Here is a 67,404-nt window from a genome sequence, read left to right as displayed (position 1 = left end):
TTCCACCCCTAAGAATGAGAGCCTCTCCATCTTTGTGCCCTAAGGAGGTAATAGATTTCTTCTCCTCCATGTGTGTGTTGCTCCCTCTACCCTTACACTAGCAAGGCTTACTAGCATGGCAATGCCCCAAAGTCCCCAAAATAGTCCTCTAATGTGTGTGTCACCCCCACTACCCTTATACCAAACAACTCCCATCTAGGCACAATGGCTAGCCACATAATCAAGGACTCACCAAGCAACATTGCTTGTAATTAACACCCTTGTTGCCCCTATAATCCCACTACAAATATACTCAACTCATACATTGCGTGCGGACACCATTGTAATTACCACATTCTTTTAAGACTTCACTGATACATACAAGCATTGGGGGAATGGTTACCACCTCAAGTGAACATCTCCCACTCTATAGTTGGTTTACACTTGCTCTTGAATCACCAAACACACAACACAAGAGGAACTTTCTACCAATCCACATGTTCACTTCCTCCTTTTTATTACAAGTGTATTATATACATATATACCTTCATAAGGCTATAATATATCCAATTGTACAAATTAACATGTTCAGTCCACATGTTCTCTCCCTCCTTTTTATTAAGAGTGTCATTAATATGAGACCTCTACCTCTACCTCAACCATTTAGGGCATTCAGAACTTCTTCATTTTACTATAGCCTAAGAGTTTTCAACGAAATTGCACACGACAAAAGCAACACTATCTCTAATGACCAAAAGATGACAAATGGATGAAACAACTCCTACTGTCATGAGACGTTTATGAATGGGCTTATTTCCTTAGCTATTTTAAAACATTATAACTTCTTCATTCACTATAGCCAAGAGTTTTCTATTGAAGCGTGTCATAATAGAAGCAACATTGTAACTTCTTCATTCACTATGGCCAAAGAGTTTTCTAGTGAAGCATGTCACAACAAAAGCAACATTGTAACTTCTTCATTCACTATAGCCAATGAGTTTTCTAGTGAAGCGTGTCACAACAAAAGCAACATTGTCATCAAGAATGGCCGAAAGATAACAAATGCATGAAACAATTGAGTGACCTTGTGTCAAGGTGCCTTGTCTCAGACATGTGAGTGTGTGGCAAGTTTTAAGTGAGCATGATGGAAGAAGTAAATTTCCTTGAGTCACTTTCACACATAAATTATGTGCATTTGGCCAAAGGATACTCATGAGGGAGTGTTCCCTTTTCCATTTGTTTAGGTTACTGCCTTAACTTGTGGGGCTCACATGGGAGGGAAAGTTTGGATTGGACAAGCGAGAGAAAAAAGTACATTTGTATAGATTTGCATATAGATACAAAGCATTTAGGTCGTCTCGGATTCAAACCACTTGTGTCACCCTAAAACCCCACAATGCCTAGAGGTGGACCAACACACTTGAGTAGGTGTTGCCCCACATGAACTTGACCTCCTTTATAGAATTCTTTGAAAAGACAAACGTACTTTTTTCCCCTATTAGTATGTGACCTACAAACCCTCTTCATACTTTAGTGGTAGATATTATCCTTTTTATCATCCTCGAATCCCTTACTCAATCTTGTGTTCCTCTTTCATAGAAATATCCTTTTGCCTAAAAATTCCCTTCTACAACGCACACCTTGAATGGCCATTTCATGCTTTATCATGATCCATAGTAGCATTTTTGTTTGTCTTTTAGCTAACCTTTGAAAATCACTCACACAGGCATTTGTTGGAAGTAATGGCATTATTAGGAAAAACTGCTCACAAACTTTATACCATAAAAGGTGAAAATATTCCCAATCGTCCCAAAAAACAAAATTTTGTCAATTAATGGGATGGCTAGGGGAGATGGTGAAAATCTGAAAAGCGTAAATAAGGGGGTAAATCTTATGAACTATAATGCAAGCAATGAGTGCTTCAATATGACGGATAAAGATCTATTGGATTATGTGCTCAAAGGAACGGCATTGATTAACCAATTGTCCTTTCATCAACCTTTGTCTTAAAACAATGGGGATTGGGAGTGGATCTTATTCTCATGATACCATTTCATAAGTCATTTATCATAAGAGAATATGTGTTCCCTATATATGAGGTTTAGTGAATAATGCATATTGATAAAGTACTTATTCATAATATAATTTCAATTGTGCTTGCATAATAACAAGACTACAATTACTCTCATCTTGTTGTGCATGCCTAGAAGCATGACTAGGAGCACAATCTGTCCTTAAAATTTCTGTTGTGCAATAATGCTAACCTATGTTTGAGTCTATATAATACATGATTGGAATTTTGTAATAGTCAATATTGTTAAAATATTCCATGGTAAGTATTTACTTCTTTTAGCATTGAGCCTAGCTTATAAGTTTAATAGTGGCTTACTCAAGGGAAATAAACTTTTTTGCTATGGAATATTCATTATTGTGTCTTTCATTAGATCAAGTCCATCTTCAATATACAAAGATATAGTCCTCGGTACAAGAAGGGCCCAATTGTCCATCTAAATAATAAAGGTATGCTTAAGAATACTCCACTAGACAACAGGGGCCCAATCATCCTTTTAAATTATTAAGGTTCGCCTTGAAGCAAATAACTTTATCAACAATTTGTAGACCCTATACAAGAGGTTCTTTATTCTTTGAAGCTATCTTTAAAGTTATATTAAGAGGTTCCATAAGAAATTCTTAAAAATATTAATCAAATTTTTTTGCTTTTAATGTTTTTTTATCTAATGTAGATCTTTTTGATAAGAGAAACATTATGTGTAGATTTGCCAAACAACACTCAATGGACAAACTTGTGCAAGCAGAGCTTATGAGCATGTTGTTTGTCGCAATATGGTAGATAAGTATAGGTTTAACCATTTGAATGATGATCATGCAAAAGCTAAATATGTTATTTATTATGAGGCCAATATGCATTATGTAAGTCTTCACCATCAAATCGAACCACATACTGCCATTTGCCTAGAAGCATGCATAGAAACAATCTGACCTAAAAATTTATGTTGTACATCACTCACTAGTGAGCTATATTTGAATCTATTAGCAAATAGCAAACATGTTGGACATATTTTTATCAACGATTGGAATTTGGTGATAATTAATACTCTTTCAATATTCCATGGTAAGTAAGTATTTCTTTTAGAAAGTAGTTTGATTTGTTACTTTAAATAGCAACTAGACATTACTTTATAAGGAAACTATTTAATCACATGATAGGACTTTTTTTGGTTGGCCCCATGCAAACCTTCATCCATTGAATATAAATTGGGGTTTTCAGCCATATAATACTTTGCCACCAATGTAGCTTGCATGTCACCTTGGAGATTTCATCGATGTTGGCAACCAACAAGATGGAGCACAATTTCTTACCACCTTAACTGGCCATCCACCACTTTAGTCTTGCTTCACACGTGTTCTTGCATCACCAGCTCACAGTACAATAGGAAGTTTCTATTAGTCCACATTCACTTTGTTCTTTTGAGCCCAAGTTCCATTAACATGAGAGCTCTAAGAATGGAATTATTCCCTCATCTATTTGGAGCATTTACAATTTCTCTATTCATTATAGCCCAAGAGTGATATATCACTACAAAAGTAACACTTTTGCTAATGGCTGAGAGATGACAAATGGATGAAACAACTCTAAATTGAGTGACTTTGCCCAATTTCCCTCCCTTAGACAAGTGAATGCAAGGCAAGTTTGAAGTATTAGGCCATTTGGTTAAGTGATTACAAGGAGAGGTAGTTAATTTCTTTTGTCACTTTCACATGCACAATCGTGTGCATTTAGCCAAAGGGTATGCATGATTATGGAATATAGCCATTTCTATTCATCGAGATTGGCTTGCCTTGATTTGTGGGTGTGGAAGGGAGTATAAGGAAAATCTATGAGTGGACACTAGGGAGAAAGAGATAGTATTATATGTAATTTGCATATGGATACAAAGCATATAGGCCACTTAATTTGCATGTGGGTGAACCCTTTGTGCCACCGTAGAACTTCCCAACCCCTTTTTTTTTCTTTTTTGTAGAATGAGAGTTAAATCAGCACAAAAAGAAAAAAGAATACAATACCAACTTTAGAGAAGCTATTGACAGTGGTTACAGCACTCAACTCAGCGCCTTAGCAACAACCATGAGTAGGTTCACATTTCACCTCCTAAAGAAGAAGAGGACTTCTAAAATCTCAATACAAATCGAACGGTGGAAATCTGACTTCACTGGGTGCTTTTGAAATACCACACTATTTCTAGCACTCCATATGCATTCTATCATAAATAGCATGACATAAGTTCCATACTAGACATCATTCATCCCCACTTTATCACCAAAGAGAGCAACTTTCCACCTCATAGGAATCTATATATGCCCGTGCTAACCATTTCCACAATATTCGCCATATGTTGGTAGGTACAATGCAACCCCAAATGAGATGACAATGAGACTCCAATTGGGACGTACAAAATGGACACAAGGGTGAAATGTCCTGCCATTTAACTAAACGATAATTGGTAGGCAACTTGCGTGTGAGTAGTTGCCATGATAAGAAATTCAAGCAAGGAGATGGGGTTAAACTCCACACCATCTGAAGCTTAAATCGCCCAAGAAGTGACAGTGTTTTCTCTTGCCATTTATGAAACTTACCAATGATTTTTTCTATGCACCATTAGATCCGTTACTTTGTAGTGATCCCTAGTCTGAGTGGACAACCAAGGTAGCGCATAACCTTCCCTAGCACAATCACTTGAAATCCAAACACCGTAGTTTTTCCTGAATTGACATTTGAATATGAGACCTTGGCAAAGCCATCATACAGCTTTAGGACATTGTCAAGATTGGCTAGAGAAGCTTGCAAAATATTTGACTTATCATCTGCAAAGAATTGAGAGGTGAACACTAAGTCATTGGGCACATGCTGACCATAAATAGTACCCAAGTTGATGTGATTATCAATTTGTTTGAGAAGCAGCTCTGTTATAATTGCGAATAGAAGGGGGGCCAATGGACAATCTTGTCTCACTAATCACTTAAGGGGGAAATTGTCATACCGATATTTGTTGATAGAGATCGTTGTTGTTGCATTGATGAACAATGTTTGCATCATAGAGCAAAATTCTGGTATGAATCCGAGCTTGACCATGACCTTCAAGACAAAGCCCCATCAAAACCGATCATAGGCTTTCTCCAAGTCGAGGTTGAGTATCATGGAGACAACGTGGTCAATCCCCAACATCATATTAAAGATAGGGTAGTGTATACTTCAGCCATATAAGAAACCATATTGGGAGGATGGAGAAGTGTGGCGAGGAGGAACTTCAAGCATAAAGCTTAGGCCTTTGCTACAACTTGATATGATGCATTCAGCATCATCAAAGGTTGCCAATCACCTGGGCGCAACTGATTGATCGATTTGCGGATCAAATTCACAACCCCTCAATTCATGGTTGGGGAAAAATACACTCTCCTAAAAGATGCATTGAGCACAGTAGTAAGTCCTTGCCACACAGCGCGGCTAGTATTGCTAGAAAAAATCCACCAGGATTCAATATGGACCTAATGTCTTCTCCTCGGCCATCGAGTTGACCATGTAATGCACTTCATATTATGAGAATGACCTCTGAATTATCATTGCTTCATGGTGATAAACTACCGTCTGAGTACATTCAAGAAAGGAGTCAACCCATTGATTGTAGTCTAAAGGGGTGTGCGGAGCAGCACCAACTATGCTAGAAAGATATTGCCAAACAACTTGAAAAATATCCTAAGGCCCTGAGACCTGGCGACCCTGATTATCAATCATTTTAGTAATATGCTCCAACATTTTCTCATTGACAAACTTAAAAAAGAATTTGGAAGGTCTGTTCCCAAGATCAAGCCATCACAAGTGGGATTGAATACGGGCTGCAACCAACTCGTAATGTTCTGTTGCTCGCATTTCCCTTTCAATGGCGTTGAGCAAAGGCATCAAGAAAGGGTCCTATGGAGAAATGAGGTGAGTACAAAGTGGAGATACAATCCCAACGTATTTTAGATTTCTCCTTGACATACTTTTTGTAAACCTGCATATACTATCACGGCAAGCCTCCCTCCCATCTACCGATCAGGCATGTGAATCGTCAATGAGTTTTTAAGCAAGTTGTGGATATAACAATGTTAAATCTGTCCTACCAAAAACATTGACATTCATCTTGAAAGGAATAGGTAAAACATTTACTCAAGTTTCTTTCTAAATATGACTTATGTTTACACATTCTACCACTTGAGAATGTATTAAGCTATTGCTCTTTCTAGAGTGTAACTATTAACATAAAGAAGAACGTTCCTTTCTTTGAACTACTTTTGTTGAGCATTATGGTCATCAAGATTGTGTAAACATTCTAGATAGTGTGAATATAAATAAGACTTTTTCTTTATTTGGTTGAGTATTATGGTGATTAAGATAGGTATGGGAGATTTCCCATGACAAACAATGTATTTTAGTAAGTTTTGTTCTCTGATAGTGTATGTGCCCCATTTATGTTAAGGCGCCAAGAAGCTATTCTTTCAAGATAGTGTGCATCAACTTATGTTTAGGTTCACTTATATTCAAGCACTTTGCTCTCATGTAAGATATTCATTAGGTGAGTGTGGATGAGCATTGACTTATGTTTTGAGTTCACTTATATTCAAGCACTTTGCTCTTTGAGTTGCATAATTATTCTTGAGGATACTATGGATGAGCATAATCTTGTGTATATGGGTCAATTATTTTTTGTACATCATGGCCTTTAAGCATAGTAGGCATCCTATTCTTTCATTTAGTGTGGTTACGTAAGCCTAGGCTTGTGCAAATGCCTTCACTTCCTTATGTTTAGGCATTATGTCATCCTACCACATTGTAGGAAAATCTAAGAATGAACTAACCTTTTATACTCTCCTCGTCATTGCTTATGATATAACATTTCTCTCTCTCGGTTAAATGTAGATGAACTTATGTCACAGTGTTAAGTTATGCAACATTTATCCTTGTAGGACAATAACCAATGACATAGGTTAATAAGCATGTACATATCCATTGGTAGGGCTTGAGAATGGAAGATATAAGTTTTAATTGATGGTTTATACATCTATACTAATGTTACCATCAAAATTTGTTTTATCAATAGTGCATCATTTCATGTAATGTCCATTTGAAGAGTTTTTGAAGTATATGTCATATTTAATCAATAAATGAATACAAAAAGATGCAAGAATATCAAGTAGTACAACCACACGAGTTTCTCATTATGTGCTCCATAATAGAAAAATGATATAAAAGATTGGATTTAGAACAATGTTATTGATATCATTAAGGAGAAAAGTTCATTATGGGGGGATCACCAACACAGTAGCTCAGAGACACCTAAGCCAAAATTTAAACATGGTATAGGAAGGGTTGGTCATGCGTTACTAGTTTCTTATAACATAATGTTGCCATCTTGAAACTATAGTTTCAATAGAGCTCCACAATTCCACTATGTATCTATTTTGCAATTGGATTTTATTTTATACTTGCTTTGCAATAATAATTAATATGTCATGCACTAACAAAGTAATCTATGTGACTCATTAGGATGTCAGATGAGCACTTCACAATTTTATAAAAAATACATTTCTTGGCATGAATTGAAATGGGGAAGAAACATTTACTTGGATGTCACATAGTTTTATTTTGTACATAATCGCTGATTTGGAATTTAATATAATTTTAGCATTTTTTGAAAGGAGATAGAAAAAGAAGTAGGAAATTTTGATAAACGAGGCACAACATCAAGTCCATTAGACTCGATCGTCCTTGTAACCATCAAGGGTAGTGCTTGTATTATTCATGATGGACTAAGATTAATGTTTTGTTGAAAGTTGAAGCCTAACAAATACATGAATAAGAAATTGCTCTCTTTTTGATAAAGTGAAATTGATCCTTAATGCAACCTTTAAGATATAATGAGATGCGCTATGATCACATGAATGTTCGTGTTATCATTTGTCGATTTTGCATTCACCATGGTCATTTCTTTCAATTCTATAATGCTCACTCACCATCAAGGACATGCATAAAAAAAGAGAGGGTTGGCTAGATAAAATCATCAATTTAGAGGATCTAAGTTTGAAGGTTTGTAAAAAGGGAACTCTACATATCCAATTCACAAATAGGAAGTATTGCTTTATAAAAAAACCCAATTTAATAAAATTTAATAATTAATAAAGTGAGGAAAAATACAAAAGTATAAAATAAGAAAGTTGTAAAACCCAAAAAAAATCCACATGTGACGTATGGGAAGAGGAAGCACACATCCTTTCTAGTTCTTTATAATATGGGATAGTGTGCCCCTCATCAACTTTGTTTCCAATTCAATATTCTTTGCTATTGGTGTCAAGTTAACTGGACAACCTGAGTTAGGCCCGAGTAACTAGATATGGGTGATCTAGAAGCTACCATCTAGAAGCTATAGGAACTTCCTCTCTTACTTGCTCTCTTGTTATCTAAGGAGGGAACAAGGAACTATCGGGAGTTGTATGTTGCCAATGCTACTAAGGCTAATGAGGCTTCGTTTATGGTGCCCATGGATGCTAGTTACAACCACTAGGTGGTGGCTTGATAGATGGGGTGATCACCTTATTGGTGCTAGAGGGCAGTCCTTGTCAAACTATAGCTTTGTCAAAGTCCTTGGGTTCTTAGCAAAACCAGGAGTCACAGAGGTTTCCATTTTGCAAGCCACTTGTTCTATTCAACCTGTATTTAGCTCCCCCTTAGTTTGCGACTGTGTGAGCTAGGCATCCTACTCCTTGATCATTGTTGTTAGGTCTATGTTTGTCAATCTTGTTATTGACTCGGACTTGAGGTGGCATATCTTTTTATTTTGCACCTTGCACTTGTTGTAGTAGTGGATGGCCTCGGCTTTTGGAGTGTTCACCTTTGAGCCTTGCATGTAACATGTTGGCTCAAAACTTTTATTGTTGAGCCTTGTATGCATCAAGCAAGTTCTATAAGTTATGAAGTCATATCGCCAACTTGTTTACCCAATGCTTAAGCTTTGCCTGATGTTACTTGGCTCCAATCTCATTGAAGTGGGTAGCCTATGGGGGCACCCGATATTGAGAGATGTGGGCAATGCTTTTGCTACTTGCTTGGCTTCACTAGTGAGGTCTTCCCATATTTCCTACATTTGATCCCATGACAAGCCCTTTTCTACAAAATAAAATAAATTAGGGACATCGTTAGGGGAGACTTGTAATGGTTGGGGGAGCTACCTTTGCTTGCTACTCCATTTGCTAAGGTAGTCTTACATGATGAAGGTGGTAATGATCCACCAGCTTGCTTGTGTGGCATGTAGGGATCTTCACATAAGTGATGGTGTTGCTTGATGAGGTTTCCAAGTGTCCTACTTATGGGATTGGCATTGGAATCGATGACTATGCAACTTGCTCCACTTGCTTCTCTTTTGGTTAGCTTGCTCCTTGGTCTTATGCTTGTAGTCTCATGTTTGGATTGACTACTTGGTCTAATGCTTGTAGTCTTGTGTTGGATTGACTACTAACACTAGTACCAACATCCTCTTAGGAATGCTGACATTAGTACTACTAAGACTAGTATTGGCATCCTCTTATGACTCTGCAACTTTTGAATTGAGGAATGGGTCTAGTAAGATGGAACGAGGGCAAGTGGTTGACACACTTGTTGTTCCACAAGTTTTAGTTGGATGCAAAGATGGGTGCTAAGCTTATAGTGGGTTTGGCCCATTACACACCCATGGAGCTATATCAAAATGGTTGATAAGGAGGACATTACCCAATTGTTATTGCACCCAAAATTGGCTAGAATCATTTTAGGCACAAATGTCCTTGGCATGTTCTCAGTGCTCTTGTTCAATCCAATATAATTTGAGTGGCTCTTTCAAGTCGAGTCTTTAATTGCACCACCTGGGACTAAGTTGACTATCAAAGAGCAATAGCTACCACTCGACACTTATGGCTATGTGATCTTTTCACCTTCTCAAATTTCCAAGCTTTGTTTTGAGGAGAGGGTCCTTAACTCGATCATCCACTCAATGTGTGGCCTTGATCAAATGACATTGAGAATCAAAATGATCACTGCTAGGATGATTTTCATGCACATTCAACGATTTTCCATCTTGAGACTACTCATTGACCAGCCTCTAGGGTCGATAGCCACTGCAAACTTGACAGGGTCAAGTGGTTTTTACTTGTCATCATTTCCATCCCCTAGTCATGGAGTGCCTTGGCACTCTTGAGACATGGCCTTATGAGCAACATGTGATACATATTGTCCTCCATGGCAATCTCGACCACCAGCAGATTGGTTATGTATTGCATCCGTTCTATTGTGTTTTTTTTTGTGTGAGAGCATGCCTTCAGGATCCATTGGCTTGCTCTCACACATGCCCTAGGAATCGACTATTGGCTAATGTGCTATTTGTACTCAGAAAGGGGATGGCTTGAGGTTCTTCATTATTAGCTTCTTCATGAGGTATGTGGACATGTTATTCTCCAAACTCACCATCTATAGTCACCCCTTGTAAACTGGGTTGAAGTTCTTCATCGTTAGCTTCTTCATGAGATATGTGGATATGTTATTCTACAAACCCACCATCTATAGCCACCCCTTGTATATTGTGCTTTTTGATCTTCACTATGATGATAAGCTTTGCCTCGTCCATCATCGGTGTCTCAATAATTGGAATGGTGGCTAAACTGTCAACTGTACTTATAGTTGGTGTGGCTGTTCTTGTAGACTAATATATGAAGAAATCTATGCAAAAAGGGGCCAATTGGAATAGGTTCTCAATGCCAATATTAAGCACCAATGCTCAAAACCTTTCTTATGCATGGGTGGCTTTGTCTTTGCTTGGTTCAACTTGATTGATTCATCATCTGGGCTTAGTCCTTCTAGTCATTTTTACTCACTTGAGGTGGAAGTTTTTCTTTGCCTTGCCTTAGCCTTGAGTTGGGATTGTTGAGCCACACTTGGTTTTGTAATGTCATTTGAGCTTAGCGTGTCTGACTTATATGGCATTCTTTATGGGCCTGAGTTAGGGACTCGTATCTATCTAGCTTGCTCGAATCTAGAATCGTGTCTTGCATTATTGGGTTGCTCTTGGCATGGTCATCGTGGCCTACAATGATTATAGCCCTCTTAATGATGGCATCAAGCTGGAGATCTCGTCTTAGTTGCTTGCTTGGTACTAGTATAGGCATTCTAAGCTGGGCTTTGTTCTTGGTGCGGTCATCTTGGTTTGGCTCATCATTTGACAACTATTGCAAACTAGTACAAGTACTTCACGATGGGGTCGAGTTTGGTCAATGGCTTGCTAGGTAACAAAATTAGGCTATATCCTCGATTGGGTGTTTTTGCAGTTCCTAGCACTACTTTTAGGTATCTCATGAAACATCTCAACGGCTAGAGCTATGCCCTTCAAGTTCCTAGCAATTTGTACCACTATCTTGACTTTCCTTTCCAATTGACATCCTTTACTTGGGGTTGTACCCTCTATTGCTTGCAAATTGTCCCTTGCAAGCAAGTAACTACATTGACTTGTGTTCAGGTATCATCTACAATCTCAATCAACACGACATGACACTCTGCATCAAAATAAAGCTTGTGCCTTTCACAATTGTTTTGCAAAAAAACTTGACATACTCATGCCATAGCTTACACTTGCTCTTCATGTGCCCTTCCTCCTTGCAAAGGAAGAACTTCAATTTATCCTTTCCACGGTCTTGGAAAAGTCTCATTGGGGTTCTTGATCTCAATTAGCATGGTCTTGGGGCTAGGTTTTGAACTTTGCCTTGGCCTTGCTCTTGTAACATATGATTGGCATGGTTCTTTTATTTCAATACCAACACTTAGAACTATAGTGCAAAATTTTGACATAAATTTTGTAATACTTGGTGCGACTCCAATTTTGTGTCCACCTCAACAACATTTAGTACACCACTTTTCATTGGTTCCAAGTTTGCTTACCACCACAGATGCCTAGCACCTATAGATCCTTCTTTCGCAAGCATAACATTCTACGTTTGTCTACGATGATTTCTTCGTTGAGTAGCTCATCATAAGTCTTTGTTGGGTTTAGAATTTCCATGAATGTGTGCTTAATAGCTAGCTACATATTGTTTTTTTCATTGGAAAGACTATTGAGCTAATTCACCAAGTTTCTTATTTACAATATGAAGTCTTGGATGGACTCATTTTTCCTTTACTTTATGCTCTACAGCTTGGTCCTGACATCCTACTCATTTATCTCTTGCCATAAATGCATGAGGAAAGCCTCCTTCATTTGTTTCCCAATCTCACAGATACTTGATTGGAAATCGATTAAAGTGCCTTTAAGTTGTCTTACTCAAAGTGCAAGGAAAATAGTTGATGAAGTTATCCTCAGTTGTGCACTTTTAATGGTGCATATTTTTAACATTTGTCAATGTTATGGGGACATACTCGCTCAGCTCAACTTTATTCCTATTTGTCTTGTATATGTTTTGGCCCATGAGGCTAATTAACCTATGTTTATCCATGGGTTAATTTATTTTATGCATAGGTTAATCTTTTAATCTTTTCAAGAAGGGAGTCTAACCCATAATCTTGGATTATACAGACGCTCTACCACTAAGCTATAGAGTATAATAATAGCTCTAAAGATAACTATAATATTATAAATGGTTCCTCCTCCCCGTCCCCCTTTGGCACTTCCCTTTTTCTTTAATGCCACCTTCATAAGTGGTCCCTGCCCCCCTCTCCCATCTCAGGTAGCTCCCTCTTTAATGCCATCGACCCTCCATTATTCTTTAATTGAAACTCCACCCCTCCCCCTTTATCCCTTATTCTACTAGATTCATGCCAAAGGGGTGAGGTTGGGGTTGGGTTCAGCTTGGTTACATGCATCGTATCTCATGAGTAGTTGCATGTTGGTACTAAGAATGGGGGTGTCAAAGATTAATAAGATAGCAGCCTTCAAGACTAAACCTTCATTTTCAATCTATGGAAGAAGCACCTAGTGGTTCCTAAATCTATCTTGATGTGCTTTGTGGAGAGGCAACTAGTGGTTCCTGAATCTATCTTCATGTTGGTGTCAAAGCTTAGTAGTATAGGTATGTGATCATCCATTTGGATCAGAACTTCAAGAAATTGTTTCATTCAAGATGGCATTATCTTTTTAATGTGGATCATGACTATTACTCATTCTTTTTGCTTGTACTTTGACTAATTTCATCAATGTTGCTTGAACAGTCCATTCTAACTCGGAAATTTTCAACCCTTAGACAATTTATCTTTGCTCCTGATTCATGTATGGCTCTATGTATCCTGGTGGTGTCTTCGTGGTGTCACATCAAATTTTGGGTGTGTCCTATAACACAAAGGAACCATTAAGTATTCCAAGAGGTAATTTGTTTGTACAATTTCTTTCTTCTCCATTATGATTTTGTTTGATAAGGCCAGCATTGTCATTATTTAAAAATTTCATGAATTACTTGATATTCATCTTAAGTGTCTCCAATTTGCGTGACACCATTTTAAGTGCTTATCGACTTTGATCGGAGGAAGCCATAAATTTCAAATGACATGATTGTGCACTAGCATGGTTGCTAGTGTCTGAATGGTGTTGATATTTATGGTCTCAACGATCAAGCTAAGGCCAAAGAGGAGATGGTTTAAAACAACATTCTTTGGCAATGTCAACACCAAGGTAAATTGTTGTCTCCTTGTATGATAATCTTGCTGACCAAGACACTCTCCACAAACTTATTATCCATGACATTCTCAATCATGACTCCCAAGAAAGGGCCCATTCCATTGGCTTATAATTACACGGAGAAGGAAGTGTTCTGCCTCTTCGCCCATATTTGCATTTGCCACTATGGGATTTGGAACAAATAGGTGCTTTAATTTAAGGAAGCAGATTAATGTTATAAGAAGCTAATCAACCCTATCCTTTGATACATGTTCTCAATAGCGAGGGAGCATTGGGAAATTAAAAGACATGATCATGGTAAGATCTCATGATGAGAAAGCCAATGTTCATGATGTCATAGTCTAAGTCACCATATATTACAAGTTGTAGCAATGACAACTTCTATGTTATCAATGGAAAAACTAAGGATATCATGAGGGCAATGCCCTTATTTGTGTATTGGTTGGGCTACAATTGTCAACAAGTGCCATTCTTTGGCCATCACTAACTCAAGAATAAAAGCATTGCCGAAGCTTGACATTGTAGACCCATTGCATGGTGATCGGGTGTCTCATGAACCATGTGTCGCATCTCATGTCCACGATTCTATTCGTTCCTTTTGTCCTATAGGATTTGGGTTGAATTCCTAGTTTGTAGTTGATCCAAGACCAATTTTAGTGGGTTCGATCATAGATCCACCTTCATCAATAAAGAAACGTAGATCCACATAGCCAATGCAAACGTTTTGCTCTATTCTGAGAAAAATGAACAAAAAGTAGCATTCAAAATGAGGCTCAAATTCACAGCTATGCCCTTCACAAAGGAAAAACAATATCTTCCATTGGAGCACATGAATGTGCACAACTCGATGCCATTAAAGTGGTAGGGGTGTGTTAGAGGGCTTGCAAAGGTTTTGCAATAGTGAAGACATGGTCTAGTAGTTGCTTGTTTCTCTTGTTTTTGTGATTTTTCTTTTACTTTGACTCGTATCGAATGTACCAATAAGGCATTGGTCTATGAGACAAAAGCGAGTCTTGGAAAGACATAGAATGTGTGGAGGATGTGCGTTTATGGAGGATTAACTTCCAAGGTTTGACGCATGAGAACCTTGGTGCAAGTGTAAGGTTCTTAGAATGATGAAATAGTAGGTGTGGAACCTTTCAAGCTTTCTTGATTAACTAGAAATGAAGAGTAGTTGAGGGATCTACTCAAAATCCTTAGGGGTCCCCCGACATGCCCACCATTGTTCATAGTAATAATGAAGGTGACATTAAGTGGGGAGTGTGGTTAGAATATGCACGATTGAGTTAGAGCGCCTCCCCATGTCATTAGCTAGTGGCACTCACCCAATGCCACTAGTAGTCGATTGGAGAGGCCCCATGGAGATTGAGTGCTGGCTCAGTTGGGCTCCCTAGTAGTCAAATGCTACCCAAGGGTCTATAAAATGTGGGATTCCAGTCGAACATTGGATTGCTGGAAGGAAAGATCCTTTGTAGAAGCTTTCCATTGGTGGAAAGGGTGAAGAGGTTGCACCTGGAGGCAGGTGGGGAGCGGCCACAGTTTCATCCTAGTATCTACACAAGGGGCCGTAAAGGATGCATGTGCAACAGGAGTGCTCGTAAACACCCAAATTTTCATCCTTTGACAAGGAACACAACGAAAGATAAGCCAACTAAAATTCCATCACGGAAGGAACACACAAAAACAAAATAGCGGACTAAAAGTTGTTGGAAGGACGCAAAGGAAGGCAACAAAATAGGCAAAAGCCTCTATAAAATTGTTTCATTTTGGAAGGACACAAAGGAAGGCAACAAAATAGGCAAAAGCCTCTATAAAATTGTATGAAATGAAATGAAACTGGGAAGTGAAGGTGTGAGCTTATTGGGCTCGAGCTATGCCTGTTCATCATCTTCATCTACACAATCTCAATCTACTCCTTTTGCCCACTCTCTGCTCTCCTCCCTCCTCTTGCCTCCATCTCTCCTCCATTGCTTCCTTCCCCCTTTTCTCCTCTTCCCTTCCCTCTTCCTTCCCCTCTTCCCCTTTCTTTTCCTCCTCTCCCTTCGCTCGCTTCGGCCTTTCCCCCCTTTCCGCTCACCCCGACCCTTCCCACCCCCCCACCTCCGAACTTCCCCTCCCTCCCTTCTCAGATACATGGCTCCTCGACGATACATCGCATTCCCGTGGATGCTCCGTTCCCACTTCGCCAGACCTTCCTTACCCTCCCAGTGAACAACAGATCCCGAAATCAATGATGTCTAAGCTTCGCCAGGGATTTAACCTTGCGGGCATTGTCTTCACCCTCAAAGCTATCTTTAAAGAACGTGAAACCGCTCTTCCTCATGTCACTGTTCCCGACATCCGATGGATCGATTGGAAGGCTTTAAAAGACAGCGGATTTCAAGGGGTTGTGTTCGATAAGGATAACACTCTCACGGCTCCTTACGCGCAAGCGTTGTGGCCCACCCTTACAAGCTCTTTAGAAGAATGCAAGTCGACTTTTAGTGGACGTGTGGCGATACTGAGCAATTCCGCAGGTATGCCTTTTGGAAGAATACTGACTCATAATTATATGTTACTGAATTTCTATCCTGCTGTATCATGTTGTGTGATTGTTAGTATTTTTCTCTGAGTATGTTTTTGTCTGTTTTTTTGTATTTATTGCAGGCAAGTTTCTCAATGACTTTCAACTGTTACGTGATTGTAATTCTCATATATTGAGGCTCACAATTCGATTGCCTGGTGGACAGCACAGGGCTGTATCAATATGATCCTGATGGGATGGAGGCAAAAGTTGTTGAGGACATGCTTGGTATTCCTGTAATACGCCACGGTAGTTCTCAAACGTGTTTCCATTTTAAATGGGTGTAAACAACTATGAAGCTTAAATGAGTGCATCAATATGAAATTCTTTTATTCCAGATTCATGCAAGTAAGATTTACCAGAACTTAGACGCAAGGTGAATTAGTAGTAGTGGGACATTATTGTTGTATTTCCAACAGAGATCGCATGCAACTGAACAGTGTCAGTGGATTTTCTTTGAACCTTGAAAATTGAGCATAAAAGGGTTTGTTGGCCAAGATCTCATGCATCCAACATGGCAGAACATTGTTAGGAATCCAACGGTTTGGGCGGGCAATCGGAAGGGCTAAGGGGAAAAGCCATCAGGAAGATATAATACTATAGGGGGGCACAAGGAGGTATGGTAGGGCTCGGATTGGAGGGACAAGTCGAGGCTGAGATTGATGCTGGCGCTGCCATTCTAGTTGGCCAACTGCCAACATCTTCAGGGCTGTTCTCTTTCAGGGCATCTAACTCAATACATATGGCAATTTTCAAAACAGGCAGCTCCAGTATAGCCTCACCTACTTGCGTCTCACCTCAGCCACCTTCTAGACGTCTCGCTCCCCCTCGCAGTCCTGTATCATTGCCCCTACCCCTTGTATTCTCATTCAGCCCCCTTTCATGATCTCCTTGCTCACCTTTGAGTTCCCATCCTCCCACTTAGTGCCTATGGGGTTCTTGCCATGTGGCAGATTTGCTAGAAACGTGAGTGGCATGTGTGTTCATGTGCAGCTATGTAAGGGGTGTGCTTGTGGACAATGTGCACATGTGGCACTGTGTTCATGTGCGGCATAAAGAAATGTGCTCGTAGAGCACTGTGTAAATGTGGCACTTTGCTGAATACAATAATGTACTTGAGGAGCATTGTGCCTAGGAGGCATGTTGACATGGCATTGATGATGTGGCACTGTGACGATGTGGTAATACTAGCGTGTGATTTAACTACAGTCATTTCTTCAAATGAGGTTGGCCCATCTACATCATAGAGAGTGCTCATACAAGCCACATTTGCATGCTCTCTAGCATCTCTTGCACCATCGGGTGTCCTACTGGGTAGAGGAGCTAAAAGCTTACTAAGATCTTCGATCACGTTTTTGCCACCGCAGTACCTGGACAAGCTCCAGAATCAGTTCTACGAGCTATGATAGGGAGACACTGAGACGGTGAATCACTATGTCAATAAGTTCACTCAGGTGTTTATACAGTTGCAGTTGGAGGATAGTCAGAAGCTGAGCAAATTTCTCCATGGGTTGCGTACAGACATCCAGTGGTATGTCAGAAGTTTTAGGCCATAGGATTAGGAGTGTGAATACGAGCTTGCTCAGAACTTTGAGCTCATGCACAAGGGCCAAGGATCCAAGCAGGTCAACAGTAAGAAGTCCCAAGATTCCTCGCGAGGTGATGGTGGGAATGGGCAACAGAAGAAGAGCTAGATGGCGAAGGGCAGCAACGGCTATGGTGGGTACTTGGATTCAACGACACGAGCACTCTATGTCAAGGAGAACCGATGCTTTCATTGTCATGTGCCGAGCCATAATAAGAAAGATTGCCCACATTACCAGAAGCTTCTAACATGAGGAGCCGTGTCAAGTGGTTGAGCAACAACTTCGTCAACCTCAGTAGTCATTGAGGAGCTTGATTAACAACAGACTATAGGGACAACCTCAGTAGTCATCCAAGAGCTTGAAGCTCAGCAGAAGGGGGAGCCTTGTCAGTTTTTGAACATGTTTTAGTTTTATGGACAGGTCGGTGGTCAAAGGGGCCTTATCCTGGCAGACTTGGGCAGTTATGAGGACATCATCTCCACCAAAGTAGCTCAGAAGGCTCAGTTGCCTCTTACGCCAATGGAACCAATGACCTTGAATGGTGCATTTCTAGGGCGGCAAATAGAGAGCAACATGCAAGTAGCTTTAGCCACTCTGAAGATCTCAGGTGGGTACACAGTCGGCCACTCAGGATCGCACCTACTCAAGCAGCGGACGTCATCTTGGGAGCACAATGGTGGCACCAGTTTGAAGTGCGACTAGATTATCAGCACCAAGGCTTGGATGTCAAAATCTCCAAGTTCATCTACTAGAGTAAGGGTGTTCCACCTCGATCTTGGATATCAATCATTCAAGGGGTTCAAGAGCGGCACCATTAAGACAAAGTCCTACAACAAGATTACAGTAGGCAACACAGTTGCAACAAGACTAGGATGCCTCTCTCAAACCTAGCCTTCCTCTGTCCCTATCACCTATATGCACCGAGGAAAACCATAAGGAGCCTCATCCTAGAATATTAATCCACAACAAATATATGTATCAGGATTCAGAAGTAAGCACCAAATCCAGGCATTCAGTACCTGTAGATCAGGATTCATGAGTTTAGCAACCATTTTCGAATTCATGAACCAGGCATTCAGATCAGGATTTATCATCCAGGTATACCACAAACAATCACCTCCGTCAACATGATGGGAAGCCCCTTTGATACCCTAGTTCGAGTTTCAGCAGATTGAGATGTCACGGGCATCCACAAGGCCGTGGCCATGCTAGCTAGTGTTAGCATAGGGAGCGAGGTCAACGGCCATGCATGCGTCCATACATCCATGCAGACATCCCTACGCAATCAACAATCTACACACAATCAACATGTAGTCAATGCCACGTCATCGCAAGTCAAAAAACACATAGTTGACTTCTTGGTCAAAAGACAATACGTTAAATTTTTGGTCAACATTGGCTTTGTTGACCAACCTAGTCAACGATCAGCGTTGACCAGCTGACCAAGGCTGACCGAACAGCCTATAAAAGGACAGCCTTTGGCCCTCATTCTTCATCCACTCCTCAGGCCTTCAAGCCTTCAGAGCAGCATAGCGCAGGCCTCCCTGCAGCAGACCTGCAGGGTGGCCTCAACCTCTTCAGGGATCTAGTGCATCATCTTTTGCAGTTGCAGTTAGTATTGAGTAGGAGAGAGTGAGAATAGTCTATCTCCCGCTACAGGCCGAGCCACGAGCACGACTGCGCAGGATTATACTGGGGTCAAAGCTTCGAATCACGACATGATTTCGACTGCGAGTAGTATGTGAGATGGGAGCCATGATATCTTGAGTCCAAGCAAGCATTTGACACTCAAAGGTGCAATCTAGACTGATCTTTAGAGCACCACCCAAGATATGCAACATGGGATTCAATTGATACCTGATGCCAAGCTAGTACGCCATCAATGGTATAGGATGAATCCAAATTATACCAAGCAAATCAAAGCTGAGCTCGATCAATTAATTTGAGTAAGTTTCATCTACTCAACCCATTGGAGCGGTTGCCTATTTCCAATTGTGTGGTGCCCATGCCCAAGAGGAGTGAGAAGCTCTGAGTATGTGTTGATTATTGGAAGCTCAATGCTCAAATAATACCAGATCCATTTTTGATTCCGTTCACTGAAGGCATCTTGGACCAAGTAGGATGACACGAGATGTACTCGTTCATGACTAATTCATAAATGGGTGCTGACAGAAACTCAGTACGATGACTTTCTATAAATGGATGCTCAAGTATGTGTGGGTGTGTGGATTTGTATGTGTGAGAGCATATTTTTATACTATGGTCTACACCCACTGTTGGGCACTGATGACGTCAGTGGGGATGTCATAGTAGCTAGTCCCTGCTATGCGTGATGGAGTTTATGGTTTTCAATCTTATGAGTGACTATCGTGAGATTGAAACTGCACTATGTTGTGTTTTTAGAGGATGAGTTTGGGAATGTTCCTGGATTCATCTAGGTATATACATAAATGGGTATAATCAAATCTCACTGGCACTCGAGGACTAGTAGAAGACTGCATTCATCATTGAATGGGGTGTGTTGGCCTACAAACTTATGCCATTTGCTATGTGGAATGCGCCATCTACTGTCGAGAGATTCATGCTGAGACCTTCAGAGTATTTGACCAAGTTCATTGCTATCTATTTGGATGATTTTTGTGTTTACTCTGCAATTTCTATACATCTTGTTTGCCTCAAGAAAGTCTTTGCTAAATGCAGGCAGGTAGGGATCTCTTTGAATCTGACTTGAGTGTGTCTTTTGTGTTAGGATTGGTATATTGCTTGGTTATTTAGGTAAGGCATTAGAATCGAGCCAAACAAGATATATGAGCAATCGAGCAGATGCGAGAGCCCGAGAATTCAACACAACTTGTACCATTCATTGGGTTTATTAGTTTCTACAGGAGGTTTGTAAAGGACTTTGCCAAGATTGCAAGGCCTCTTTACGAGTGTACTAAAGTTTCAGTGGAACAAGGAGTTATCAGCAGCTTTTCATGCTCTTAATGAGCAACTGACATGCCAATTTTAAGCTGGGATGTAACCTGCCATGTACATGTTGATGCTTCAGGATATGCCATTGGCATCATTTCCATATGCATCTATTTTGGCACAACCAAATGGTAGACTGCATTACCCGGTTTACTATGCTAGTCAGCTAGACACCACCCAAGTGCAATTATAGCCCCACTGAGTGGGAAGCTTTGGGGATGTGTTTATAGTGTTCCAAAATTTCGAAACTATTTGCTTGGAATCCTTCCATTTTCTATGTTGATCACCAAGCTCTATTGTATTTGATTAACAAAATAGTCATCTCTATTGCCAATGAGCGAATCGGGCCCTGCGTCATTGGGTCAACTCCATCACCAAGGAGCACATTGGGTCAACTCCATCGCCAAGGAGCGAACGGGGTCTTGTGTCATTGGGTCCTTCCTCATGAACGAGAGACCGTGCTGAGGCACACATTGGGCTCGTAGGACATTTTAGTGGAGAACTCACAGCTTGAAAAGTACCACAGGCAGGATTGTGGCACCTTGTTCAGGGATGCTGATGCTCGTTGCCTAGAATGTGACGTATGCCAAAGAATGGGTCGCTTGTTGCCACATTATCACATGCCTCTCCAACCAAGCAAACCTTGGGAAGCATTCCAACTTTGGGGCCTGGATTAAGGTCCATTCAAAAATTTGGCTTTATACACCTAAACAAGTATATTCTTAGAAATGTCTGGTTCCCATCTCAGCCATTTCTACCAAATGGCTTCAGAGTTGTCTTTGCTGGTTATCATTGTGTTTATGACAATCAGCATGATAATTGCCTTGTGCTTATTAGGACAATTTCTAGAGGGCTGTATCATCTCGATGCATATGAAAAATAGCCAACCATTGAAGCTAATGCACTTGCCTATGCTGCTGAATCTGTAATGTCAGACACAGCTGTAGTTCATGAATTGCATGGGCTGTTTGGAGCAAGCTTCCAACCAAAGCTTTAGCACAAAAGGTGCACAATTTTAACTCTAAAGCTGTGGTCCCTAAATGGCGATTTATTTTAGACTCTGGCTTTTCTATTTTTGGGCGCTGATGACGTCAGTGGGGATGTCATAGTAGCTAGTCCCTGCTATGCATGGAGTTTATGGTTTTCAATCCTATGAGTGACTATCGTGAGATTGAAACTGCACTATGTTGTGTTTTTAGAGGATGAGTTTGGGAATGTTCCTGGATTCATCTAGGTATATCTAGCTTTTCTTATTGTCAGTTCAAGATAATTTTCCAAGAAGCTAGGGATTACTTTTAGCCACCCATTTGTGCATGTTCTCAGCTGCTCTACTTTCTGTGCATTGCCCCACATGCCAGCCTGAGTGTATAGGTTTGACATGAGCAAATTTGCATGTGGAGTCCAACTGTGGCCATGCAGCCTAAAATTAGCATTTAGCTGAATGTAAGTGTTCCCTGCCTATTAAGCCGAGGAAACTCAACGAATCCTGGTCACTCGTAGCTGACCAGCTCTTCTGCTGCCTTCTCTTCCTAGAAAACTACCAACTGCTGCCTACTATCAGTGCGAACTGACCTTGTCAGTGCAAACTAAAAGGGCGAACTGCTTGCAGTAATGAGTAGCTCTCTACAGACTTTTGATTGTCGCAATACAACAGCCTATAAGCAAACTTGTATCCTGTAGTATGAAAAACTTTAAGGAAAACATTGCACTTAATGCATCAATTAAGGCAGTGACCACTCATCAGGCACAATCAAACAATCATCAAGGAAAGTCTAGTCAAGCAAGTTGAAGCAAAAAACCAAATATCTATTCGGATCTATGCCGTGGTGTATCTGCCAGCCATGAGTAGCAAAAGAACCTATGAAAAAAGCAAAATAGGGATTATGCCACTCTACCATGATCACTTCCATGCTACAACTAAGCTGTATTTTCTGAGTGTGGTTTCAGTGTATGTACACCTATCTTGTGCGAGAGATCAGTGAGAGTTTGAGATTATTTCGCTGCATACAGTTCCCGTTCAGCAGTCCCTTCAATTCTAACACCTTTGACATATGGAGGGGTCTTGAAATCATTACTAATTGTGGAGTTGCATCGCTTGAAATAGGCATAAGTTTGAGTCTTGTGTGAGATAAAGTGCTTATCAATGACAAGCCTTCCAATCTTGACACCTTGTCGAAGGTAATTTTCCTGTTGGGTCAAAGCTTAGTTGTGAGTTGCCTGGTTGGTCTATCCCTTCTTCTGCCTCCTTGTTTATTTTCAATTCCAAACAGCACCATCAAAATGTTTGCATGCAGGGATAACTTTAAAGACTACAGCTTTATAATTTCCTTGGTCATATGATAGTTATTATGCTCATTTTTTCCTGTGGCTCACAGAATTAAAAAAGCCAGCTGGATCGGCTGAAGATCTGGAGAAATATTTTGGCTGTAATGCATCCTTGCTTGTGATGGTGAGTTTCTTGTTCTTTGAGTAGAAGCGTGTTGGAGATTTGACAGTTCTTGATGGTAATCGTTTATTATGTGTGTCTTGAATGTGAAAGAGTACTTCATTTGAGTGTCAATTTTAGGTGTACAGTCTTTAGAAACACTTAAACCAATGATGGTTCCAGGTGGCTAAATACACGTCAATAGTCTGCTGCGTGTCGTGCTTTAACATGCAAGTTTCCCACAAGGCTGTGCAAGGCTTTCAAAAGTCTTGACAAGGCCCATGAAACTGCGCCCAGCCTACAGGCTGACAAACTGATTTGTAGGCCAACTCAGCCTTCTGTTGGGTAGGATGGATAGCATACTAAGCCATCAGTCATACCCATAGTCGGCAATCAATTAATAGCTAACTGGTGTAGGGACACAGCATGGCAGATCTGTGAAACATATTGGGATGAAAAGGCATTTGAATCCAGCTGAGGGCTTGCCTCACGTAGTGGCATGGATGCTGTTACGCTCTAGCCGAGGTAGCATGACCTCGGAAGAATCAGTCGACATTTCCCTTAAAAGATCTATCTTTGTAATATATTTGTTTGCGCTTCATGTAAATGATTGGGAGGGAATTAATGTCAAGGTCCTAGGTGAGGGCTGATAGCACCAGACTAGGTAGATCTAAGGCCAAGGGCCTAATGCAAAGGTTGTGCCTAGGGGCAAAGAATTTAATGCATCCCAAGAGAGGGGTGAAATGTTGCATTAGGAAGGCCCTATATGGATGACATGTGGCATCTAGATCTATCTAGGGAATTGGGGCTTGTTGAGGCTAGAGAGAGAAGAGAAGGAAATTATTCACGTATGATTTTGAATGAATATCTCTGTCTGCTCGTGAGTCTTAGCAAGATTTGGCTGGGAGGTGATTCATGGTGCTGCTCCCGTGATAACAAGGAGAGATTAGATAGTTAATTGTGACAATTGGTATCAGAGCCCATGGAAGAGATCAAGGGATGGACGAAAGATCAAAGCCCAGGCTAGGCGCGGGATATGTGACGTGTAGAAGAACGGGACTGTTCATGGGGTTTGATTGACGCTGGCCTACACAAACGGCGTCGAATTGAAAGACTTGCGATTCCTTTGAGACGGAATGAAGACCTTCGAGGTGTCACGTGGCTGACTAGTCCGAAGTAGATGTCGACCTGCTTCCTTGGCGGACTTCCAGTCAGAGCCCTCCAAGGCTACGCAGACAGCTTGTAGGCTTAGATAGGTGGCGAGGCGACAGGCTGGCCGCAAGGAAGCTGTTGACGATGCCCGTGATTGATGGCACTCCCGCAAGACAAGGAATTCGATCATTCACGTGATCGATAACAGGCCTGGAGCGTAGCTGAAAGGATAGAGCTGGATCGTCGACGGACGTGAGCGTCAAATCGATTGGCGTTGGCCTACGCAAGCTGGTCGTAGAGCGTAGGAGCGGGACACGCAGGCGTTGGAGCTGTTGCTGGAGCGGAAGGTTCCTGTAAGGCCCTTCGACATTGGTACTTTGTGGCTGACGCAGATCAATAGAAAGCCCAAGGGGAGGTGCTGGAACGGATAGCAGAAGTTCGTGAGGGGGAGACCAATTGGCTCGAATAACTCGACGGACAAATTGGATTGAACGGCGACGCAGAACAAGTTGGTGGCCCGCAGCCTGTGCATCAACTGTGACTGCAGACTGGTCGTAGGAGTACGACAGATTGTTGATTGGAGTTGCATGGAACCACAAGGGAGCGTGGTTGTTCGTGGATGACCAGGGAGCTCTCTTCGACCTCCATTAGTTTCATGTTGTTTTTTTTCTCCTTGATTTAGTCGGGTGGTGCTCTGCTTTCATAGACAGGATCTCGTGAATGATCAGCCTGCATGAGTCTTTAATGTTGTAGCAGGGACAGATTATGCCTGTGCATATGCCTGTGTGCTTCAGTCAGAGTCAGTTTGCAGGAATTTCCCTAGTATAGGGAAAAGCGCCATCTGAGATATATGCCTGTGTTAAATGCTTGATCAGTGTGAATGTGGGATTGCAGGAATTCCCTAGTATAGGGAATTGTGTCAGACTGTTAGTACACTGAATTGTGTCAGCTAGTAAATACAGCGTTCTAGTGGTGTTAAAAAAAAAAAAAAACCCCCCAAACCAAAACAAAACAAAACAAAGCAGAATAAAACACCCATTGAACTGAATGGAAGTTGAAGAAGGAGCTTCCAGGAGGGACCCTGGTGAATCAGGAGTCCGGCCGACCCAGCAGGTGTCGCGCCCAGTAGCTCACACTTTCTCTGGCAAGATTGCATTGCTGGAGGATGCCTTGCAACAGTTGTTAGCGCAGCAATTACGGGCCAATGCAGGGCAGTCCGAACTTAGGAGAGCGATACATAGTATGTCTGCCAAACCTTCTCGAGAGGAGAAGGGAAAGGCTCCAATGGAATCGGAGTCTAGTGTCCATACGGTCAAGCCTAGGAAGGCTGAAGTGCCAAATATTGCCATCGGATGAACGATCGTAGCTCTGATGTCATTGAGACCTGGTTACACAAATGGGACGAGGCGTTCGCCATTTGTGAAATCAGAAATGACATCAGGAAGATCCGTGAGGCCACCCACATGTTTAGTGAGGCAGCGGATCGGTGGTGGATTAAACGACAAAAAGATGGTATAGCATCCACTACCTGGGAGGGGTTTAAAAGAGAGTTCAGGAAACACTTCTTACCTCCTGACGAAGCGTCCCAAGCTTGGGATCAATACAGAAACCTTCGTCAGAGGAATTTATCAGTGGCAGAATACACTGATAAGTTTTGAGAGAGTGTAATGAAGGTTGACGAACCCCTGCCTCAATCAATCCAAATGAAAGATTTCATATTTGGATTGAATGATCGAATAAAAATGAAAGTTCGGGCTAAGAATGCGAACACGTTAGATGATGCAATAGCTATAGCCCTGAACTATGAGGATGCCAAGGGCAGCAAGCCAAGTGGGTTTGCACAGGTCGGAACCCAGTATGGGTATCCGAAGAAATCTGGGTTTAAGAAGAAATGGACTAGTAGAGGGAGTGGTTCTTAGCCGAGTGGTCAAGCCAAGCAGGCGAAACCAGCTGAAACTCCTAAACCAAGTACCACCATTGGAGTGAAAAGGAAAGTAACCCCAATGGCAGCCCGGGCTTGGTCTAAGTCTCCCTTGAACCCAGAACAAAGGGAAAAAGCGAGGAGAGAAAGCTTATGTTTTGGTTGCCTTCAGCCTCATCAGTGGAAGGATTGTCCACGTAACAAAGATCGTCGGATGGCTGAGATGGTGATCTCAGAGTGCGACGTGGAGATGGAGGGAAGTCCCAGAGCGGAAGAGATGCAGATTCAGCTAGCGGGATCTTCTTAGAGGTTAGTACCTTGTTTGTTATGTGTATCTGTTGCTAAGCTAGTGATGAGTGCATCTGATAACATCCTATCTAAGCCCGCAGCAACGGGGTATACAGCCTTTAATGATACGGAGTTAATTAAAATGAAAGGGCAAGTGGCCAATCATGATGTCATTGTGTTTGTTTGACTCGGCGTCAACTCACAATGTGATTAACTCCAAGCTCGTGAAGAGGCTCAAATTAAAGACAAGTCCATCTCACTATGCGTATACAGTCAAGATGGCAGATGGAAGTTCAACTGAAGTATGGGACCAAAGGGTTACCCAGTTAGAGCTTCGGATTCAGGACTATGCTGAGAAGCTTGATTTTGAAATGACCAAGCTTGCTCATGCGGATATAGCCCTGGGTCTGGCGTGGCATTCTAGGAAGAATCCAGCCATTGATTGGAAAAAGCACGTATATCAATTCAAGATGAATGATGTGCTTTATGTCTTGCGAGGTGAAAAAGATATATCTCAGGGACCGTTGGTTTTCGTGATGGAAATCCGAAAAGCTCAAGTAGAGTTTTTATTCCTTTGCACAGCATCGGTAGAGCCGGTTGATGATTCTTCGGCTAGCACTGATGTTACGCAAAGTGATGAGATGGCCAAGCTGGCTAATCTTATAACAGAGGAGTTCTCTGAATGTTTTAGGGATGAACTACCTTATGGGTTACCTCCAGAGCGGAAAGTTCAACATAAGATTGAACTGATCCCGGGGGCAGAATCTGCAAATAGACCTCTGAAACCGGCCTCTAATCACTCAGAGGGCAGTGGAACTAAACCTTTAATCACTTCAGCACTTATTTACAGCTCACAAAGCATATATCACAACCATTAACCATTGCATGATCACCATTTGGCATTTACCCATTTGTTCACAAACAAAACCACTGAAAAAGGGATGGAGGCTAGAATGCCCTTGCTCAACAGACATAGACAAGTGCACCCGATTGGCCCCAAACACCGTGGCGCCCCTTTCGGTATTTCTTTATATTTCACAGTGAAATGATTACAAGTTGCATATGGGAGACCTTCCCTGCAACTGAGCACGCAGCCCTAATTCACTAAGCCTTCGCAAGGCTTTTAAGCATAGAACACCATCACATAAGTGCACTTAACCCATAGGCTCAACTCAAAGGCATTCTCTTTTCCGAGTGCAATTCCATTGGTTGTCTAGATGCAATCACACTGCACCCCAGCTGCACTCTCTTTGAGTGGTTTCCAGATGGCATTCACAAAGCTTTTCAAAGCTCCAAAATAAAATCAGCAAAGTACCCAACCAAAGAATGACTCATGTAGCACTGCCTGGGCACCTGTGAGCCAAGAAAGAGGCGGCACACGAGGCCAACCAATAGCTTATGGCAAAAAGAAATTGCAGTAGCAAAATCACAACTCACCAAGCCCTGAAGACTCGAACCAAGTCCTCAATCGCCAAGAGGACATAGTAGCCAATGCCCAATTGCATTCTCAGCCAAAGAGGAGTGCAAAGGCATGAAGAAAGAGCATTTACAAGAGCCGACCAGCAAGAATTCCGCTGAAAAATGCGAAAAGAAGCACTTCTGTCGCGAAGAAGTGGGAGTTCTTGGGCTCAAAAGAAGCGTGCTTCAGAGAGGAATGCATTGCGAAGGTTTTGGAGAAGTTTCATCGCCGGAAAGTCCTCCAAAACTGAGAAAAACCAGTCAACCAGCGCGTCGGACCACTCGAAATTCAACAGAAAGCTGTAGCTTTGCAAGAGGAGAGGCCCAGGAGGCGGTAGAAGAAAAAAAGTTCAGAAAAAGCCACTTTTGCAAATTCGACCAGCAAAAGAAGTGTTCAGCTCTGCCCGTTCTACCAAACGCACGGAGGGAAAAGCATATCACTACGAAGGGGAGGCAGAGGGGAAGCCATCGGGCCAAACGGTAGTCGAGGAATCCAAACGGGTGAGGAGTTATGAAGAAAAACGGAATTCAGCTGAAGGAGGCTGAAAAACCAGTCCAAAAACTCAACAAAGGGAGAAGATGAGAGAGAAAACCACACATGTGAAGTTTAGAAGGCCCAGGAAGGTCCAGGAATGGCAAAGGAGCATGTTGAAGGCACTAGAGCCACCTGGAACTCTAGGGGGGCCACTGAAGGTACATGGCCCTCTAGGGGGCCCATTAAAAATGCCACATCATCATTTCCCAACAACCACTCTTTTAATTCCTTGGAATGCCTTTGGGCCTAGGGATTAATTACGCTTATGTGCTAGGTACCATGCCGCGTTTAATTACACATTATTAAGCCCACGCTTGGACTTTTAAAACCAAAGTTGTCACGGTCTTGTAGTACATTAAAGTACTTAGAATTTCACGCCCCCGTGACAACCTCCCTATAGAATGAGTTTTACTGAAGAGGCGGAGGTGCGTAGACAACTGGAAGAATACCTCAAGTTGGGGCAGATTCAACCAAGTTTCTCACCTTTTGCTTCGCCAGTGATATTAAAGAAGAAAAAGGATGATACGTTTCGCCTTTGTATAGATTACAGAGCATTGAATAATATCACTGTTAAGCACAGGTATCCGATGGCTCGAATTGATGATTTGTTAGATGCATTACATGGAGCCGTGATTTTCAGTAAGATTGATCTTAAGTGTGGCTACCATCAAATCCAGACTAGAGCCGAGGATGTGCATAAAACCGCTTTCAGAAGCAGGTTTGGTCATTATGAATTTTTGGTAATGCCCTTCGGACTTACCAATGCTCCAGCGACCTTCGTCATGCTTATGAACGATTTACTACGTCCGTATATCGAAAAGTTCATAGTACATTTTATTGACGATATCCTGATATTCAGTAAAAGTATTACTGAGCATCGTGAACACTTAAGAGTAGTGTTTAGTACTTTCAGGAAAGACAGTCTTTATGTAAATAAAAAGAAAACTATACTGTGTATGGTTAGGCTTGAATATTTAGGGTTCATAATTACTCCAGAGGGGGTAGAAATGGATCCGAAGAAAGTGGCTGCGATACTAACTTGGCCAATCCCTCAGAGTCTGATCGCGTGTTGCGATCGTTCTTGGGATTTGTCCAGTTTTATAGAAGGCATATCAAAGGATATTCCGGAATAGTATCGCCATTGACTGATCTGACCTCAGATAAAGTACCTTTTATTTGGGGATAGAATCAACAAGAAAGTTTTAACACCATAAAACAAGCTGTGGTCTTAGGTCCGGTGTTAAAAATAGTTGATCCCCAGAAACCGTTGTTCCTGGAAACCGATGCAAGTGGCATTGCGGTAGGAGCAGTTCTCCTTCAAGAGGGAAGGCCAATAGCCTTTGAAAGCAAGAAGCTTTCTCCCTCTCAAAGGAATTGGCCAACTCATGAATTGGAGTTGTATGCTGTTATCCATGCTTTGAAAACATGGAGGCATTACTTGTATGGTATAGAGTTTTATGTGGATGTGGATCATGATACTCTGAAACATTTTTGTAAACAGCCTGACTTGAGGGGCCGCCAAGCTAGGTGGGTAGAGCTCATGCAGGAGTTTAATTTAACGATTCGGTACCGAAGAGGAAAAGACAATAAGGTTGATGATGCGTTGTCTCGCATTATGCACAACCTGAGTTTTACGGTATTAGAGAGTGCTCTAATGACTGAGATTAGAGAAACTCAAAAGGTGGACGAGTTTGTCCAGAGCTTATGGCCTAAGGCTCATGTGTTAAAACCCGGGGAAAATGAAAAGGATGACCTGGCATCCAAAAAAGGCGAAACTTATGCAAGATATACCATAAGGGATGGTATGCTAGTTAGAAATGGCAAGGTTGTAGTACCTAGTCAGAATGATCTCAGGCAGAGAGTCATTCGACAGTGCCATGGTAGCCTGTGTGCGGGACATCCAGGGGTCGAGAAGACATATGATCTCGTGAAGCGAGATTTCTTTTGGCCAAAGATGAAAAAGCATATTCATGAATATGTGACACGGTGTTTCTCATGTTAGGTAAGCAAGGCCGAGCGGGTGAAGCCACCCGGACTTTTACAGCCCTTGGAGATACTACTAAGTAAGTGGGAGAGTATTTCCACGGACTTTATTGTAGGGCTGCCTACGACACAAGAAGGGTATGATTCTATCCTTGTGGTGGTTGATCGTCTAACCAAGATGGCTCACTTTATTTCGACTAGAGAGTCTGTTAGTGCCCCGCAAGTGGCGGATTTGTTCATTAGACATATATTTCGTCCTAGCTCTCCTGCAATCTCACATGTAGTTCGTGAGTTGCCTCCCTCACTTCCTCTTCCTCCATTTCCTCCTCCTTTAGTTCCTTTAACTTCCTCAGTTCCAAGAGTTTTTGCTTCTCGAGACTATAAAAGAAGACTACTCTACCTAGATAGATTAATGTCACTGGGTCTTTTTTCAATAAAAGTTTTTGAAAAATATAATGTCAAAGTTCTTTTTAAACTTCAATACACCTTGGAAAACTTCTCTTTTGAGGATTTGAATCTAAATAAGCTCCATTATATACAACTTAAAACTTCGTTGGATCGCTTCTTAAAAGTAAAAGCTTCATTTCAAAGCAAAGAAGTCTATCTAAATAAGGAACTCTTGATTTGTATTTTTACTTCTCCCTCACTTGACAAGATAGGCTTAAACTCCATTTTGAAGTCTCCTGAAGTAATGGATTCTCTCCCTCATTTTGTGAGAAGAATTTGGAAGCATCCAGTAGTAGCTTGGAAGTATGTAAAAACTTTAGGACAAAAGGCTTTCAACTATGGAGAGATAGGTAAAAGGCTTTCAGAGCATTCAAAATCTTCTATCCTTAAAGAACCTTGTTGTTGTAAAAGTAAGAGATTCCAAAGCTTTATTGATGCTGATTTAGGACATGTAGTCACAACTGATACCTCAATTTTGCCTTCTAGTAACCTAAGAGATCTTTTCATGAAAGGCACAAAATTTCGATTGTACTCTTTTAAAGAGTCTTGCCTTTTAAAAGCTATCGATAAGGGAATCTCAAAGTTTGTTTTGCAATTAGAAGAATGTTTAGGAGTTAAAAATATCTTATCAGAATGGAAAGGGAAGATTTTGAAGAAAGTTGCTTTGAAACTAGAAGAAGTCCCTTCGGTTATTTGCTCAAAGAAAAACAACCATCTTTCTAAAGAAGATGAAACTCTTCTTCAAAAATTCCATAGGAATTTTGTCATTTCTTATGTGGACAAATGTTCCAATAACTTTGTTTTTATTTGCAAAAAGTTTTACTTAGAATGTCTTTTGAGAGAAGTGAACTCGTCTGCCAAAACTTATGCCCCTGCCTTAGTTTCTCAGAAGGATTTGATCTCAAAACATCAGAGTTTTTGCAAGTCTTCTGGGTTTGTTTGCAATCCAAGCATACCTTTTCTTTGTGCTGCTTGGAAGTTTCACAAAACTCCAAAAAAGCCAAGATTTATTGCAGCTGCTTGTGAGACTACTTTGACGAATGTCTCTAAATGGCTAAGCTACTGCTTCAAAGCCATGTTGCCTAGTGTCCATGAACTTTGGAGAAACTTATTAAAAGAGGCAGATGTCCCCTCGAACTCAAGCTGGATTTTAAATAACTCTGTAGGAGTGATTCCTATTGTAAAATTTTTTAATTCCTCTCGAAGCATTCAGGAAAAAGAGTCTCCTATTCTCCTTCAAACCTATGATTTTACGACGCTTTACACAAAGATTGAGCTGGAAGACCTGAAGTTTAGAATTAAAAAGCTAGTGGCTGAAGTTTTCAAGCTGAGATTTGACAAAGATAGATGCAAAGTGCTAAAAGTTGAGAAAACAGCCTTATGCTTTGATTTTTTGTGGCTAAAAAATAAAGATCATGACATAGGTTCTAAAAAGAAAAGATACACAAAGGTAGTAAGTGTAGAAGATGTTTGCTCTTGGATAGATTTTCTTTTAGATAATCTTTACATCACAATAGGTGATTCTTTGTTTCAACAAGTTATAGGAATCCCCATGGGCACTAATTGTGCCGTCTTTTTAGCAAACTTTTATCTTTTCAATTATGAATTTGAGTTTATGCAACGTCTTATTTCTATCAATACCTGCCCTATCATTTTACATAAGCTTAGTCAAGTTAGGCGTTTTATAGATGATTTATTTGTACCAGATGTTCCTAACTTTCAAGACTTTATGTACAAAGACGCTAGAGCTTTTGGAGAAGGAATCTATCCTCGTGTCTCTTGTGAACTGAACTGCACTTCAAGAGGGGATTCTTGTATTTTCTTAGATCTTAGACTTTCTCAATCTACCATAGGATTAGAGGTTGATATATACGATAAACGTGAACAACCTGAATATAGTGGAAATGCCTCACATTGACTCAAACATTTCTGATTTGGCAAAATATGGTGTCATTTCTTCCCAATTCCATAGATTTTCCCGCCTTTGTACAACTAAGGAGGCTTTTATCACTCAATGTAGTAATTTGATCACTTTACTATTACACAAGAGGTATAATCCAAGGAAAATAATGAAAAAAGTTTGCACATTCTTAGATATGAAGTCCTTTTTGTATGTTGTTTCGGCCTTAGGCTTGTTTAGAATGATTGAACATAAGCTGAAAACAAAAAGCGGGGAGCTGAATAGCCCGTTTTTCTTTTAGTTTCTAAAGAGAGTTTGTTTGAGTATACTTGTGCTTTCTAAGTTAGAAATTTATTTTTGCCTCTTTGCAGAAACGAGACATAAGTGTAAAGTGCCATTTAACTTTTTATGTTTTAAATAAGAGAGAGAGAGAGAGAGAGAGAGAGAGAGAGAGTTTCTAGTTTTTCGGAAGTTTTTGTTTCTTGACTTGCTTGTTTATTTTTGCTTAAGTCACCTGCTTCGTTTCTTCTTTAGTTCTTGTTTTCATTCTCTATTGTTTATTTGACGTATTTTAGTAAGCACTGGGTTTGCCCAAGAGACTCCGCGGGTCTTTAGAAACCCAGTATAGCTGCTTATGCTTGGGCACTGATGACAACATAAGTGTTGCTTTGCTTGCTTAGTATGTCTTCCTTTTGCTTTTCTTAAAAGTTTTGGTTTACCTCTTTTTTCTTCTCTTTCATTTTCTCTTTTTTTTTTTTTTTTTCTTTGTAGATTTTTGATCTTTAGAACAACAAAATTTCTAAATTTGTATGATTGGACTTATTCTAGTCTTACAAAGGTATATTTCGTCTGCATGGATTGTTTAGATCCATAGTGTCAGACAGAGATGTTAGATTTACCGGTCATTTTTGGACAGCGGTATTTGAGACACTAAGGACTGAGTTGGGAATGAGTAGTGGGGATCATCCTGAGACAGATGGTCAGACGGAGAGAGTCAACCAGCCTTTAGAGGATATGCTGAGGGCATATGTGTCATTGAGGCAACATAGGTGGGACAAGTGGTTGCCATTGTTGAAGTTTGCCTACAATGATAGAAAACATTCCTCTACCGGGTTTAGTTTGTTTGAGCTGAACTATGGTTATAGACCAGCAAATACCTCTCCAGAACATGCTGGTCATCCGTGGATCTCTATCGCTCACGATAGACTCAGGCATCCAATGATACTTGAAAATAGACTTCAAGAATTCCTTTGCCATCTGCTCGGCTGTAATCTTCTTCCTTACTGGAATGAAGTGAGCCATATTGCTAAATCTGCAAATTATGGTCATCATGACCAGAAGGAGTGTGAGGGAGATAAAAAACAAAATCCATAGCGATGCTCTGTCATGGTCTATCTGGTATAGGCAAAGGCTGAAGTAAACCGGGCTGTTTTTGCCTGCCATACTTCACCTTTTGACAAGTGATGCATGTCTTGACATAAGCCTCAACATCCTTCCGTACAGAAGGCCAATAAAAGTCAATACCCCTATGCACTGCATACAGTGGGGCATGACTTTCAGTGAGCACTTTATGCCTCAATGGCTGCGTTACACACAGCTTTCCATGCATCATCATAAATCCCTCCTTGAGTGTATAATGATCATGCCGATTATCCTCCATAAGCTGATCATAAATACGTGCAAAAGCATCATCTGTAGCATGGCATCAAGTTCATAGTAACTGCAGATACCTGTGGTTTCTTGGACATAGCTTCTGTACATGGCCTTCTGGAAAGTGCATCAGCCACTACATTTTTCTTTCCAATCACATGAACAATCTGAAAATGAAAAATGGAAAGGAAGTTTGCCCATCTCATGTGCTTCTTTGACAACTTTCTCTGAGTGAGAAAGTATTGCAGCAATTGATGATTAGTTTGCACATAAAAATCAGCACCTAAAAGATAGTGCTTCCACACAGTAAGAACATGCATTACAGCTACCAATTCTTGCTCATACACATTCATGTTGTATTCAGCATCTCGGAGCAGCCTGCTCTCATATGCAACCACTCTGCCTTCCTGCATAAGCACTCCACCAACACTATTGCTGCTTGCATCGCATTGAAGAACAAAAGGCTTTCGCAAGTCCGGAAAAATGATAACAGGATTAGAGCTTAGCTTTTCTTTCAGCTCATTGAATGCTGCAATTTCTTTCTTTCCCCAATGGAAAGCCACTGCCTTCTTCTGCAAAGCATGTAAGGGTGAAGCTATCTTAGCAAAATAGTGAATGAAGCACCTATAGTATGAACACAAGCCAAGAGAACTACGGACTTCATGTAGGTTCTTCAATGGAGGCCAATTCTTGATTGCCTCAATCTTGGCAAGGTCCATCCTCACTCCATCTCGTGAGATGATGTGTCCCAAGGAAATGTATCTTTGGCATGACTCTCTTCTTTGTGTTGACCAGCAAGTTGTGTTTCTTGAGTTCTGTAAATACAATTGCCAAGTGTTGCCTATGCTCCTCTTCATCTTTCGAGTGCACAATAATGTCATCAAAGAATGTACCCACAAACTTCTTGTGCTTTTTGAAAATGCAATCCATCATGCGATTGAAGGTAGCAGGAGCATTAGTCAAACCAAGTGGCATGACAAGAAACTCATAAAGCCCAAAAGTGGTCCTGAAGGTAGTCTTATGTACATCTTCAGGCTTGATTCATATATGATGGTAACCACTCTTCAAGCCAATGCGACTGAAGATGGTTGATCCCTCTAATCGATCCAAGATGTCATCAATGCGTGGAATAGGAAATTGATTCTTGATAGAGATCTTATTCAAAGCCCTGTAATCAATACACATTCTCCAAGATCCATCCTTCTTCTACACAAGTAGGACGGGAGAACAGTATGGAGAAGAGCTTGGATGAATCAGCCTCTTGTGTAACAATTTATTCACCTGACAGACACATGATCTCCTCTTGCTATGCCACACTCACCCTGTATGGTGGTCGGTTCGGTGGAGAACTGCCAGGAATGATATCAATGGTATGATCTTCTGGCCTCTCAGGAGGTAACTCCTCTGGGAGTTCATTTGAAAAAAAATCTTGAAACTGAAATAAAAACTCAGTTTGCTGTTTTTCCAGCTTGAAGAAATTAGATTCATCCTCTATTGGTTCTTTTTCTTTGACTTGGGTTTTACCCCTATAAGTCAAGGTAAGCTTCTTATCATGTGTATCAATGATAGCATGAACACAGTACATCCAAGGCATCCCCAGCAAAACATCACACTCAGGTAAAGGCATCACATAGAAATCATCATAGTCCACATATCCCTGAATGTGAATCCGTAGCTTTCCTATGATAGGAGTGAGAGGGGCACTATGCTCCGGATTAGCTATGTTGGCCTGATAAAGAGAGCCAATCTCCTCTGGTCGAAGACCCAACTGAGCTGCAAGTTCAGGAGTAATGAAATTTGCTTTGTCTCCTGAGTCAAAGAAGTACAGACAATGCTGATCCCGTAGCTTGCCCCATGCTCTGTATATCTCTGTTATCTTCTCATCATGCTCACCCCCAATGATGTCAGGAATGTGGCGAGTACTTGGCTTGGGTTTCTTGCCTCTAGGGTCCTCTCTTGTGCCTTGATTAGAGTCAGCCCGAGTTGCTGCAGGTTCTTTCCTCTTCTTGTTAGGACAATCTGCTGCCCTATGACTGGTCTCTTTGCAGAGAAAACACCTCCCTTCAGCAAACAATTTATTCCTCTCTTCAAGAGTGAGAGAAGAGGGCTGCTGTTGTCTTCTTTGACCTGCCCAAAACTTTGATTTAAGAGGGACTTTTCCAGCTTGCTGTGGTTTCTTTGGCTCTTCCTTGAAGTTGCTTTTGAAACCGGACACTTTGCCCTGCATGAGTGAGTAAGATGTGTTGGAATTCTCTATTAACTGTGACATGCTGGAAATGTGTGTCTTAGTACAATAGTCCCTTAGCTCTTTGGGAAGACCACAACAATACTTTTCAACCTGCTCAGTAAAGGGGACTGTTCTGTAAGAGCTCACAGATAAAGTGCATCCCAAAACTTCTTGTTGTAGTCTTCTAGATTCTTGCATTCCCTCAGCTCTTACTGGAAATGTGTGTCTTAGTACAATAGTCCCTGAGCTTTTTGGGAAGACCACAACAATACTTTTCAACCTGCTCAGTAAAGGGGACCGTTCTGTAAGAGCTCACAGGGAAGTGCATCCCAAAACCTCTTGTTGTAGTCTTCTAGATTCTTGCATTCCCTAGCATTCAAGTTATGCCACCGAGTCATGACATCCACTTCAAAAGTAGTGGTGAGCCATGTGGCTGAGCATTACCCTTGAGAAATGTGGCTGCCTTCCTAATTTTCGAGGACTCTCTGAAGTAACCTCCAGCAAAAGCCAGTTCAAGTTGCTGCAAGAAAGTAAGAGCCTTCATCCTATCTGCATGTCCATTGAAGGTCTCAAACTTCACTGCTGCCCCCCCTTCCTTGTAATCCTTCATCTTAAGCTTGGGCTCCAGATGATCATAGCCAGAGGGCTGCAAAGAAAGAGGCTGCTGTTCTTGGGGTCCTTCTAGAGCTTGAAGAGCACCCCCCACAGCTGGGTTTGGTGGCACAGGTGGTACTTCCTGAGTGTGTGACACCATGGGACTGCCTCCCTGGATTCCAGGCTGTATCCCCACATTAGCATACCAAGAATTTGGGGCTGGCTGTGAAGTCATGGCCTGAAATATAGATCCTCCTCCAAAGTGTGTTGGCTGAACCACATACCATGGTTGGGCTTGCTGCCCTTGCTGCACATTCTGAGCATTGCTACCATGCTCATTCCCATTTGGTCCCTGCCTCTGTGGCACTGCAAGTGGCTGTACCACTGGTGTCTGTGGCTCTGGTAGTGGCTGTCCCACATGCATTTGTGGACCCTGAATGGGCTATGCCTCTGCCCTCGGCATCAAAGCTGGATTATGCACAATCTCAGCAAAACTCTGAGTGAGCTGAGTCAAAACTTGCAACATAGAAGCCATCTGTGTTTGCATTACTGCTATAGCATTTTGCTGTACACTAGGGCCAACACCCAATGCAACTGTACCCACAGGATTATGCACTTGTGGAGCTGGCTGCCCCAATGCATCCCCCTGAATATTCTTCCCTTCATGGGCTGCATCTTGCACTCTTATTGTGGGGTGTGCTCCCCTTATCTGCAGCTCTGGCTCAGACCTTGAGTCTACATCATAATCAAGCCTTACATGCTCCATATCCAAAACAATGGATGGCTGTACCAAAAATCAGCAAATGCTTTCTCTACCCAAGCTGCCCAGGGACTCCTCTAGATGATTTAATGAGTGTCCCGGCAACGGAACCACTGTAACCGGCCTTTGACCGACAAAGGGCCGTGAAATTGACTCTATTATCTCACCAATCTGAATACAGCCAACTTGAACCATTGCCATTGCCCACAAACAAAACTTCGAGCATATAACTTCACAGCATAGCATCACTGAACCATTTAAGACAAGGGAGGCTAGAATGCCCCTACTCAAAAGCATGAAAAGTGACACTTGGCACCCCTTGCGGTATTTATTTAATTAATGGTTAGCTGAAATACAAGGGACTCCCTTCAAGGGCTCACCCGCAGGTGCAACCCAGTACAATCCCAACTCGTGGCTGTGCCAGTGATCAACTCCCAGTGCTATTCTCTTGGTTCCTTTCAACAGCCAAGCATAACACAAGCAGAACAACCTGACAGCATGCCAAGCAATGCATTCACATATATCAAAGCCATTAATGAGCCCAAGGCTTGTTGCCACTGCACCTGCAGGAAGAGAGTATCACAATCAGTGCCCCAATCCTCTTCCGGGCCAATGGCAAGGCATTCAACCTTGGAGAATCCCAGTAAGAATGATAGTAGCATAGAGCAGAAGAAGAAGAATAGGAATCAGCCAACAGGAAGAGCCTGTTTCAGCCCGGAACAGCCCCAGAAGTTGGTTGAACAGCAGACAACAGACTCTGGTAGGAGGGAGCTGCCTATGACTGACTTTTAGCACCAGAAGAGATCAAGAAAGAGAGGGTTCAGCAAGCTGAAACAGATCCACCATGATTGCGACCACCAGAATGGAGATTCTAGCCCACTAGCACCTCCGTTCTCAGTGCGTCTTGCACCAGGCAGGAGCAGGAAGTGAGGTGTCCAAATGCAAGAAAGGAAGACTTTTGTCGCGAAGAAAGTCGAGAAAAGCTCTAGAAATGGCCTTGAATGGAGGCGTCCAGGTCCAAGAAGCATGCCAGCAACAGAGAGCACCAAGGGGAGGAGAACTATCGCGAAGAAAGCTTGAAAATCGACTTCAGCCAGCAAGAGGGAGGCTGCAAAAATCGGCCATCTTCAGAATGAGGGACTGAAGACTTAAAACAGCATGGAAAGGAAAGGAAAGGAAGGGCTCCAAGACCTTCCAGGGGCTTCCAGGGGTGACACCTAGGTGCCACAAGGCAAGCAGAGAGGCCACACTAGCTCCACACACAGACACCTAGCAAAATGAGGTGTGGGAATTTAATGCCCCTAGGGGAGTCAGATGGCACACCATGACCCTAATGCTTGGGAACCAATTTTCCTAGTTTGGAGGATCTCTAGGGGATCAATTTTTAAAGGATGACCCCACTGAACCAAACCAATGACCTTAGAAATTGAAACCACTCTAATAGCACTAGGAGTTGCACTTATTGCACATGAAATCATAGTTATTTTTTGGGCATTAATTAAGGCCCCTAGCCTGGTACCCTAGGCTAAATTCAGTGAGAGTTAGTTTGGACACTTCACCATCACCACCACATCCCCGTGACACTCATATATGGTAGGCCTAGGGAATTTAAAAATGTGTTTAAATCTCACAAAGTTGGCTTGCAAATTCAGACAATGAGTCAAAGTAATCTTGAAGCTCCACAGTCCAACATTGTATATATAGTGTGCTTAGAAGACTGATACACAAAATCTCTCATGCCCTCCCCCCTCGTGCCCCCTATTTAAAATGTAAATAAGGAAAAAAAGAAATTAGGAGATCCAAGGTGGTGCTTTTGTTGCATACAAAATGTTTCATATGCAATGAAACTGTTTTGGATACTTGTAAGGTTAGGAAAAACAGATTATTGTCTTGAAGAGAATGAGTTTTTGTCTTCTCGTCCTTCTGGATTATAAAGTCAAAGTCGCATATCTAAGTTTGTTCATTATTTGATAAGTTTTGATTAAGTTTTGTAGGTGGGTGATCGACATTTCACCGACGTTGTCTATGGTAACAAGAATGGTCTTCTCACTATTGGTACAGAACCTTTGACGGTAATAGGGGAACCATTTATTATCAAACAAGTATGTTGCTACACACTATGCTTTTCGTAAAGTTTTTGCAAGTGTATAAAATTGATGATTGTCATGCAGCAGAGGCTTTCTTTGTACACTTAGCTTGTATCATTGGCTAATTTTATTATCTCCATAAAAGAGGCAATCGACGAGATCATGCGGGAGGTTTTAGAGACTGGTGCCTAAAAATAGGGACATGCAAGTTATCTTCAGTTCACATGCAAATTTAATGATTGCATGCAATGTGCTTGAAAAGCGTGTGTGCATGTAGCAATATTTTGGGGTACAACAGAATAACAGACCCGTGGGAAACGGGAATGGGAAATCCTAGGGAACGAGAAGGGAAGCCCACATCATCATCTTGATCAACACACACTAATTTAAGAAAATTTGTCACTGAATTCACAACTTAAAACAAGCTACAATTGCTTTTGGACCAAATGTGGAGTCAGGACATAAACAAAGTCTTGATTATAGATGAATCATAAATGATCATTGATAACAGATTATAGTGTACCAACTAGCATACTAAAGGAAAGTCTATAAGAGACAAGCATTTGAGATCAACTTGAGTCTTGGAGAGAAGAAAAGGAGACCTCCTAGAAAGCTACATGCGTAATGCACGGTGGCATGATCGATGTGACCCACTCAGCATTGTCCACGTCAATCTAAATCTGCAGCATTGTGGTCATTGCTCCTCTCCATCATCTCCATCATCTGCATAGTCTCCATCTCCTTGGTCATCTCCAACATAAACCATGGACGTACCCACCATGTGCTGGCCTGGCTGGCCATCTGTAAGAAAGCCTAAAGGAGGCATGGCAGATTTGAAGAAGAGGGCAGAATTAGAGAGAGGGACTGGGAGGAGTGAGAAGTGAAGAAAAGGGGTAGAGAGAGAGGACAAGAAGTGGGGGGAGAAAGAAAGAAAGAAAGAAAATTTATTAAAAGTCATTGAAAGTCTGAAGGGTCTGTGAAGCCTGATAAGAAAAGGGGTAGAGAGAGAGGACAAGAAGTGGGGGGAGAAAGAAAGAAAGAAAGAAAATTTATTAAAAGTCATTGAAAGTCTGAAGGGTCTGTGAAGCCTGATACATTGAGCTGAAAGGGTGGAGCCTCTACTTGGGTATCATCACCCACAATGAATACAACATAATCATATAATATCAAATCTAATACGTTAGAGAAATTTGAGCCTGTGGCCAGGGTGAAAGCTCAAGGAGAGCCCGATGATGATTGAGGCTGCGATGACATGAAACTTGTGATAGGGCGTTGACGACAATTTGTGTGTGTCCCACTGTGGTCTCCTAGCAGTGGTTCTGTGTCTCACAAATGCCACTAGAACCCCTATCGGTTGTGCCCCCAGTCTAGTGAACATGGAGAGGAGATCTCTAAGCATGATCTGTGCGTCAACCCTTTGTTGAGTTTGTTGTGTCATTGGCTTTGGATCTTGGCCTTGTCAACCAACCGTGATCTACTGGTCCGTATGATTTGGCTGGAGTGTGGTCATGCTCTATATAGTTTGTTTGTGTGCCTTGGTCCCGCCTATGTATCTTGAGCAAGTGCTCTTTGTGCCTGATGGCCTCATGGATGAAGACAGCTAGGCATCTCCGAACTGGGTAAGAAAGGAAGCCTGAGAGGGGTACGGTGCCATCCCTGAAGAGACGACAACGACAATGACCTTGGATCTCATAATATACAAGGCACCTCAAACTGAAATGTCGATCTCTTATTGATCACATAAGGTGTAGATGCGGCTCTCGCTTGGTATGCCCTTAGCCCATCCACTCTTAATACGGAGTCACTGCTGTGATGAGACACAAAACTGCCTGATCAATATCCTCAACAAATATGGGAGGTGGATCCGGTCTCAATGAAGCCCTCATTTGTAATCTGTAAGCAGTGGTCCCTATAGAAACTGAGCTTCATTGGAAGCTCCTTGGGTCGTGAACGTGTAGTTGTAGAAGGTACTCGGAGATAATCTGGTTGACCTTGTGATATGTGAGTGGGATTGAAGAAGCCTCGATGCCATTCTAGAAAGGGGATAATCTATCCATGTGGAGCCCCAGCTCGCCCTTGGCTACTAAGGTCATGGATCAATATCCTCAACAGATATGGGAGGTGGATCCGGTCTCAATGAAGCCCTCATTTGTAATCTGTAAGCAGTGGTCCCTATAGAAACTGAGCTTCATTGGAAGCTCCTTGGGTCGTGAACGTGTAGTTGTAGAAGGTCCTTGCAGATAATCTGGTTGACCTCATGATATGTGAGTGGGATCGAAAAAGCCTCAATGCTATTCTAGAAAGGGGATAATCTGTCCATGTGGAGCACCAAACTCTCAACATCTCTGATCGCCCTCGGCTACTAAGGTCATGGAAGAAGGTTGTGTCATTGACGGTAGTCTACGCTATCGTGAGGTACAGGAGCCATACTCCTTGACTTGGTAAAGGTATGTGATGACTTGAAATGCTGCATCAAGTTGCAGTGGAGATGCATTAAACTCAGCCAGAAGAGTGGGACCGATGACTATTGCTGATCATCCATGACAGCAAGAGAACTTGGAGCTACTCTACTCGGGCCCAATCTGCCTCTAACAAATTAGGCCCCCAAGAAGGGCTGCAATACATGCTTGTTGGGCGGACCAAGGAATCAAAGAGAAGAGATTTGGTTCGGGGATCCTGGAAGTGGGAATGGAAGCATTTTCGCTCTAATCGGGCAAGTACGGCACATCCCCTGCTCGGTCAAGCCTTCATCACCTATTGCATTGTGAAAATCGGGCTAGAGAAAAGAACACTCAGGTGTGCGTATGATGAAATGACCTCCACTGGTAACCTATCTAGCTTGAACAACTCTCTATGCATGGTTGCTTGGGATGTGTTGAAGATCATAACCTTAGTTTAACCAAGGTTGACCTTCAATTTTTGTGACTCACAGGGTGTGCAGTGCATCCAAGTGTCTCTGGAGGCCCTCCACTGAGGATGAGAGCAAGACCACATCATCTGCATATAAGAGGGTCTGAATCAAAGAACCAATGAGAGCAATTGGACCCCCCTAGTGTCCCCATGAAAATCTCAAGCTTTTCTATGAAGAGGCTAAGCAAGGTAGATGACAACGGAGAACTTCGTTTGACTCCAATAGTGCTCAAGATTCTTGTGTTCACCCTCCACTGGTCCGAACCTTGGCTGAAACCCTCTTGCAGAGTTCCATAATGGCCCAGATAACCTCCTGAGGTGAGGTTTCGGCACTATATCAAAGGCTTCGCGGAAATCCACAAAGCAGCAATAGATCCCCTGTCTTCGTGACTTGGCCTCCTCAATGACACCCTTGAGTGTGAGTATGTAATCTAGAGTCCCATGATCGCGTTGACATCAAGTGGTTCCCTCAACCTTGAGTCCGTGCATCTGTTTAGGCTGGCTTACCTATGTGTTGAGTACCGATGCGTAAATCTTGGACATAAGATGCCCAATTGTAATGGTCCTATGGACTAAAGGCATTAAAGATGTCCCACTTCTAGAAGAAAGCGCCCTTTTTGAAGAAAAGCTCTAAAGAAAGCCAAGAAATCTCTAGCTTTTGGAAAGGGGGGAGGACAGCAGCAAGTCCTTTCTAGCTACCCACCCTAGTCTATAAATTTAGGGCCTCTAGGCTCTCATATGTATTGAGAATTGTACCCAGACTCTGCTCCGTCTTGTAAAAGAGATTTCTATTGTAATAAAGACCTAGGGGGGCCAGCCCTTATTTCTAGCCCCTAGTGCTGTGTTCTCTCTCTCTCTCTCTCTCTCTCTCTCTCCTTCCTCTTCTCCCACATTCTCTCTCCATAGCGAATTCTTTCCCAGGCCCATCGTTGAATTTCTTGCTAGCTGTTCCAAGTTTCCAGCTTCCAAACGGACTCTTCTCCAAGTGCGATTTGATCCATGGTGTTGTGGATTATCTCACCTTGTTATGATTTGAATTAAAGCCAGTTCTGGGATGCATTTTTCCAAGTGCCAATTAACCTAGGAGCTGCAATTCGACTACAAAAGTTGAGTATGAGGTTTGCTTAAGGTTTCAGTGTATCTCTTCTCTCTCTCTCTCTCTGTGGTATTGAGTTCATTGCCTACGTACACTTGAGATGGATATGGCTCGTTTCACATAGACGCAATCTCGCAACATATAGGAGCATGCCTGTGTCAGAGTCTAGGACAGGATATATCCCAGCTCCATAAGGAGATGGCGGCCTTAGCGACCGCTAAAGCAGTGCTTCAATAGTACAGGTCTTGATAGCCACCATGCAATCGGCTATTGCAGAGACATCTAGACAAGTGGGCGTCACAAAACGGGAGCTTGCAAAGGCCACCGATTCGGCCACCATCTTGGGACAGCAGCAAAGAGCCAATCAGGCTCCAACATCAGAGTTGGAGGGATCCCTCGCACAGCTACCACACCCATTGATGATATAGCCAGTTTTGTGGTCGCCACCTTAGTGGTTCATTAAGGGAGATTTGGAGTCAAAAAGGGCCCTTTACTTAAGGAGCTAAATCATGCTCTAATAAAAAAATTAGTGATTCACCAATGAGGAGGCTCCAACATTTAATATTTGTAGGAAACACAAAGGCTTCTCATTGGTGGAGAGACCTACCACCCTACCACTTATCCCTCAAGCTATCTAAGTAAAGGGGTTTCTACCCTTGGCTTATTTCGTGGACTTTTTTTGATGGTTGGACCAAAGTCGATCCAATGGTGGGAGGTTAAAAGGCTATGTGACGTTGGATCCTTTCTGGATCCAACGACTCAAATGGAATTTCGTGGGATGTGGCAAATGGATATTATGATGGCTTGCATGTTTAAGTAGAGCCCTTTGATGGGATCTTGATCCAAGGCTGCACAAGTGGCACGTATTGTGCGTCCTTGGATTGGAGATGGGGAATCCAACGATCCAGAAGAGGCGTCAACCATGGACTCTTGGATCTAGATTTGATCTACAGTTGCGAATGCGTAGGGGGGGCAATAATGATCGGGAGATTCATGCCTGAAGGTTTCAATTGGGGCCATTAGGGCCATGAAGTGGCTCCCAAGGCTTTTATTTGGGGCCATTAGATCTAAAGTAGATCTAATGGCCATGAAGTGGTGCTGCGCGATGACGATTGATTTGAAATCCAATCCTATGGCCAATAATCGGCGCTCAGTGTGCAATAAATGCCTCAAGCCGCCCACAGTTTGCTCTTCGACCATTAGATCTTATGTAGATCTAATGGCTTACAATGGGTGACTCATGTGAGCCATTAGATGAAGAGCGTGATCGATGGTTTCAAAAAATCCACAGCTTGGGAGCCCTTAGATGAAGAGCATGATCCAACGGCTTAGCCACGTTGCCATAATAGTAAATTTTGCATTTAATACACCTTACTACTCCAAATTTCCGCTTGAATGAAGGGGGTTACCCATTCCTTAATCATTTCCTTATGAGGCCCTTTTTTACCCCAAATCTCTCGTAATGCCAAAGCATGTGATTGAGGGGCCTAACACATAGGGAGGGATCCCAATTGAGAGAAACCTCTCTTCATTCACTTCACGGACGCACATTCTTGTCTTGCAACTGTGCATCACCGATCGGCCCTACTTGACCACTTGAGATATCTACGGATGAGGACCTCACACCCTTGCAGGTGGAGGAGAGATGTACCTTGATACAACAAGTGGACGTGGCCCGCAAGGAGGGGAAGTGGGCAATGACTCATGATTGGTTTGGAACTGCAATGGCACCTTATGGTTAGAGCTAGGGAATTTCTGGGAGCCTTACACAAGACGAGACATAGCCTTTTATAAAGAGACACACCGGACCCCAAAGCGTCTTTATGAGTGGTTAGTGGATACACATGGGAGACATCATATATGGATGAGACTAGGGAGAGGCGTGGAGTACGAGGATCAGGAGGAGTGGCACTATGATACAGATCATCCCTAATTGGGCCGATCTCAATTGAGAGGTGGGACACACACTCTAGATTTCTATGGATTTGGATCCGGTGCACCTCACGATTATTCATAGCAGTATGGTACTTCCTCCTTGAGACATCTCATTTCTACTAAAGACCTACAAGAGGAGGCCGAGGCTTCACCATACACAAACCTATTCCCGGAGATCATGGATCTCCAAAGGGAAGCTCTCCTTGTTACCAGATGTCGATCTAGATGAGATAGATTATAAGCATTCCTAGATATGGTTAGGATACATGATCTTATTATCTACAATGGTCTAGATCCATGGCCCTCCTCAAGTGGCTTCACTTGTTTTGCACATGGGGGGCTTTAGCGTAGTTGACTACCTCATGGGATTCCTTGTGTTCACTTCACACGTCACCAATTTTTCAGTCTTAGCACCCCCTGTAGGAGATGATACTTTTCACTTTTTTAGTATATCCATCCCTCGCGTCACAACTCAATCCACGGCACCGCCCACTCACACCACTTATTACGATATACACTTCGACCATAGCCTCTCACCCATATATTGCACATGCCTTTCCGCACTGCTCACATATATTGACCATATAAGGATTAGGTGGCTTGGATCACTCGCTTGCTCCATGAAACCACCCTTCACGCCTTCACACACACCACTCGTTCCACTCACCCACCGCATCTTGGCTCTATACCCTGCAATAGCTAGCATGATGATGAGTGTTAAGCTCTCCACCACCAACTGAGATTTGAGACCAAGCATAACCTTTTGAGTGAGCCAGAGACGATCGGCAAGTATTGCCGTCTTGTCTGCCAGAAGAAGCAAGCTGCCGGAAGAAGCAAGGTGAAGGAAGCAAGAGAGCTGAGCACAGGTTAGGAAGGAGTCACATCAAATGATACATTGCACATGAGAGCATTGTACTTATATAATACCTCTCAAGAGAAAAAGTAGGATAGTTCCTTGCCCTAGATGTTGTGGCACATTCTCGGTCATGTAGGTGTTGATCCCACGTAGCATGCCCATCATCAAGAAGCTTCACAATCACATAGCCCTTGCATGTCTCCATGAAGTCTACTTTGCACATTTCTTCATACCTTACTGTCCTGTTTTGTCTACATGGGAGCATAGTCACAAAAAACGTTTCAAAACGTAGAAACGTAAAATGTTTCAAAAGTTTTGAAATGCGTGGTTGTACTCTTTGGTGCCAAAAATGTGTATAATATGTCTCACATATATATAGTATGTTCAAATGATGCTTAACATGTAGAATTTTCCATAATAATGCCCTTGACAATGGCATACAAAGCATTAAAGTATGAAATATATATTGTGAAATTCTAATTCCTACTTTACTCTAAACCTCTTAAATGTCAATGGACATGGCCCATGAAATCTATTCACCAACAAGAAATTCAAATATCACAGACTCATGAGTAATTGTGAGCCAATTGCATAAACTTTGAACAGAAATGATCAGCAGCCAGCCGGCCATCAGGTTTATCCTCCAGTAGGCAATTGTCAACAATAATGTATATACCATACATGCCAGGGCACCTAAATCGACGAGGCTTTGAATAACCCCTAAAATCTTATCTGTAATAATTTGCAGACGTTTCTTGGTGAAAAAAAATGTTTTGAATTTTGTTCACAAAGAAACGGATTTTGTTGTGACTATGGTTGGGAGCAGTCATTGCTTTTCCATATATCCAGTGTCTACCACACTCTTCCAAGCTTGCCCGGCCCCTGCCATAATGCAAGAAAGACAAGTTATCCTTGACCTCATATGGCAGGCCCATGTAAGCATGGTGCAGATTTGACAAGGGAGCGTCAATGTCCACTCGCCCCGCAAATCCATGTGCATATTGGGCATATGGCGTCCTTCCACATAAATCTGCCAAACTGCATTTGAGATGGTGTAGGCTCTCTGTGGGTTAATTCGCCCGGTTCATTCTTTTCCAACCCTGATTTGGAATCGGTGGAGTACCTGAGAATTCAGCTAATAAGAAGTTACATTCATTTTCTGGAAACGAGGAGTGTTCTACTGGCAATGTATTGGACTGCAAACCATGGGAATGACCGTTTGATTACGTCTCTAACCCTTTTTCTTTTCAAAGGTTTGAAGAACGAGGCGTCGCTCATAGGTATTTGAGGTTTTTCATCCAAGTGCTAGACTCAGCTGCATTTTCAAAACCGATGCTGAAGCTTCAGGCCATGCACTTCAAAGGGTTAGAGTGAAGAAGCGATGTGAGCTTATTACAAAGGAGGGAGCTTCTTTCCGACTGAAGTAAGGCACTGGTAACCCAACCTTAGTTTGTTGGCACCCTGTAGTGCCTCCTGTCTGATTGAAATTGAGGGCAAATTCTCTCATGGGTGGGTATTGTGCTGAAATAGAGCTGAGATATAAGTGCTAGAGGGACTTGCTCTACCAAAAGCATCAACATGACATTGGGATGCACCAAATGGCAGCAGTGAAGACTGGTGTCTGATCTGGAGAACTATATATTTGTAGAACTTGGGCTCTCTGAGAAGCATAGCTAACTTGCTCCAAATCTTGGAGATGTGTAGCTGGAAGAGATCTAATCTGATGACCTGCTTCTCTCCTCGCTTGGATGGGTGGCATCTAGTCTGTACTAGAATGAAATGAATTTGTCTTTGTGTGCAACCCTATCTCGTAACTGGTGATATCAACGCTTGTCCCCAGCTCTGGCAAGCTCAGAGCCAAGAGACAATGCTAGCATAGGGAGCCTATTGTTGCCCATCCCTTGGACCTTTTGTAGGTATACAATGCTTTGGCAGGGCTTTTTAAATGTAGAGGGGATGCTTCAAACTCGTCCTGCACGATGTGGTGCAGAGTTAAGAGCTTATGTGAAAGAGCATATTTTGCAATGAGGTCCTCCTTGTGTACCGAATGGACCAATGAGTAATATTCTCTTCATAAGACTAGAATAGTCTATATTTTTTTTGGTGAGTTGAACTGTAAGAATTTAGGCCAGGTCTAGAAGCTACCATAACATCATGACATATCTTATGGAAAGTGTAGCTAGGAAGATTTACCTTGCTTTGCAGATTATGTTCAAGTAGTAGATGTTTCAAAATTTTCTCGACTGTTTTGTTCTATTGTTTCAAACTGTCCTTGGAGCTCTTGAAACTAATCAGCTGTTTGGTTTGACTTGAAGGGACGTTTATTGGAAGAGTATTTTGTTCAGCAATGTTATCAGAGGGGATTGCTGCCAGCTAAGCATGAGCTTTTCTCTCATAATTGTAATTTTGTCAAGGACCCTGCTGGCTGCTAAGGTTAATTGAACAGGGACACGTCTTGGCTGCTTTGCCTTTTAAATTGTCTTGCTGATTTACTGAGCATATTTGAAAGTTAAGTAGAATTGTCCGTCCCAGTTCCTCTTTGCATTGTTCATATTGATTTCGTTTTGAGAGCAACAAAACTAAAGGATAGGCATTGGAGTTCTTTAGCATTGCAAATTCGTCACAAAAAGACATTGAGCTTGTGTTTTTAAAGTAGATTGGATAGATTCATTTCTCAGTTGATGAATTTCACACACACACACACACACACACACACACACACAAATTATATTTTGTGGATGCATATTCACTCTTGAATTGTTAATCTGGCTATGCAGCTTCTTTGTTGAACTTCACCCCAAGAAGTGATTGTTTATATATCTTTTCAGCAAGGAAGAGGGATCTCTAATGCAAACATATGATATCCCCTAATGCTTTAGGGATTCACTAAGCCCCATGACCAAAACTTGTCCGTAGGACTCGAGGTATATGAGCCAAGGCCTTGAATCTTAGAAATGAGAGTTAGAGCAATGGATTGTTTTGCCAAGTTCAAATGTGCTAATGCTTCAAGAAGCAAAATCTAGGATAAGGAATAACCACTAGTTTGAGACTTTTCACGAATTTTTGGTGACTATGCAAGAAGCTTGAACTTGTAGAATGTAGGAGAATGTAGAAAAGGAATGAGTGACGACTAGTTTGAGACTTTGGAGGGGCACAAGGAGGGCTTATGAGATCAATGTTGCCGTGACAGTCCAGTGTGCATTAGCACCAGCAAAGCTAGGGCCCGAAAATGACGTTCAATTATTTTTGCTTACATCTTTACATTAATAGCAATCATGTAACATGTTTCATGTTAAAAGATGATGTTGGACACATCAATGATAGGCCTAGCTTGATAGCAAGATCTCCATTGAATCGTTATGTATTAAACATTGTTTACACAACACTATTGTATATAAATTGAATATTATTTTGAAGTGTAGTATGTTCATATGACATTTTTTGCTTTATTTATTTTGATAGCTCTTTCTAATTGTTTTGTGACCCATTTCAACCACACATGCACACGCACAAAAGCCTTCATTGATGCCTTCTTGTTTCTCTCTTTCTTCTCAAAACATTGGACTCTTTCTTTTTTCAAGAGGGGCAAGGCAAAGGACGATGGATCATAGCAAGAAGCTAACTTTGAATATTGAAAGCTCTTCCTCTTGGAGAGATCAGCCTTGTAGAGTAATGTTGAGCCCAATCCTTGTGGCATTGGTTTGTTTGTTTCAAAACCTTCAACAGTACACGAGTAAGTTTGTACATATTCAAAGTTCAAAATGCTGTTGAAATCCATGAGTTTTTGCTAGAACACATCTTGGAATTGCAAGTGAATGCCATTGTAATGATGTACATCACCCTCATTTATAGTATATTCTACAATGAAAAGTTATGTTGCATATTCATGGCGGTAATAAATCTTGACACAGGCTCCATGATGATTTCAAATTTTCAACCCATGAGAAGTTTGTTCAAGTATTGATATGTAGAATAATTATATGTGCGGTGAAATTAGAACATATAGTTCATTCCTATCCATTTTACAATGGTAAGAAATTGCACTATGTAGTGTCACTGTAATAGGCCTACTTTACTCCATGGATATTGAAATGCATTTTAAATCTAGTGCGCACATCTTTACTCCATGGGTGTTTTGGTGAGTTCTCTTCACATATTTGTTTGTTATTCTCATCAAATCTAGTGCATTGGTCCTCTTTATCTTCAAGGATGTCTTTTGCATGGTCTTCATAGCTGAGGCTTTATACAGTGTATAACCATTCAACATCCAGGTGACGTGATGTTCATAGGGTCGTAATGCTTAAGCTCTCGCATCTTGGTTCTCCAACTAGGTAGATATCTATTCGTTTCACCATAAACAATGCTTATACCTTACCTCCTACTACTAAGCCATCTTCTTTCTTTCTTCTACCCCACCTCGCTCTCTTCCCTAATAAATATTTCCCATTGTACAAAGTTCCCTTCAAGTTGAATTTTGAAAATTTTGATAAGTCCTTTGTTTGATAATCATTTTCTTCATCGTTTGCTTCAATGTACTCGTTTTCTTTGGCTATGATGACATGAGAGGTCATCAAGTTATTGTCTTGCACCACTTGAAAAAGGATTTTGCATTTCAGAAAAATTATCTTTTGGATTTTGTTCCTTAGTTTGTTTTAGTCATTGTGCTACTTCTACAATTCTATAACCCTCTACATAAGTTTTGTACCCCTTTCACGGATAGAATCAACAATTTCAATTTAACTTGTTGGTTCTACGTTAGAGCTTGCATTTTGATAGAAGTGGAGGATAGATCTTGGTTTTATAGTGATGTCTACTTTATGATGGAGTATGTTTATATCGTTTGATCAGAATATTGATACCATCAACAGGTACAAATGATTGTGATAGTGCTTATGTGTGAGATTTGTACTAATTTCGTGGGGATTATCAGTTCACTTGTCCTTTTTGGTTGAGTTTTGACATCCAAATATGATTATCAATGGTTCTACACCTTTCTTAGCTTTGCCAATAATTGGGCACATTGCCATTGTCATATTCATGTTCTATTCCTCATCCTTGTTAAAGGAGATTCATTAGACTCTCCTAGGAATTATTGGTTTCGTCCAAAATTCTAGGTATATCATTGCATTTAGAGCCAAGCATTAGCATACTACACAAACATGTTAGGGCTTAGCTTTGGTTGCATCAAATATAATGTCACTCTTTTAGTGTCCCTATCTATCTTCATGCTATGAAGCTCAGGTTGTTGATAATTTCCAAGTCATGGCTAAAGAAATAATTGAAAACATGCCCTTTGCTTTCTTTCCTTATAGTGATTTAAATTGTTGGCATTGGAATTATAGCCTTGCATCAGCCTATTTTTGCTCCTGTTGAACGTATGTAAAAAGGAAGTTTGTGAGTTTGTGTTTTCTTATTTCTAATATCGGAGGCATGATGTCACTTGTCCCTCGGAAGCCCCTAGGAGATGTTCCCACTTGATTGAAGTATAGATGAAGAGGAGGTGTGTAAGAAATAGGATTTGTTGCACAGAGACCTCCTAGAAGCAAAAATGGATGACTTATTTTAACTCGTTAACTCAAGATTGGAATTGAGTTAGACTTTAAGAAATAGATTAAGCTCTCCAAAAGGCCCTAGGGAAGCCAGATAAGACTAGAGATGCAAATCGTTTAGCCAAGGGATGGATTTCAACAAAGGGGAGAGACTAGATTGATTGATGAGAGACGCACAGAGAAGAAAAGGTAGCATAGCCATGAAAGTTTCAGGGTTGAGAAGATGATGACGAGGATGTGGAGAACTACACAATAAGGATGAGCTCACATATCATGATGAGGAATATACATGAGGAAGAAGATGAGTAAGTATTAGGATGGATATAGTGTTTGGACACACACTTTTCACGCAAGGAGCCCATGGGATGAGGAATGCTAACATTTTTTACTCTTATGTGATAGATCAACAACATTGTGGCATCAGAATCTTGCGTCTCAAGGTGTAATGTCTAAAACTTGGGTTACATATTAGAGAGCATTTTCTTTCTCTTGATTTTTAACAACACATGTTCATAAAGTGGCTTAGCTTGAAGACATGTTTGTAGAGTGAGATAGCTTCAAGCAAAGGATGGGTGAGTCTATGAGGGATATCCAAAGAGATCTTGGGATATTTTGTTGAAGGTTTAGATTTTCCATCCTTTCACTGAGAGTGAGTAGTCTCGAAAGTTTTTGAGTGGTTTGCCTAAAAGTATCTAGAAAGAGGTCTCATGTTTTAATGTGTTAGATTTGAAGAAGATGATTGCTTTGCAAACTAGATTGAGGATAAGACAAGTAATGAGGGAAATTTGAACATGATAGACCCAAGCGTACGAAAGATAGAGATAAGTTTTAGTTTGACAACTTTCCATCTTTTTCAGTCCAAAAGGTGAAACGTGACAACATAACATTTCACCTCCACCATGAAAGTTGCTAGGTTAAGACACTTCACAAAAGTATCAAAAGGAAGGCTATATCAAAAGTATCAACATGTGGTCGATATACCAGGGTGAAATAAGACTATATAGTTCTAACGCATAAGGTGGGCAAAGTGACCAAAACAAAGAGTCTTTGAGTGAATTTATATTTACCCTAATCACTCACATGCAGATTAGATAATACACAGTGAGCTTTGGCTAATAATTTTAGTTTGAGTTAATTCTAAGGAGCCTAGCCTAAGTATCGACCTTAGCAAGCCTAGGACACTGAAATATTCTAGGCCTAAATGTGTAGTTAATTCTATGCACAAAGAAATATTAAAAACTCTGTAATCTTACATCTTTTAATCCCATTTTCACTAGGTTAGAATATTTGTTTGGATTTAAAGTATGTACATAAATAGCTTTTGCTTTTCGTTATTTAGCATTTTAGCATTTTGTGCTATCAAGTGTTAGGAATAGGTGTTTCTGTGCTTTATTGTTCATTCTTCATTCTTGTGCATCCTTAAGCTCTTCCATCTTCTTTGTCCAAGCACGCAACCATCTCCACCTTCCATTGTATCTAGTGCTCACACCTTACCTCCTCCTTCTTGCTTCCTCCTACTTCCACCTTGCTCTCTCAAGTTGTTTCTATTGTGCAAAGCTTCCTTCAAGCTAAATTTCAAAATTGGGCATAGGTCCTCTGTGCAAAGGCCATCATCTTCGCTTCAATGCGTTCACCTGGAAACGCATTACATGATTTATAAATGGCACTACTCGTTTTCACCCTCTACATGGAAATTTGAGGCCATGTAGTTGCTATCGTGAGCCATCTTAGATACTATTTTGTTTTATTGCATATCTCTCTCATTTAGATTTTATTTTTCAGTCCATATGAGCCAATATGTTACTCATATAATACTTTATCCTTTATATCCGTTTTGTACAAGCTACAACTTGCATTTTTACATTGTTAAAGAAAGATCTTACTCGATTTCTAGTTTAGGATGGAGTTTGTGTTCAATAGTTTTGACGAATAAAGTGATTGTGATAGTGTCTATGTGGGAGATTCGTATTAGGATTAGTGATTCAGACATCCTCTTTGGTTGAGTTTTGTAATTTAGATATACCTATCCATGGTTCTAAATTTTTCCTAGCTTCTCTGAGATATTTTGACACATTGCGATTGTTATATTTAAGTTGTATCCCTCCTATTTATTAGAGGGATGATAATGTTTGATTAGACTCTCTTGTGGGTTTCATCTAGATTTCTAGGAATATCATTGTATTTAGAGCCAATGGAATACAAAAATATGTCAATGTTAGGTTTAGCTGCTACATGTGGTGATCCTCATTTGCACCCCATATGATGTTGTTTCTACATTCCAACCTCTCTTTTCAAGGATTTTGTGAAAGTCAATGTTCTTAAATATTTTCAATTCATGGCTATTTAAATTCTCTAAGTATTAATTTGACAAATGGCATGTCCCAAGTGGACTAGAACACGTGGACTAAAGGGCTCCACTCCCTTCTATAAACTCCTCACCATCTACATCAATTGTGATGCTCTCACCTCTCTTGTGCACCCGCTTTCTCTCACACTCTCCCCCCAATCCTTTCAACATGGTATAATAGAACAATCTGTGTAGATGATCCCATATGCCTTTGTTAGGTGTCTTGCCGATCTTAGTTGTTTCATTGTCTAGTGTTGCATTTTGAGCAACCTTAGCATATTGTCTATGCTCTAGGTTTAACAGTGACATTCAAAGTCATTGATTAAACTCATTGATATTGATGGCTATTTATTTTCCTTGTTGTGAATTGTTTGAGGAGCTATGTGTCTCCAACGTGTTTCGGTCTTAAATTTTAATCACCTATGAGTCTTATGCCATCAAAAGACGGAAAATAGGTATTTTTGTTATGCTATGCAAAATGCACCATGGAAAATAGAGTGGGAATGCATGGGAGAGGGGGACCATGGGAATATCACTGCATGCTCTAGACTTCAAGGTGCTATTTTCCACACCCTTGAGCACCATTGATGCGGCATGTCTCTACTATTGATGTGAAAATTCTTTATTGCCCACTCTCCTTTTCCCTTGGAGTGTTATGTCATGTAGGGAGGGGAAAATGTCTAAAATATGCTCTTCCAAGCAAAAAACATCCAACAAAACCATCTCTATTTCCGCTCTTTTTTCCCTCCATGACATAATACCTATAAAGATTTTCCAAGTCCTATGACTTGTATGTTGCATATTCTAATGCATTAAGAGTGCCTATGCTTCACTAATTTTGTGCATTGCTTTACATGCAATTGCTTGAATATGTGATCGAATCAACACCCATTAGTGGAGTATTTAAACTCCATTTGAGTATCATTGAAGTACGTGTTCAAAAAGCAAAAGCTTACTTCTCAACCAAGTTCAAGCATTGAAAAACCTCTATGTATTTGTATGTATTTACCCTTGTGATGAACAAGCTACTCATATAGCCCCCTGTCGGCCTTTTTCTTTTCTTAAAAAATACTATGTCAACTATAGCTCCTCATGGGACTACGTGCTCTAGCTTTCTGAGCTCTCTTTTTGGTCCTTGTGATCTCCTTGTCGCTCACAAACATATTCTCACACCCCTACTAGCACGATCATCCTCTACTCCTCGTGATACTTGCAAGCTCATCCATTTCTTACTACTCTTTACTAGCCCTTCTTCCTTGTGATGGTCCACTCTTCCATATGACCTTGATATTTACAATGCCATTGCTCTGGCAATGTCCTCTTATGTAAGTCTTTAGTTTAATTGTATCTACCTTGCATAGTGTTTGGGAGCGTGTGACATCCTTGACTACTGAGAGACCGACACAGTTTTGGAGGGTTTGGCCTGTAAGTGTCTTTTATGTCTTCAAGAGAGAGTTATTTGCTCTATGTATAGTCATCCACCCTAGTTGGTATCCCTTGTATCAGAGCTTTCCTAGGCATTGAGCTACCGTGTGTCTTAGTTGACGATTTCATCTCTGGTCACAATTTTAACCCTAGCCAGAATCCTTAAGTATCCCTTTGGGTCCAAATTCATTATTCTTTGAGGACCAGCTTAATTCACAAGTGTCTATCCATATACTAAATATGATGGAATCATCTTGCAACAACTGAAATCATGAATTGGATGACTAATTGTGGAATAAGAAATTTGACCTAATCAATATCTTCCAAATGAAGAATTTGTATGACATCATCATAGAAACCAAATAGGATTAATCCTAATTATCAAAGGTTAAAACTCATATGGATCCAAGGAAAGCATTAGAGAATATATCCATTATGCTTGAGGATCAACTAAATATTCCATCAAGTTTCAAACAAAGATATGTCTAGATTACTTAGTTAGACTTAAAGGCATACAATCATACAATCAATTAACTCTATTGGTCAAGAAGTCAAGATGAAAAGTTTGCTCCACTCAACGGTCTTGGTACAAGATTATGATTGATTTGTGACCACTATGATCGCAAGAGATACTTTGCCAACTTTTGAAATCATGTTAGACATGCTTATGCAAGAACAAGTAAGAAGAGGTACCAAGCTTCCAATGGAACAGAGATAAACTCAGGCCAAAAAATCAAGCTAGATGAAACTATCCTCATAGCCCTACTAGACATTCAAGCAAGGTCATGATAATCACCAATTAGAAGGGGACATGGAATGCTAGAGATCAAGGTAACTCAAATATAGGAGGTTGCCATCAAAATAATCCAAAAAGAATCATAAGAAGTTGCAATTATTATGGAATTCTAGAACATCAAAAACTTGAATGCAAGAAAAAACAATGTGATATTGCCAATGAACAATATCATCGAGTTGGTAGCTAGTGCCACCTTCAACACAAAATCAAAATCAAAGTAATCAAATAACATAGGTTGACTACCTGTTACGCTAATGAGCGAGATTAAGTTAGTCCTTAGACAATAAAGTGCATCATAAAGTTCTCATTTCTTAGTATGCTATCATAAAAACTCCCATTGCATAGGATAATTCATATTAAAACATTCCATGGTTTGATTTAGGTGCTAGTAATCATATGACACAATGCCAGTAATTATATGACATATCAAAAGGATTAGTTCTCAAAACTACATTTGAACAAAAAAGCAAAAGAAAATATGGTGGTAAAACACCACATAAGATTCAAGTAGTGAATAACATTATAGTTCGTTGTAATATAGGTCTTGATGCTTTTTACGTATGTAAGATGGCAAGAATTATTTTCTTATTTGGACAAATGATAGACAATTATATGGAACTTTTCATATGGATGCACCATCATGAAATTTGATCATCTCATTTAGGCCAAAACAAGAAGTCCTATGCAAAGAGTATTCATTTCTGATCACCAAAACCAAGATGCTTACTTAAGCACATTGTAACATAAGAGGCTTGGACACTAGGGTTTGGACATTTGGTTTTACTAAAAAGAGAAAAAATGATTTAAGGCCTTTTGCATCCTATTTTCAAAAATCTATATGTGAATCATGTTGTATGAGCATTGTAAACAACTACAATTTCTCAAGCAAAATTTCCTAAGAAAAATTCATCCTTGAGCAATGAAGGCCATTTCCGTGGACGATAGAGGTTAACACATTGAGCTCCACAGCATCTGAGAAACCAATGTTAATTGCAATACTCCAAATGTTAGAACCATGCTTGAAATTCTACTTAAGAATTGAATAGCAATGTTAAATGGGAGTGCAAACGATTTGTTATTGATGGTAGTAGTCAACACATTGCTTATAGTTATGCTTTACAATTGTATGACAATGCTAAATGCAAACTCTAAACATTTCAATTTTCATCTAATGATTAAAAATGACTTTTTATTTAAATACTATGTTAGTTTAGTACTTTACTCCAAATGTTAGAATTGTGCTTCACACTTGAATCCCGACCATTCAATGTTAGGGGTTTTGTGACCATTTTGGGCCCCCACCAACGCTAAGGACCAAAAATGTTCCTAGAGCTCCCAAATGCTAGTGTTGGGTGCCCAAAAATGGTGTTGGGGGTCCAAAAGTGGTCACAAATACACTAACATTGACATCAGGGGTTTGCGACCACTTTTTGAGCTTAGACGCCTATTCTTTTAAAGAATATATCGGCCTAAAAAGTAGACCCCCTATTGTCAGCGTTGGAGGGTCTGCAACCATTTTTGGGCTGAATTTTTTCAAGCTCTTTTTTTTTGGGCAAAAAATGGTGGGAACCCAAAATGGTTGCAAGCCCAACAATACCAACGTTGGGGGCTTGCGCCCCCACCTCCATTTTTGGACTTTTTCTTAAAAGTTAAAAGAAAAGTTTGAATTTTTTTAAAAGGGGGAGGAAACTTTGTATTCTTCTCATATTTATATCAAGCATATGAACCCTCATTCTTTGCATCTTAGATTGCTCAATGTTTGATTTTTCATTTTGTACACATAAATACTACAATTTTTTGGCCGATCAAGCCAAGGCTATGGTAATGGAATCTATGGTTAGCAACCCAGGTGCAAGCAATATGCTCTTATGCGCCCCCACCTCCATTTTTGGACCTTTTCTTAAAAGTTAAAAGAAAAGTTTGAAATTTTTTAAAAGGGGGAGGGAACTTTGTATTTTTCTCATATTTATATCAAGCATATGAACCCTCATTTTTTGCATCTTAGATTGCTCAATGTTTGATTTTTCATTTTGTACACATATACACTACAATTTTTCGGCCGATCAAGCCAAGGCTATGGCAATGGAATCTATGGTTAGCAACCCAGGTGCAATATGCTAGGAATCTATAAATAACTACTAAAAAAGTATTCTCAATAGGTTGTAAATATTGCTTATAGATTGTTCATGCTTGAGAAATGTTGCTCAAACAACAATGGCAATTCTCATGGTCTAGTAGTTAAACATTCTCCAAACTGCTCAATTAGATATTTGGTGTTACACCCCAACTCTGTGCTGAAATAGAGCTTTCTATTCCATCATCTTTATTGATCACTTTTCCTAAAAAGAATTGGATCTATTCTTTATGTATTGAAAGCAAATTGGCAAGCAGATAAAGACACTCGGGCTTGACGATGGAGGAGGGTTGTCACTATTGCTCATTCATATGTATTTTGAGGTTTTATCCACCTACAAGTGTTATATTGATCATTATAGCTTTTGTGTTCACATATGTGGCATGGGGCCTCCAATCTAATCCTTTGAGAGATGTAGGCCAAAGAATTGATGTGGTTCTTGCATAACCTCAAGAGAACATGAAGCCTTGATCATTAAAGATAATCAAGTGAAGATGAGGCCTTGATTATTGAAGTTGGTGGAGGTTGCCGGTTTCAAGGAAAATTTGTTTTAGGCTGCATTTTAGTTTGGTCAAAGCTTGTTCAAGGATCTACATGTCATGTTGAATTCAATTGTGGAAAACTCTATATGGTGGTTATTTTTTGTTAATGGCTTCAAAGTTTCTTCTATCTTGTTCATTGCAATTCGAATGAGTTGTGTGTTTCTTATAGATGCTGATGTGGGACTCTATTTTGTATATTTGTTATTGAGAGTTCTGAATTCCATGGGTAAAATATATGTAGTTGAAAACGATTCTCACCGCTTTGTTTTTGTTTTTTTAATTGGCATGTAGATTCTTGTGTGGGCCTTGGATTATGCTTTAGCAGTTTTTTCAAATCCTATGGATTGTGGACTCTAGGAGTTTGTTGGACGTCTTGTGCTTCCTAAAGCGAATGTTTTAATCTAATCACCTATTCGATTTTAGGTTGCAAAAGGGTAACTCCGGAGCTGAATTGCCTGTGTTATATCATTATATATTGGGCAACAGCTGAACATTTAGCCCAGTTATATCTGTATACTTCCAGCTGGGCAACACACTACCTCTCTGAAGGAGGACCAAGACAATTGGGCTATCTGTTCCACAGGATGGAAGCTAGCGTTCTTCTCAGTGAAAGCATCTCCCTTCTTGATTAGTTAGATGGAGAACATGACAACAAAAACAATTAGATGGCCTCACCAAAATGAATTTGATGACAAGACTTTGATATCACCTAAAGGTGTATATAGCTAGAGATGATTATTCTCAGGCACTAAATTCCACCTCTCTATCACTGTTGACCCATCACATGTGCCAAAACACTGGACGGCATGCTCCAGTCATACAAGAACGTGTATGATCTATCTTAGTTTCTATGCCTCCCTTTCATATGTGCAGGCAAGCAGCTTTGTAGCAACTAGTGGAGCTTGGAGTGCCCCAATTTTTTTGAACCTATCGTGGCACCTAGCTTTGTAGCTACTAGCAACCCATGGGTTTGGAGTCTCTTTTGAACAACATATTCTGTGTGTAATGGACGTGCCTCTACTACAATGTCTTCATTCAAGTCACATGTAGGGTTTGGGAATTACAATGAAACAAAGATGGGACTGGTTTTTACAAAAATTCAGGAAAAAGGTCAAAAAGTTGAAGGTCTATCAAGCTAACCTAGGAGAAAGATGTGGGAGGACGATGGTCCTCAATCACTGTATCTATTCTATGGCCATATATTTTCTTTCTTGCTGGTCTCTCTCTCGGAAAGGTGTCAAACCAGTTTATTAGGATTGGTAGATTTTAAAAAGAGGGGGCTTGGGAGTTATTAACATTCAGGCTGCTTCTCAAACTTTCTGCAACATGGGTTGACAAAGCCATTCCCAATTGCCTCAGCTCCTATTGAGAAACTTTCAATGGGTGAGAGGAGTTTGGAAAAACAGGTGGAAGAATTTCCCTATGCTACAGCTAAGAAAAACCCTGAACCATGCACTGCCAAAGAAGGCCCCTTATGGAGGTCCATGAGGAACTCATTTGAGGCAATCGAGGCTCAATTGGGCTGGTCATCAAGGAAGGGTCATTTTATGGCAGTAGACTCTATGATTGTCAGCTATTTTCAAAATTAATCAGCTTAGCAATGAGAGAGTTCCTCAAGCTTGGTCTCTTTTCAAAAAAGGGTTGCAGGTCAACTATCAGATAAAGCTGAGCTTATCCAGTTCCTTATATACAATCCCCTATAATAGGGTGCGGTGGACTAGGGTTTACATTCAGTCAACCTACTCACACAGTCAGGTAGGTGCCTTTAACATGGATCTTTCAATTCTTGCAACTTGATAAGTATGCGCACTAGACACATAAGGTTAGGTGTACACACACACACACACACACGCACGCACAAGCTTGCATGCATATAGGCATGGGAACTATACAAATAAAAACCATTGGAAGGCACAAAAATGTTAGGCACTCCATTCTAAAATGCAGGCACAACCACTAGGTACACTTTGGCAAATGATTGATGCAAGAATCCGAGCTCCTTGCATGCAACTTGATAATGCCAATCTCCTTTTATTGATCATGACCCTCAAAAAATAATTAAAATTACTTTTGACATGGCATCCACAGTAATTTAGCCATTACAACGCCATTTTGCAACCAAAAAAAGAGAGGTAACACACTTGTAAATCTAACTGGATTCAGAAAAGCTTCTAAGGCTAGCTGCCTAGCATCAACAAGAAATATTAAAACGTGCAAAGTAAACCAACAGCAACAGCAACAATTGTTGCGACTTTTCTAAATATTCCAAATAGTACGGAAATGCCTGCTAAGACCTGTCACCAAAACCCTGTATCCAATACACACATATACATCTATAGGTGAAGAGACCTAAAAATAAAGATCCATCAATAACCAATGTAGCTAAACATGCCTTTACATAAAGACATTTTCCAGTTTCTTGAATGGCAGATAGCACCAATGTCTTGATTTGCACTTCAGGCATATACTCTAGCATGCCCTTCATTTTGTAACACATGGCAATCTACAAACCAAACGTGGATGAAGCTCAGAAATAAGTCACAATTTCCAAATAGCATTATTTTGTGAGCAGGAGCAGCTATGGAGAAGGCCCTAACCTTTACATTATGAATCATTCCTTTTATCTGTCAATAAAATCTGTCTCGTCATCTTTCTCCAGCTGTAGCTGGGTTCTCCAAGTGCCACAGCATAGCATGCCCCAAGGACCTCGAAAGTCTCAATATTTATTCTGCCTGACCAGCCTGATTAAGTGGATTATCTAGTGATTTCTTCCATAGCTTCCAGATCATATCTTTATATTGTGTGTGTGTCAGCCCTGGCTTCTCTTCCTTAAGCCTTGGTAATTCAGATTCTTCAAAAGCCTGCGTAAAGCAACAACACAAATATCCTTTGTAAGATGGAATACAACCAATCTTGCAGAATTAGAAGTACTAAAAAAAGGACATAAGATGAAAGAGAGAGAAATATGAAAGATGAGGGGCGCGAGAGAGACAGAGGCCTGGGGGAGAAGGAAAAAAAGAGAGAGAGAGAGAAAGAAAGAAAGAAAGATGTATTAACGTCCGTGGAAGACCTCACGGGCCTATGGGACAAGGTACAAAGTACACTAAAAGGACAAGCCTCAATGGGCTGGAGCAAAGGGCGTACTAAGGCCCTTGCTGGGTGTTAAGACTACTAAACTGACAAACTGAAAAACTGATAACCTGATAGACTAATAACCTGATAACTCTACAGAGCTCAATAGCTCAAGCAAAATCAGATATATAACCCGGAGACTGGCAACTATCAGAGAGCTGTAGCATGCTGGGATTTGAGACTCAAGCGACTGGCAACTATCAGAGAGCTGTAGCATGCTGAGATTTGAGACTCAGGTGACGATAGTGGGTACAACTCGCAGCATCCAAGAGAGTGAGAGACATAGCGTTAAAGCTCCTGTTTGATTGTTTGAACATCTTCGCAACCACATTTCTAACATTAGGAAAAACTGGACCAAGGAAAGCACCTTAAATGACGCTTTGAGTCTTCTTTCTGGATGCCGATCTGGGGCAAGTTCACCTGCCAGGTTCATCTGAGCAAGAGCTGTTTCAAGAGAACGGGCATCAACCAAATTCTCGACTCTGTTTGTATTCTCCACTGCAACCAATCTCTCATACTCCTCTGTGCCAGCCGTCCGAAGATCCCTTTTCTTTGAAGCTTCGGACTGGGCCTGAAGCTGACGTTCTTCTTCTTCTTTCTGCCGGGCAAGCTCTGCCGCAGTGACTTTGGGCACGGGCAGTGCAACCCTGCCCAACTTCTTATCTACTTTCTTACCGAGCCTTTCCAATTCCTTCTCCTCTTGTTCAGCTAACCTTTTAGCCTCAGCCTTCTTCGCTAATGCTTCCGCCCGCTTTTCAGCCTCTTCCTCCCTCTTCTTGGCTGCCTTTGACTTGGCTCCCTCTGCATCCCTCCAGTAAGCTTCTTCCTTATCTCTGGCTTCCTTCTCCTTCTTCTCTAGAGAAGTAGTGGCTTTGCGAGCGCGTGCGTCTTCTGCCTTGGTGTTGATGCTCATTTTTTTAGGCATTGTGACCGTCCCACAATCGGATTGAAGCCCAAAACAAGGCGTACTGCGAGGAAATGCAATGATTAAGCTGCGCTGCGAGATCGAAGCCTCACAACGCGTGAAAGCTCGATGAGTAACTTACTCCCGATCTGCTGCTGCAGATGCCATTTTGTGCGTCATACACAGTCGGTTTGGTGTATTGACAAAATTTCACAGTCGGTTTGGTTGTGTTGAACGAGTTCACAAAAATTTCACACAAAAATTCTAAAAGTATTGTGTACAAAATTTCTTTATGATTACGGTAGGCAGCCTAGAGGGAAGTTTTGGATTTTTTCTCTCTCCTTAACCACTTGTTCAATTCTAAGCCCTTGATCTTGGATATCTCAACGGCCACAAGCATTCTTCCAAACTCATGAGAAAGGAAAAGCTTTAGATTTAATCCGTTTAGGATCCCGTCTCCCTCTCTTTTCTGCGGCATCGTTTGCTCTCACAAAGCTTCAGAAGAACATGCACCACGAGCAAGGAGTGTTCGCAAAAACGACATAGTTGAGGTTCACTTGGCAAGCAGGGGCGAGGCTGGCCACACGAGAAGGCTTGAGGGGTAAAGTTCCAAAGTTTTGATTGATGCAGTTGCACGCTATGCACCTGTTCCTTGGATTGTTATGCATCATTCCATCCAAATATTTCACACCTCCATAGCAGCTCTTATATGGCTTGAGACTTGCACCTTGGAGAAGGCAAAGTTCTGTCGAACGGTATTTGCAGTCAAGGGCAACAACAATAGGAGACAATTGAAGAATGATGGAAGAGGCGAGGACAACGATGAGGAAGGCAGCACAGGGTTTGAGGAAGGCCATAGCTAAAGAAGATAGGCGAGAAGAAGATAAGCGAGAAGGCAGCAATGTAGAAGATGGCAGTGCAAAATTTATAGATGGCTCCTTCACATACGTTGGCATCATATCATGAACAAACACTACACCACAACTTCTTCTTTCTTCATGAGATATCACCGTTGTGGAATTGAATTCTGGGACTATGATCGTGCGCCCGTGTCTGGAATCCATTTTCTCTACACTGTCGTAGAGTGCTCAAAGAATAAAACGCTTAGGTAAGGAAACAAATGAATTAGTAGCCGCAAATCGGCAAAGGGAGCGTCGAAAAGCGAGCTAGGGATCTGCGACGGCGATCTCAACCCATCTCCAGCTTCGCAAATTCCTTATCCCATCGATTGTGAGCCAGGCAGTAGCATCAATGTATGTTGAAGATTGGAAGTCTGCAAGCGACTTTGAAAAACATCAAACGTCCGACCTTGATTGTCATGTTCAACTGGTTGCAGATTTTGGAATCAGTAAGGCAGCTTTTCATTTTCTCCCAGTTGCTAGCTTTGTTGCTCTTTTGCAACCAGGAGGAGTAATTGCCTAGATGGTATTCCTTGAAGTGTGCATCCGCGACGGCCTGTCCCGTTCCTTTGTTTGTCACAATGAACGCGAATATGGTGAAGCAAAAGAGAAGCATGATGAGAAGGAACATGACGGTCACGTACGTCCAGAGCAGGCAAGTGACCCGGTAGCAAGAGCCAAAGAGGCTTGCGAGAGAGACGAGGAGGATGAAGAGGCTGATCACGATGACAAGACCTTGCAGGAAGCAGACACAGTCGGTGTTGTGCTCGGTAGCAAGCCAGATGCCGGTAGCAAGGACAGGGATAGAGAGAAGGGCGGTAAGGAAGTTGAGGATGGAGATGAGGTGGTTACTGAGGCCCATATTGGAGAGGCATAAGGGGGGGGGGGGAGAAAGCAGACGATAATGAGGTAGCTCGCAGGTGGAGGACGTGATGCAGTTGGGGATGAAGATTGAGCAGAGATGCAGATGAAGAAGATGAAGAGTGTGGCATTATATAGTATAAACGAGAGAGACATCCAAAAACGCTAATCTAAGTAAGAATAGATGATTGGGAGAAACCGAATGTCTCCCCTGATCGAGACGAAGAATCAACACATCAACTACCGGCACCTCCTAGAAAGATGTTGCCTTTCTGCGGTTGAGCAACTTCATGCTGGAGACCAAGACAGAAGAGGTGGTCGCCGATCTGCAGATTGAAGAAGAATGTGTCAATCTTTCAATTATGCTTTGTGCTCTCCCCCTCCCTCTCTTCCTAGGCCGCTTTTCTCCCATCCCGTGTCCTTCCTTCATCTCTTCCCACAGGGTAATGAACGTCCTCTACACCGAAGGTACCAAGTTTCCCTGAGGCATGCCTCTGTTTCCATCGCATCTTTGCCCTAGACGAACATAGTCAAGCTTATCTGCCAAAGCACGGGAGAATGCAATACATGTGTGCATGTTGATATAGAGCACAAGGTGTGGGCGACGTTGGCATCACTGCGTTGGTTCGATCTTACAACTATCTCACCCATTTGGATTTGGCTCAGTGCAAGAGACTCACAGATCGAGGATTGGAGGAGGAGGAAGCAGCTATGTCGAGCTGCGAAGTAAGGGCAGTGGACAACGGAGGGGAGGCGTGAATTGATGAAAGGATGGAGATGGAGAAAGTCAATGGGAGACATATAAAGAAAGGGAGCAGATGGGTGATCCATTCATAGCAACAGCTACCCAAGAAGCAACTGCCCAACAGTGGCGGAGTGGCGCACTGTAGAAGAAGAAGGTGGCATTTACCAGTAGCAAGGTCACGCAAATGGCCCCTACAATTGTTGCAAATGGCCCCAAGAGCAAAAAACAGGCAGCAATAGAGTACTATAGATGTCAACTCTCACCAAGACATGGTGGAAGAAGGTGGCATGATCCACTTGATATTGCTTGCTTTGAAGAAAAAGAGAACTGGCCAATGCCATCGATTTTATGGAAGAAAGAGAGACGGAAGGAAAAAAGATTAGGGACAAGTGGTTGTAGATTGCGGAGGTAAGGTAGAGAAGTCCAATAGAGACGTAGTGATCGAGGAAGTCACTCTATCGAGGAACATAGTGGAGACTCAAGAGAGATAAGTTCATATCAGAATTGGGGATTTTGATTGAGAGACACATATGTTTATGACCTTGCCTCGGAAATGTCGTTTACATTCCAACACTACATGTAGCAATATATATATATATATATATAAATTTGATAAAATCTAGACTTAATGATTTGTTTTTCAATATACCGTATTTTAATACTATTTCCATTTTTAGACGTGTTTTTTGCATCTTTTCAAAAAGTGAAGCAGATGTACATACTTGGTGCATACACGAATTTGGATATTCAACTTAGAAGACAAACACACCCATTGAGATTTAGGTAATGTGTCAGTCTCTTACATATTCGTGATACTCAATCTCCGTGCTAATATTCTCGGCGATTCTAATCTCAACGCACAAGAAAGGGCCCGATCCCTCAGATTATAACTCTTTGGGGAAGGAAGCGCGCCGCCTCCCCACCCACACTATGTGTGGTTATATAAAGTATATTATATATATCTATATATGTGTTTTGAATTCACCTTGTTTGTTGACTTTTGCTTTTG

General features: G+C 41.3%; 2 protein-coding genes across 3 annotated transcripts; one reads left to right on the top strand and one right to left on the bottom strand.

Moving 5' to 3' along the window:
* The first annotated feature begins 15,542 nt into the window (after positions 1–15,542).
* On the top strand, positions 15,543–50,233 carry LOC147905613 (haloacid dehalogenase (HAD) superfamily protein). Its single transcript, XM_087380940.1, has 6 exons — positions 15,543–16,234; positions 16,453–16,530; positions 23,213–23,286; positions 40,172–40,279; positions 49,377–49,494; positions 49,839–50,233. The coding sequence occupies exons 1-5, from the start codon at positions 15,592–15,594 to the stop codon at positions 49,491–49,493; spliced, it is 1,020 nt and encodes a 339-aa protein (XP_087237066.1). The 5' UTR covers positions 15,543–15,591; the 3' UTR covers position 49,494; positions 49,839–50,233.
* An 11,967-nt stretch (positions 50,234–62,200) lies between these two features.
* LOC147905612 (coiled-coil protein) lies at positions 62,201–64,158 on the bottom strand. 2 transcript variants are annotated; one of them, XR_015540886.1, is made up of 3 exons: positions 63,354–64,158; positions 62,452–62,715; positions 62,201–62,357 (listed from the first exon to the last, which is right to left on the bottom strand). XR_015540886.1 is itself a non-coding variant. In XM_087373607.1 (2 exons), the coding sequence occupies exons 1-2, from the start codon at positions 63,909–63,911 to the stop codon at positions 62,578–62,580; spliced, it is 696 nt and encodes a 231-aa protein (XP_087229733.1). In that variant the 5' UTR covers positions 63,912–64,158; the 3' UTR covers positions 62,201–62,577. The 2 variants fall into 2 exon arrangements, 1 of the variants encoding a protein (XP_087229733.1); XM_087373607.1 differs by having other exon boundaries at positions 62,201–62,715.
* Between the last annotated feature and the right edge of the window lie 3,246 nt (positions 64,159–67,404).

This window comes from Dipteris shenzhenensis, chromosome 1, assembly GCF_047967505.1.
Source record: "Dipteris shenzhenensis isolate YYH24624 ecotype China chromosome 1, Dip_SZ_1.0, whole genome shotgun sequence".
Taxonomy (NCBI): Eukaryota; Viridiplantae; Streptophyta; class Polypodiopsida; order Gleicheniales; family Dipteridaceae; genus Dipteris; species Dipteris shenzhenensis.
The sequence above is the reverse complement of the archived record's forward strand: the minus strand, read 5'-3'. Positions and strand labels throughout refer to the sequence as shown.

Bases quoted from the DNA above. Each gene is read 5' to 3' on its own strand.
- LOC147905613 (XM_087380940.1), top strand. From the start codon at position 15,592: ATGCCTGTTCATCATCTTCATCTACACAATCTCAATCTACTCCTTTTG. The intron at 16,235-16,452 runs GTATGCCTTTTG...TGGACAGCACAG, and splicing joins GATACTGAGCAATTCCGCAG to GGCTGTATCAATATGATCCT. The intron at 40,280-49,376 runs GTATGTTGCTAC...TTTGACTTGAAG, and splicing joins AACCATTTATTATCAAACAA to GGACGTTTATTGGAAGAGTA.
- LOC147905612 (XM_087373607.1), bottom strand. From the start codon at position 63,911: ATGCCTAAAAAAATGAGCATCAACACCAAGGCAGAAGACGCACGCGCT. The intron at 62,716-63,353 runs GTGCTTTCCTTG...TGCTTTACGCAG, and splicing joins GACTCAAAGCGTCATTTAAG to GCTTTTGAAGAATCTGAATT.